This window comes from Juglans microcarpa x Juglans regia, chromosome 4D (genome assembly GCF_004785595.1).
Source record: "Juglans microcarpa x Juglans regia isolate MS1-56 chromosome 4D, Jm3101_v1.0, whole genome shotgun sequence".
NCBI lineage: Eukaryota > Viridiplantae > Streptophyta > Magnoliopsida > Fagales > Juglandaceae > Juglans > Juglans microcarpa x Juglans regia.
In genome coordinates, this window is record NC_054600.1 from 10,265,925 (window position 1) to 10,326,872 (window position 60,948).

At 37.6% G+C, this 60,948-nt stretch overlaps 2 protein-coding genes across 2 annotated transcripts; both read right to left on the reverse strand.

The window, feature by feature from the left end:
- Window positions 1-26,241: 26,241 nt before the first annotated feature.
- On the reverse strand, window positions 26,242-29,465 carry LOC121259055 (putative calcium-transporting ATPase 13, plasma membrane-type). The gene has a single exon (XM_041160536.1). The coding sequence runs from the start codon at window positions 29,398-29,400 to the stop codon at window positions 26,371-26,373; it is 3,030 nt and encodes a 1,009-aa protein (XP_041016470.1). The 5' UTR covers window positions 29,401-29,465; the 3' UTR covers window positions 26,242-26,370.
- Window positions 29,466-42,303: 12,838 nt separating this feature from the next.
- On the reverse strand, window positions 42,304-42,678 carry LOC121260122. Its single transcript, XM_041161972.1, has one exon. It carries the CDS (start codon window positions 42,676-42,678, stop codon window positions 42,304-42,306), a length of 375 nt encoding a protein of 124 aa, XP_041017906.1.
- Window positions 42,679-60,948: the final 18,270 nt, after the last annotated feature.

The window sequence follows — 60,948 nt, forward strand, 5'->3', positions numbered from 1 at the left end:
AAGTTTTAAGTTTTCTAAGGCACTTCGGAGTCAAATTTTTATAAACGATTTGCAGCTTGAGGTTATGATTATTATTTATAATTTTACAGTGCAAAGTTTATTTTTCACTTTTTTGGACTGAATAGTAGCCTTGGTGTTCGCACCTAGACCAGTGTTTTCAAAATCGTAGTGTGGAATGTCCAAATTAGGTTCAAGAAATTTTATTTGAACACTTGGTGAAAAGTATTGGATATTTGACACCAAGAGGAACCATGAGATGGAAATGCGAAGGAAATCAAGTTTTATGATCATGCCTCCCAAGTAAAACCCTATTCCATCCAACCATCCATTTTGTGCCAAACCAAGGAGGGTTTCAACCCTTGAGAAACTCTAAATACTTGGAATCCAATTGAAACCCTAAAAGCTTGGTGAACACCAAAACCCCAAACACGAAAGTGTGCCTCCAAAACCTAATTGAACCTGGTTTTAGCTTAGTGTTTAGTCACTTGATTAAATCACTTCCACATGTTGTTCACCACTAAAATTTATATTATTACATCCTTATTAATTCTTTTAAACTTGAATAATTTTATTCAACCAAGAAAGATTAGATTTGGGCTTGATAGCAACCTAAATCTTAACCAAACCCCATTAAAATATTAAAAGGAAGCCCACTTGGTTAACTCTCATTAAGTGCCACGAAATTGAGCTAACAAGTCAAGACTTGTGGAGGAAGTTCCCCCCCCCCCCCCCCACCATGGTAGTCCTATCAATTCCCAAAGCAGCCCCAAACAGTGCTTGATGGGAAGGCCAAAAACCACCTCACCCCTCCCTCTCACACGACAACTACTGGCAGAAAAACATAGGCTGGTTTTGCCCCTTGTATTGCTAACAACTCATCACTCAAAGTGTCATTGACACCCCTCATATCATCCCTTCAAATTTTTAAGAGGTGTCTATGTCTATTCTTCTTGCATTTGGTCACTTTTCAATCCTTTTCTTGGAGAGAAAACCGAATAGGCAGTTGGACAGATTTTCTGGCTTGCATGGCTTGACTTGTTTGAAGTTCTTCTAAGTATTTTTTTCACAAAGTACCCTTCTGTAATGTTGTTTCTCTTTGCGTCTAGTTCCTATTGGTATATTTTGTGTTGATTTTCAAGGTCATGTTTTGGAGAAAAGTTGGTTTAAGCATAAAGAGGTCATGTATGGACAGTGTGTGATATTTTGAGGATTTTGACCAAGTTATTGGCAAGATCTTAATCTAATTTTTTTATGAAGTACAATTAACATGCTAATATATAATTTTGATTAAGATTTGTTGCATGTTATAAGTCTTTTATGAGTGTTTTACTTGATCTAAAAAGTTGAAAACAAATTATGTTTTGACCAAACATGAATCTTTTGTTGTGAACGCTTGCTCCAATGACTTTAATATTTACATTTGATATTTCTAGGACTTTTATTTACATTTTAGAATGTTAGTTTGATTTTTTATGGTGTTGATTTTAAAGCTATGAATTTTTATGCATGAAGGAGTTCAAATAGGTCACATATTACATGTTTTTTGATAGATCTATGTTTTGATTCAAATTTTGCAATGTGATCTTAAGTTTAATGCATATATCTATTATAGGACTTGGTTTTTAATCATATTATGATATTGATTTATGATATACTTCATGAAAGATTTCAGATCAAAGGGTTTGATAAAAAACCAAACCACATAGATTCGATTTTCATGAAAGTGTAAAGGCAAAATGCTTTCAGTTAGGATTTTGTGGTTTTTGGCTTGATGATTCAAAGAATGATAGTTGTTAGTAGTGTGTTATGAATGTATTAGAAGTATGTTATTGAACTTTTAGAGTTCTTGGAGTTGTTTGAAATGAGATGAAAACCTTGAAAAGAACCAAGTGTCGTGCTTAAGGTTAAAAACTTGAAGTTTTGTGCCTGAAGTAATTTGTGGTTTTTATGATATGAGTTTTGTTGGTTGTTTTAGTATGTTATTTGATTATAGGATATGATTTTATATGTTTCCATATTTTGGTTTAAGCATGAGGAATGAGACTTGATAGAATTGCAACAAAATTCAAGAGATTTAGCCTATGCATGTTTCGGGCTAGGCATGTTTGACATAGTTGTGATGTATTTTATATTTTTTAAACTAATATTTGGATTTAGAAAAAAATTTACATGAGGAATATAAATTTTGGTGAGTTTTGGAGTTAGAATGTGAAATACTTAGATTAGGGATAAAATTGTCATTTTTTCACATGTAGAGCATTAAAATGGTAATTTTTATGTTTCTAAACTGTTAATGAGGAGTTTATGAAATTTAAAAATCTCTCCTTACAGTTTTTCATATTCGCGCTTTTAATTCGTCATGCAACGATTGTGTATGATCGTTATAAACGTGACCCATGTTTATTCTGCTTATTATAAATGTCATATTATGCCATGCTATGATTTATTTCAAGTACATATTTATATATGAGAAAGTTAGCTTCTAACTTACTACCAAATTATTGTGTATGTGTGTTGCTAAGAAAACACATTATGCCATGCTATGATTATCTATTACACATTATCTTCTATAATGAAATGTTTATCTGTTACACATTATGCCCTGTCACAAAATGTTTATCTGGTACATACTATGTTTTGTCACAAAATGTTTACCTGTTAGACATTATGTTCTGTCATGACATTTTTATCTGTTATATATTATATCATGTCAAGAAATTTTTATTCATCACATAATTTATTTTGTCGCAAAATGTTTGTCTGTGACACATTATGTCATGTTACAAAATATTTGTCTGTTTCATGATTATGTCATATCATTCATTTCACGTACATGTCATGTTATGTTATATCAAGTCATCTGTCCTTTTGATTCATGTTATGTCATCTCTCTTTTATAGAGTGTCTTGAAAATAGTTTTCTCACATCAACTTAACTATGTTTATGTTTATCACGACGCTAAGTGTTAGGATGAGGTAATATCCTAGTAGAACTCATTTCTTCATACTGGACTGACTCAACTAGTGTGAAATCCCCTGAGTTGACAAGGTAAAGATCAACAGGTTTCGAATGGGGCCTAATTAAGTGTTCACCGGAGCAAAGTTAGGCACTAACGCCCATGGTGCCTCCCCACACATTCAATTTCATGTTATACGTAATCATGCTGGTGCAGATATGCATCACAGGATACGTACATTAAGTTTTTCATAACAGGTGCGAAATACTTGTTAACTAGTACGTTTGTTAAAGCACTCATAGCTGGTGCAGATACCTGTGTTGTGGTGTGGTATCGACAGTGACACACGACTTAAGGGGAACCATGTAGCACCCATACAATCACTTTTGTTAATCATGCTTAATTATTGAACAAAATTTCAAGTTTATGTATTCCATATTCATGTTCATGTTATTTGATGTTCAGTTTCATTCTCAAGTTAAGTTCAGTTCAGTTTCAAGTTCAATCCATGTTCAAGTTCATGTCAGGTTAAGTTCAAGCCATGTCAATACATGTCATGTTATTTGTTAAGTCACATCAAGTTTGAATTATGCTCATGTTATGCATTCCTGCTTTTACTATCATGCATACATATTTAAACTGTTAGTTAAGTTCTTTGTTAACTTGTTGATATTTCTAATCAAATTTCACCGTAATAGTCGTAACTACCATTCCTCACGAAATGGTAGACAATGTGTTAGGACCAAGAGATGCAATGGACACTGGCCGACAAGCGAAGGTCGATTAGGTAGCAAGGCACGACTTTGAGCTCATAGCCTCCATAATTCGATTCATAGATAGTATTATGGCATCCCTAATTGAGTTGCACGAGCTACTAGACATATTAGCCTAGTAGATGCTTTAGTTAGGCTTGTACATAAGGAGCTCTGGCTCCCTTACGTTTTTTAGTACAATCCATTTGGACTTATGCAGTAATGTTGAGCGTCTCTCACTTTTATGTTTATATATTATGTTTCAAGGGTTTTGGGATATATCTCATTTAGTGCATAGAATTTCTCAAGAAACAAATTATCCACTACGAATATTGCATATTGCTAAATGCATGCTAGGTGCATTACATCTTTAATTGTCATGAAAGAAGGCAGGTAACCTTGTGTTGCATGTCCCGATGCTTCAGAGTCCATCCAATCCCAAGCAGAATCATGGGACGTCACATAGGGGTTGGGTTTAACAGGTCTTTGGCCTAGGTTGGGGTGGGCTTCACAACCTCCCCCTTTATAACAAATTCATTTGTCGGCATTTTTTCGGTGTAACTATACTAATCCAAAATGACTTATGGAGTTAATAATCTCTACATCTACTTTTATGACCGTTTGTTCCCTAGGTTCTTCTTTTATGACCATAAACCCCTCAAATAGTATATCAGGTTTAAAGTCCTAACGTAGCCCACGCATCCTAAAATTTCCAATTTCGCAAGGACATATCCTACAACACTCATGCATCTTAATGATTATTGTCTCATAAACCATTACACTGCCAACTGTTAACGCCTAAATTTCAACTTCCAAGGCTTTATTGTACTCACTTTGGTCAGCTGTCACTCTCTTCTAATGTTAACTATTTATAATCATAAATTTACACTACAACATGATCAACCTACTATGAATTTCATAATCGTAAATTTTAATTCCTATGTGATCTCAAATCACCATTAATTCCTCATGACCCTCTCAAGATTTACTCATAAACCATCACATTACTGACTAACACACTTCTAATGTACACTGATAATTTCACTGAAGTGCCTAAAACTAAGACCTCTCAAATATATCATCATCGAGTCTAATCTAGCTCAACACCTGCAAGGAAAACTCTTACCCCACTTTGATAGAAAATTATAGTCGTCTCCAAGACCATGAACTCTAACATATATTCCTAGATTGTCTCTTTTATCCTTAGTCAAAATAAATACTCTTCGAATATACATATGTGATTAATGACAACATGCTACAACCAATCAACCTAAGCACAACAAACTGCATAAAACAAATATCGATAGATCAATGGGTAAAGCTTGACACTAAAAAGGTTATAAAAAAGGGTGTACCCATGACATTGTTTTCATCGTTTCCCTTTGGAGTGATCTAAAGAAATCAATAACCCATGCACTAAGTTGAGCCCATGTGATGGATGTGACGCCCCCAAATTCCGCGTGAGATCGGATGGACATCTGAAGTGTCAGTACATGTAATACAAAGTTACTTGCCACCGTTCATGAAAATTAAAGATGCAATGTGCCTATCATGCATATAACAGTATGCAATATTCACAACAAATAATTGTTTCTTTGAGCAAACTATGCACCAACTAAAGATATCCCAAATACGTAAAACATAATCCATATATATTCAAATGCTAAACATCCACGATACAGTATGATTCTAAAAGGATTGTAATCTCAAAAGTATGGGAGTCAGACTTCAATCATTACATCACCAAAACATAATCACTAGACTAGTTCGTCGAGCAACTCAACTAAGGATGCCATAATACTGTCTATAAATCTAACTATGGAGGCCACAAGTTTCATGTCTCGTCGGTGTAGCCTAATCATCTTCCTCCAGTTTGCCAGGTCCCATTCCCTCTCCTGGTCCTAACATATTGCCTACCATTTAGGGGAATGGTAGTTGGGCCTACCATAGTGAGATTTGAGTACAAATCTCAACAAGTTAATAGAGAACTTCAACACAGGTTAATGATGCATGCATGGCAGTAAATGCATGAATGTATAATCAAAGTCATAACTAGGCATAAAATAACTTGACATGTAACATGGCATAATCTGACATGATTTAAACTGAAACGTGAATTGAACTTGAAACTTGACTGGACGTGAACTTGAACCATGATTGAACGTGAACTTCAAACATGACTGAACGTGAACTTAAAACATGACTGAACTTGAACTATATGAACTTGAACATAGCATGACCATGAACTTGATAATACATGAATTTGGAATCTTGTTCAATAAGCATGATAAATAAATGTGAACATATGGATGCGACATGGTTTCCTCTTCGTGTGTCCTTATCGATTACTACATCACAATACAAGTATCTACACCAGTTGTGAGTGCGTTAACATAGGTGCCAGTTCACAAGTATCTACACTTGCTGTGGACACACGTAAGGTACGTATCCAATGTTAAGTATTTGTACCAGCACAAGTACGTATAACATGAAATTAAAATATGGATGGTACCATTGGTGTTAGAGCCAAATTTTTCTTCGGTGACTAGCTGATTAGGCACCATTCGAAGCCAGTTGATCTTTACCTTGTCAACCCATGAGATTTCACACTAGATTAGACACTCCAGCATGAACAAAAGAGTTCCACTAGGATATTACTCTATCATAACACTTAGGGTCGTGATAAACACTAACAGACTTGACTTGACTTGAAAGGTTGTTCTCACAGTACACAAACTGTACTCGAGACAAAACTTGACCTGAGACGAAAGGATAGAAGCCCTAATGTAATATGACATGACATAAACGTGAGACAAAAGACATGACGTAATATGAGACAGACAACATTTCCTAGCAAAACATAACATGTAACAGATAACATTTTATAACATGGCATAAAATGTAATAGACAACATTTTGTAATATGGCATAACACTTAACAGATAACATTTTATGACATAACATACGTGTAACATATAGCATTACGTGACATGACATATTTGTAACAGATAGCATTACATGATAGAATAAATTGTGTAAGAGATGAGTATTTTGTGACAGAATGTAATATGTAATAGACAAGCATGAGGTAACATGGCATATATAATAACATAAATACATAAACAGTAGTTCCCTTACTCATCACACATACACAATAATCAAATAGTAAGTTAAGAGCTAACTTACAATGATTGTTGCGTTTTACGAGAAACAATATGAAACATGAGAAACTATAGTTAGGGGTTCTAAATGTTAAAAACTTTATCACTAAAAGCTTAAGAGTAAAATGACTATTTTACTCTCAATATGTGGAAAAATGACTATTTTACTCGTAACTTAAGGATTTCACGTCCTAACTCCAAAAATCACCAAATTTATATTCCACAGGTAAATTTTGTCCTAAACGCAAATGTTAACTTAGAAAAACTTATAACTCTTCACACCATAAAAATCATACCAAGGCCGAAACACCCTTTGGCCATTTCTCTTTTATTTTTGTTGCAATTTTATCCAACTTCAACGCTCATACTTAAACCAAAATATTGCAACATAGATCATCTCGTCCTATACTTAGAAGCATGCTTAAAACAACCAACAAAAATCCACCTCACATAAACACAAAATGTTTTAGTAAAAGATAAAAAATTTTGAACTTACAAACTCTTAAATCTCAAGGTTTTGACTCTTTTTAAAAATATCCCTAAGAACTCCAAAAATTCAAAACTTTCTTCTAACATGTCCATAACACACTCTTAAGAATTATCATGTTTTGAATCATCAAAAATAAAAATCATAAAAAATCATAAAAATCCAATTAGAACACTCAGCTTCAACACATCATCAAAACAAGATTTTCACAACTTTGGTTTTGATTAAACTTCTTGATCCGAGACATATCATAATAAAAACCACAAACTAAAAGCATCATATAGTTTAAAAATATGTCGTAAAGTAGATCCAAGAATTAAACTTAAAATCACACAGCTAAAAATAAACTAAAACATGTATCTAGCCAGAATCATCAAACTTTTGACTCAACCGAGTATTCTTTTCCATAAAAAATCATATCTTTACAAATCAACGCCTAAATCTTCAAACCAACATCCTAAATTGTATATCAAAGGCTTAGAATCATCAAATAAAAATATCAATGTCAATGGAGTAACACTCCATAAAAATTTCAGACCAAGATTTGTTCATTAGCTTGGTTAAAACCTCAAAAATATAACACACTATCCAATTTATTGCCAGACAAGTCTTTCAATGGTAAAACAACTTTTGACCGATTAAAAGACCATTAAATCAAATAAAAAAAGCCACCAATAGAAACTAGACTCAATGAGGAACAACTTTCATGAAAGAATCTTCATGAGACAATACTTACAAAGGCTTTAAATATTAGAAGCACGAAATCTGATAAAACTACCCGAGATAAAACTCCAATAACGTGAGTGAAAGGGATGAAATGAGGAAAGGAATGATATGCACGTTTCTTACGTAAAATTAAGGGTGAAGTGAGGTCTTGAGTGATGGATGTCTTCGTCGAAACAAGGGGTGAACTGCCCATGGTATGGGCTGCCTTGAGGTGTCGTGTAGGTGGTGGTGGTAAGGTGGCCTTTGCCTTCCCATTAAGGACTATTTGAGGGTTGTCATGTGCAGTGGGTGGTCAGCCTTGGGTGAGTGGAAATGTCCTCAAGAACATTTGCCAAAGTCACCAAAAGAATCATCATAAACTAGACTTGAATGCTCATCACCCCAAATCTAACTAGCATTCAAACTAGTGGTAACCAAAACCACTATCGATGACCACTAACACCCGTCAAGATCCTAACAAATGTTGGCTTTAACACCAAATAATCTACCCAAACATACTCTCAACTCAGCTTGATCACATCCTACACCATCAAATAAAGATATCCTTTGCAATAGTTTATTGTACCTATATCCTTAGATCTGAAAGAAAATCATTTCCTAAAGTTTGCACAATCTATAACCTTAAATCTGATAAGAATCATTTGCTAATGATTTGTCGAACCTATAATCTCAAATCCGATAATAATCATTTTCTAAACTATGCACAATCTATATCTTTATATTTGGTACATCATTTTCGAAAGTTTGTAGAATCGACACCTTTAAACCTCAAAACAAATTCGTTTCCAAACGTTTCCAAATTTATAAGTTAGATTTGATCAAAACCCATGTCCTAATAGTTGCGGACTCAATAACATGATATTTGATCAAACTTATATACTAAAGTCTGTAGAACCTAAAATCTCAAATCTTATTAGAAATTATTCCTTAAAGTCTGCAGCTCCAAAACTTAAATAAGATAAGCATAATTTTCTCAACCCATAGTCATTTTCCTTAAAGATGGTATGCAATTAAAATTCGCAACAAAAATAAATGGAGAGTCATTAATTCTAAATAGCAATACCATAATATATTTAAATTTAATCACTACAAATTATCCATAAGTCATGCGTCTCAACCCATAAGCCACAAAAAATTACATTCATCCATACTAATTTCAAAGAGTAAAAAACAAAACATAATTACTATATGGGACTAAGATCAACACTAAAAAAATACATGCTAGTGGAAACGAAAATTATGCAACAATTTATACAAGGTAAAATCATAATTTGGCATTTCAGATTTAACCAAAATTTAAACATAACCAAATAGCAGTCAATTTCACCCAAAAGGTTACCGCATAACAATTTAAAGAATTCAACCAAAATATTTTCCACCCAAATTGATATATAGCAAATTATTTTCAAAATATTCATTTTATTAATGCACATACCATGGTCTCCCCTATATGGATCATCCACACACTCTGCCTCTCTTCGCCACACCATGGGTAACAATTGTGTGTGTGACTCCAAAGCAAACGATGCCAAGTTCTGCTCTTGGAGCGTTCGTGACCAACCATCTTGCAGCCTCCACCAATTGAGTGGCAACAACGTTGACCCTAAGAGCATTACTATCTTGCCCATGCCTGTTGTCATCTAGCGAGAACACAAGGGATATCACTCAGTATTAAGCACTCTCGAGTGACCATTGGAGCTCCACTGAGAAAAATGCCTCATCTCAGCTTAGGATTGTGGTACTTACACACCCCACATAAAATCCATTTAATCCAAAAATGCATAGTCCAGTAGTAAGAATTCTAGCAAATAGTTATAAAACATAAAACAGGACAATAATAAATATTGAGAAAATAATTAAATGATGGAAAGCAATGCAACAACAAATACATGCTGACAAATAGTATAAGTGGAGAATTTTCCAGCCAACATTCACAGGCTAAAATTTAACGCAAGGGAGGGAATTTCTAGCTTATATTCACAAGCTGATGCATAAGTGGAGAAATTTCCAACACCCCCTTGTTATTGAAAGACAAGGTGAACAAGGATAAAATCCCCATGTCACAATGTAATATTAGGAGTACTTGAAACAAGGGTTATACAACACCATTTACGCAACAAAAATAAACAATTGGAAAATGAGTAAAGGTTCTACTAGAAAATCAAATATCACAAGTTCACTAGATTCTCAACCACAACACAGAACTCCAAAAATAATCCCAGCAATCCACAAGGCTCTTGGGTCTCAGCCACATCACAACTACACAAATCATCCCATCACTTCACATGGCACTCGGCCACATCACATAACAACACAATCATGCAAACACTTCACACGACACTCAACCATATAACAATAATATACAATTTATAGTTCACAATTTTCACCAAAAATTATATTCAATCTTAGTTCGGGAGTCACTTACAACACAGAGGAGAAAAGTTATGAATGATCATAGGCATCCCAATCTCTGTTGCTTCCTGTGGCTGTCAAAATGCACCAAAGAGAGATGAGTATGTAATGGGTTGGCCATGATTGACATAATTAATTCAGTGGCTATTATTTATTAATGATATAGCTGAATATTGATGAGCAAATCATATATTTTTTGTTAGTTAAATATAGTTAGCTTAGCTATTGATCAGTTTAGTTAATCTAGTAAAAATGTAAAATCCAATTCAAGTCCTATACATATTGAGTCGATGGAGATATATAGGTACATGTCCAAGAACTAGGGAGAAAGTCGACTTTAAAAGACACAGAAATTTTACCAAGTGTTGGACCATTGAGAACTTGCATGAAAAGTTTTAATAAGCTTGGAGCAAGACAATATGACTTTTTAATAACTCCATTTTTTTAATAAGACCATTCCCTCTCAATTTTCAGATTATCCAAAAGTATTAGGACAGGTCAATTGTAAGAAAGATGGAGAAGACAGTTGTAAGAAAGACATTTTATTAAAAAGAATGAAAAAGATAGTTGATAGTATTCTCAGTCTCCCCAAGGACTAGGTAGTCTTTTCTAAGGTGAGGCATAATTTATTTTTCTAGCTGTTTGAGCTTGTTATTTCACCCGTGAAATTGTGAATTTTTGTCTCCATCATGATTGGTTTCTAGTTCAAACTTTACTTTACTCTTTCAGAGCAAACACTATAATTCTGTACATTTCCTTTATCCTTTGCACCACTCAAATTTTTGTACATCCTCTAAGTTGAATGGCTTTTTGGTGCAGTTTTTGACAAAACTTCTTTTACAGGACATCTACATTTATGGAATGTAAAAAAAAATGTGAGAGGTCTCTGGAGGTGGACATCGGGCCTTTACTAAAACCAAAAACACTACAAATTAAAGATTATTATGACTAAATATATACGTATATGTGTGATTGTGGGGGACTTCAAGTCAAAGATCCAACACTAAAATGTGAAAAAAGTAATAAGCCAGGGACCCACTTTGGAGAGTGGGGAGCAAAGCATGAGGGTGGGTGGAGAAAACAATTGAAAAGGTTCAGGAAGTGGGTTCAAGTTTCTTGGATACCAGAAAGTAGATGTTTGACGTTGTTGGATATATTTGACTCCCAACTTTGGAAGCTCATAATAATGTTAGCACATTTAACTTTTATGTTGTATCTAGCATTTTCTTTCTCTTATATAGCTTGAAATAGTGTTGAATTTTTTTCCCATATATTTTAGATTGATTATCTATTTCAAATGTAATTGAGATAATCTTTTTCTTAAGAGACACGACAGTAGACATTTCACACATTTAGTAAATATTTCACCTTCTATTTGGAATTGTGAAGATGGAGAAAGAGAAAGAAGATGCATCCCCCATAACACCTCCTCTCACTAATTCGTCAAACCAGGTATTGTACACAATATCGGAATTGTGAAGATGAAGAAAGAGAAAGAAGATGCATCCCCCATAACACCTCCTCTCACTAATTCATCAACCCAGTTAATGTACACAACACACAATTGGCGTGTATTTATTATATATGTCGTCACTGCCCATCTGGGTTGATTAACATTATGGTCCTATATGTTAGGACAGGTCAAGACCACTTTATCTAGACTTTTCAAACTACATGCCAAGTTACTACAGTCCAATGCCTCCTACATGGTTACCACCTTTTGTGCCTCCTCCAAGTGCTGACCCACATTCATGGAACTCTACTTCTGCTGCTATGTCAAGTACTGCTGCCTTGAGTAGTTTTGCTACCTTGTATAGTTCCGCTATACCAATGATGCAACCTCCTCCAATTGCATACCCATATCCATGGAGCAACCAAGTAATCGTTGGATGGTAAAGTAGTTCATGTGCTTTAATTTAATGAACTTGAATATTTGGTCTAATTATTTATTTTTAATTTTTTTTGAAAACTGCTGCAACACCTTGGAACTCTACTTTCGTTGCTATGTCAAGCACTACTGTCTTTAGTAGTTCTGCTACCTTGTATAGTTTCACCATACCAATGATGGGACCTCCTCTAACTGCATACCCATATCTATGGGGCAACCAGGTGATCATTGGATGGTAAAGTAGTTCATGTATTTTAATTTTATCAACTTGAATATTTGGTCTAATTATTTATTTTAAAATTTTTGTTTTTGAAAAACTGTAGTAACACCCATACTCTACTTTTGCTGCAATGGATACTTCTGCTGCCATGTCTACTTCCGCTCCCATGTGTAATTCCTCTAATGTAGCTGTCAGTTCTAGTGTAGCTGCCAGTTCTAGTTTAGCTGCCAGTTCTAGTGTAGCAGTTGTTCCTCTGACAAATGCCAAACCAAATCCTTATGTTGGCAAGGTGATGTGATGGTGGTTTCACATGCTTTGTCTTTTAAATTATCAGAAGATATATTGTCATACAATAATTTTTTCTTCCAATTAGCAAGAAAATAAAGTGCAGCAAAATAACTCTGTTGAAGAAATGAGTGAGACCACACTAGACTCGATAGAAGTTGAAGCGCAATGTGCTGCCTCTTTGGGTAATATTGTTGATACCAAAGAAGCTGGCACCTTCGGATCACTTCATGTGGATCCTACTAATGGGGGTGATATCACTAAGGAGCCAACGGTATGAATGTGCTTTGAATCGGAGAATGAGTTGATAACTTACTATAAAACTATAAAAAAATGATGTGGTTTTGGAGTAATGACACAAAGGAGTACAAAGGAGAATGATGAGATTATCAAATATGTCACTTTGGGATGTGCTCATGGTGGTAAGCCATGGAATAGGATGCCAAACATCTCCAAGTCTCGACCCACAAGCAAGACAAATTGCAAGGCAAGGATGAATGTGTAGTTGAAGGATGGGAAGCTATGTGTCACATCAGTCTTTAACACAACCATGTGCTCAGTCCAAATAAATCTAGGTTTTTCATATGTAATCGAGAAGTTAATGAGTGTTTGGAGGGTGCTGAATACAATGATCAAGCTGGCATATCGTTGAATAAGAGTTTCTATGCCCTTGTGATTGAGGCAAGTGGGTTTGAGAACCTACTGTTTAGAGAAAAAGATTGTCGTAACTATATTGATAAGGCATGTCACCTACGCCTTGGTAAAGGTGGTGCTCAAGCACTATTTGAGTATTTTGGAAGGATGCAATTGAAGAATGATGGTCTTTTCAACCTCATGGATTTAGATGATTATGATAGGATGAGGAATATATTTTGGGCGGACGCCTGTAGTAGAGGGGCATACATTTACTTTGGAGATGTTGTAACATTCGATACCACATACTTGACAATTAGGTATGGAATGCCATTTACACCTTTCGTAGGTGTAAATCACCATGGATAGTTAATCCTTTTGGGTGTAGGCCTTATTTCAAGTGAGGATACAAAATCATTTATATGGTTATTTAAAACTTGGCTTGATTGCATGGGTGGAAAAGTGCTGAATACTATTATTACAAATCAAGATCTCGCAATGAAAAATGCGATCATCATTGTCTTTCCCAACACTCGACATAGATATTGCTTGTTGCACATATTGCTAAAGGTCTCTGAAAAGCTTGGTTTCCATCCTCAATACCAATATGGCCTGAAAAGTAAGTTGCTATCTTGTGTCTGTGACGCCCTTACTATCGATGAGTTTGAGAATTCTTCAAATGTCGTGAAGGATATGTTCAACTTGCATGAAAATGTATGGTTGCAAAGCTTATATGCATGTTTGAAAAGGATACATTCAATTTTGGGTGCCGGTATATTTAAAAAACTCATTTTGGGCTGGAATGAGTACAATTCAGCGCAGTGAGAGCATGAATCCTTTCCTTGACGGCTATGTGCATGCCAAGAAAAACTTTAAAGAGTTTGTTAATCAGTTCAACAAGCAGATTTTCATTCATTTAACTTCACCATTCATTGCATATAACACTTGGCTCTTGAGAAGAAGTTTCAAGAAGTGTATACAAATGCAAAATTTAGGGAGGTTCAACAAAGATAATGGAAATGATATATTATCATTGTTATTTCCAAAAAATGGATGGAGTAATCGCAACTTACTTGGTCGATGATGAAGTTAAGGCTGAAGATTTCATCAAGGAGGTTACTTATATTGTTTACTTTAATGACGCTAAGTGTGATGCGAAGTGTGTTTACGGCTTGTTTGAGATGCGAGGGATAATATGTAGACATATTCTTGCCATATTTTCAACTAGGAAAGTCTGTGGGTTGCCGGAAAAGTATATATTGGACCAGTGGAGAAATGTCAAAAAACGCAAGTATACTATTATTCCGAGCAATTATGACATTGTTGATAGAGGCCTGAAACTGAAAGGTATAAACATCGTTTGAAAATTTGTTATGAGGTAGAAACAAATGCAGTGTCATGCGATAGGCATACTAAGGATATGGTATCGAAATTGTATGTGATGAATGAGGTATACCGCACCTTAAAGCCCCACCACATGGATTCCAATGTTGGAGTTAGTTATGTAAATGCAGCCACAGAAGAAAGCTCTAAAAAAATGTTAAGTCTCCATGTCGTTAGAGGCAAGGGAAGACCCCCGTGTAAGAGGAGAATGTCGATGATGGAGGAACACGTGAAGAAAATGAAAACTAAGGTTGCTAAAAAGAAAGAAGATACGGGAAAAAGTAGACTAGTGAGTGCTTGTTAATTTTTAAGCTATTGTCATTGTTACTGATGTTTTTCTTTGAGTATTTGATAATAACATAACTTCTTGCCCATAAAAAAGGAATTTGATAATAACGTACCATTAGCTCAAGAAAGTATTTAAAAATTATAATTACTTTTTATGTTGTCAGAGGCGTGGATTGGACACTAAACTATTGGCTCAAGAAAGTGTATAACAACAAGTGATGGGGACACAAAAAAGTGTACAATTATCACATTGAAGAGTTCATTGTATTTGTATGTGGGTCTTACTTTATTTGTTATTACATTTATAGATGCAACTAGAAACAGATGGAACACAACTAGAGATGGCAGATGGAATGCATCCAAATATATTCTCTTAGCAAGAATTTCTGGTGCATTATTGGAGTATGGTATGTGTTGATTGTGGTTTGTTGGAGTATGTTGTGTGTTGGCTATTTGTTGGAGTAAACAATCATGTGTTGTTAGTGGTTTGTTGGAGTATGTTATGTGTTGGTGGTTTGTTAGAGTATACCTGTGTTGTTGTTGGTTAGATGAAATTTGTGTGTCGGGGAGTGGTTTTTCTTATTTTCTATAATTTAGTCATTAATTAATATGTCCAAACTGTTATGCAAACATCTAGCTCTAGTTTTATTTATTGTATTAGGTACAACAAAAGAATATTGTTTTGGGGGTCACGCTGGCATTTCATTAGAGCACAAGAAGATTCCCTTGTGCATACAGATATAAAAATTAAGGCACGAAGAAGTGTGCGTGCATGCCGTATGTCGGCTTCTTAACTACAATGTTGGGCTTGATCATTGGGAATGCCAACTCCCTCTTCTCAATCTCTTCTTCTCTCTTTTGAAGTTTTTCCTCCTTCCTTAATGACATTGTCAATCTGGGAATGAAGCCATGACAAACTACCTTAAGAATGTGCGATTTTATTAAAAGCTAAGAAGGAATGAAGAAAACATGTGTTGAGTATTATAATCATGCATGTGCTAAGTATACAAAGAATGTGTGATTATCTAAAAAAGAATTTAGCTTTTTTGAGCAGTGACAAAAAACAATTGTTACAGCACCCTACATTCTTGTAACATAAACTGAAATAGTTGCTCCTCAAATTTGGTTTTAAGAAAGACTTGTATATTCGGGAGAAAGACTTGAAATTATATTTTAACATCCAACATTCTTGTATATCATTTACAGCACCCTACATTCTTGTAATATCCCTTTTCTAAAATCATTTACAACACCCTATCTTAATTATAATTGGTTCACAAATATAATATTTTGTTATTTTAGGGAAACACCAACTTGAACACATAATAATTGTACCTCAGAGATTTTTTTCTCTTCAGCAAAAGCAATTGAAACCTCTGCATGGTGTATAACAAATTCTACAGAACCAGCACCTAACCAGCAAACTAGAACAGATCAAACAGTAATAAACATTACATTTCATGAGATGCTTAAGATTTAAGGTTTAAGGTCAATGCATATAAATGGTTGAATTTTGGAAAGAAAGTTGAACGTCTTATATCCAATTTGGCTAATATATACAAAGCTAAATAAATTGAACTACTAAACTCTTTGCTTCAAATTGGATAATGCACAAAGAAACTAATGCTCCATTTGTAGCAGAAATGCATGTAAAATAGAATGCATAAAATTTACTAGTTTGGGAAGCTGTTCAATTTTTGGCAAGGGGCTGTAGGTGGAGAGTGGGTAATAGAAAATCAATAAGAGTCTTTAAAGATCCATGGGTTCCCAATTTTAATTTGTTGGAAGTTCATCAAGTTGATAATGAGATGGATGACAGCTTAAGAGTTCAAACTCTAATAGATGAAAACACAGGTTGGTGAAAGGTTTAAGAACTAAGAGCTCTATTCAATCCAAATGTGGTGCAACAGATCCTGAAAATGAATGTTTCAATAAGTTTAGATGATGCTTTGTTTTGGGTTCATGAGAAGAATGGTGTTTATTCTGTTAGGAGTGCTTATAGAGTGCTACAGCAGGGTCAAGATCAAGAGGGGGGCCCGCATTCTAGAGAAAGTAGTCAAACAGGGTTTTGGAAGTGTTTGTGGAGTGTGTAGTTACCGAAAAAAAAAATGAAGATATTTGCATGGAAGGCATGTCAAGAATTTCTACCCACTTATCAGAACTTGAAGAGGAGACATGTGTTGGAGGATGACCAGTGTGGGGTTTGTGCTTGAGTAAGTGAAGATGTTGCTCATGCACTGTTTTACTATTCATATGTGAGGAAGGTATGGGTGGATTATTGTCCTCTTCTGGGCAATGTGGATTCTGAACTTTCTTTCTGGGAATTGAAAAACTTGGCTCGAGAAAGAGGTGCAGAGGAGTTGTTGTCTAGGTTTATCGCAATTGCTTGGGGGATTTAGTATAGACGAAATATCTTTATTTATGCGCATGTCTCTTTGCATTTTAATGTAGTAGTGAATAATGTTCTTTCTATACAGCATGAGTTCAAGCAGTTGCAAGTATTTGATGTCTCTAATAAAAAGATAAATAGTGTTGTATCTTGGAATCCTCCTCCTATTGGTTTTTTGAAATTGAATGTTGATGGGGCTATTTTTTGTGATAGAAATTATGCTGGGGTTGGGGTAATTCTGAGAGACCATAACAGGGATGTCATAGTGGCTTGTAGTAAGTCTGAAAGAGAAGTTTCATCTACAAAATTTATTGAGGCTACAACTTTGTTAACGGGATTACAATTATGTGCTCAACGAGGAGTTCCAAAGGTGATGCTAGAAATAGATTGTTTGATACTTGTTCATGCTTTGAATGATATATCTGAGTTTCTAACAGATTTTGATTTTATTTTACAAGATATTCAAAAACTCATGATGGGTTTCCAAGAAGCAAAAGTGATGCATGTTAACCGTTTGGGTAATATGGCAGCTCATCAGTTGGCAAGACATGCATGGGAAGTTGATGATGTTGTGATGTGGTGGGATTATTGTCCTTCATTTGTAAGTCAAGCTATTTGGCTTGATAAGAATTCTATTTGTAAGAATTCTATTTGATTTCAATGAATATTTCCTGTTTATCAAAAAAAAAATCATTTCACTTATATGATGTAAACTATTTTTATTTCAACTTATTTTGATCAATTGGAAACCAAAACCAAATCAAACAAAATACATAATAGGTAATTGTCTGTTTATATTTCTTTACTTTCACAAAAACCAACAACAGAACTAAATAACCAACACATAGTATTAAGTGGTAATACTGATCCTAAAACATGAGAACTTGATCTGTGTAATTAAGATAAGATAACAAACCTTGAAATGGATTCCTCCTTTTTCTTGATTCTGGCACCTCATCTATCTTGATGAAAAAGGTCATGATTTCCCGTCACAAATTAGAACACTTCCCTCTTCAAACCCTATATTCCAAGTTCCATATGAAATTAATTCTGTAAAATAAAATAAAATAACAATAATGTTTTATTCAATTTCTCGAAAAATTGTATTATTCAAAACGAACGCAAAAAACCAAATTCAGAAGATTATAGATTCTAGTCAAACCCCTGCATAATGCCCTATTTTCCAACACAAAACGAAGAAAATTGCCAACAGAAAGAAAGAACAACAAAAAGCATTATTCTAACAGTAGGAAACAAAACTTTCATAATCTTATTATTTGTTAATTACATCTATAGACATCTGAAGTATAAAATTAACTCCGCCTAATGTAACTATACTATTGATTCACATGGCCTATCGCGAGTTCATTCAGCTCCTCACATTTAATGAAAAGAAAAAACACCTAAAATCCCATGCCTTGCAGAAGATCTAGCATTTAAAATAAATAAATAAATAAATAAATAAAAGCCGAGGACACATGTCCAATAGTGACCTCTTCCCACTTTTATTAGAAAAATCCTCACTTTTGGTAGAGGAATACCAATAAACAAAGACCTTGAAATCTTAAAATCTCGAGAAAAAAAAAAACCCAACAAACCCAACAACCAATCCCTCAAAATCAAAATCAACATCTAAGAAAAGGAATGCCAAGTTTATCCATACGAATAATACCCCGAATAGGCCCATGCATGAAAGTATCATCACCAAAATCTAAATTGACCCTTCGTGTCTCCTGCTTAGCCAGAAAGTCTGCTACCATGTTTACTTCTCTAAACGTGTGACGAAATCAAACATTAAGCTCCCCAACAATAGTTGCAATTTCCTCCCAAAAATCCTAAAGAAACCAATACTTACATACTCCCGAAGCCAACCACCCAACTATGACCATTGAATCTGACCCTACCAAAACATCTCTCAACCCCAATTACCTACACACCGAAGTCCATCAAGGAGAGCTCTACACTCTGCAATGATATTAGTAGCATGACCATAAGAAGGAGCAAAACCCGCCACTAATCCACCTTGAAAATTCTGAATAATACTTCTCCCACTTGAAATGCCCAGATTGCTGCACGAGCCTCCATCAACATTCAACTTCACCCGTCCTCTCTCCGGTGGTCGCCAAACAATTAATTTAATTTTCCTTTTAACAATAGGAATAATTGGGCAACCTAACTCCTCCAGACTCACCCACTCAAGGGAGCCTTGGCACCTAAATGTTTTTATCTTGCTTGACATTTCAATAATTACAATTTTAATAGATCGAATAATAGCATCCAAAGTAAAATTTCTACCTTCCATTCTAGCCGCACATCTAGCTTTTCATAAAGCCCATGAGATAACAGTAGAGAGAGCCCACTAAAGCCAGCCAACTTGTGTAGACATGGAAGCTCGCTGCCACTAGAAACTCATCATCCCCTCCCAGATTCGAATCTGTGGTACTCTCATTTGACATGTAGTTGCAAAAAATTGCCAAATTTTTTGAGCTCCTCTTCCCCCACATAAAATGTGATTCCGAGTCTCCATTTGTGATTGTTCACAGCACTCGCACTTAGATACAATTGGTATGCCTAAACGCTGAATAAGGCCATCCACTAGTATAGCCTTTCTCTTAGCTCGCCAAACAAAGAAAGACATCTTCTTTGGAATCCAATTTTTCTACAGCCATTTTTTCCATTGGCATATATCACCATGTTGTTGAACCAGATGCCAAGCGGACTTGGTGCTAAATTCACCATTAACTATGGGCTACCCTACACCTTTATCAATTCCCGGTCTTAACTTGATATCCGCATCACAGATTTTAACAAAAATCTCTTCCAGAACGAGCTCCCACAACACATGCATAATCGGTCTTATTTCCGTAATTACGTCCACCACCTGCAAGTCCAAACGCCCAACAACAGGTAAATGAGCAATTAAACGTCCCTCTCCTAGCCAGTTGTCCTCCTAGAAATTGACTTGGCTTGCCCGAATAATCCATCGAGAATTATATAAAACCTGAGGCATGAGCTCCAAAATTCCTTTCCAAAACCGAGACCCTGTCCGACATTGTCTCACAAAAAAATATGACAGTTGTCAATATATTTGGAAATAAAAAAATTCGACCACATCGACTTAACATTAATAATCTTCCACACAAATTTCATAAGTAAAGATGCTTGCACCTCATGCAAATCCCAAATACCCAGCACACCCTCTTCCACCGGCATACAAATTTTGCTCCAAGATATCTATTTCCTTTTTTTGTTCTCCAACGACGATCCCCATAAAAAATTTGAAAAAACTATCTTTATCTCCGATACCACTCCTTTTGGTAAATTCAAGACAGAGAGCATATGTATAGGCATATTATTCAAAACATGCTTGATTAGAACAATTTTACCTCCAAATGAAAGAAACTTGCTCTTCTACCCCGCCAACGTTTTTTGTATTTTCATCAAGAGTGAGCGAAACACCCAGATAGTCATGTGACGCACAATCAAAGGTATGACCAAATACCTGCAAGGCAAACTACCTTCCGCAAAACCCGAAATCACATTCAAATCATTTTTACAACTAGCCAATTTAGAGGAAGAGAAAAACATTGAAGACTTACTCAGATTAATCAATTGACCAAACATCAATACATACCTGTGCAATCCTTCCATATGAGTCCGAATAGACGACTTTCCCCCATTAGCAAAAATCAGTATATCATCCGCATAAAAAAAAATGGGAAATCAAGGTACCTCCACCAGGGTGGAACGACTTGATCCAACCCAGACCAAACTCTTTATGAAGCATTAGAGAGAGGATCTCCTCTAATAAAATAAATAGATAAGGAGAAAGAGGGTCACCTTGGTGAAGCCCACGCGACGGTTTGAAAAAACCTTTGGCACACCAATTCAATAAAACCGAGTAAAAAGGGGAGGAAACTGCATTAAAAATAATAGATCGCCACTTCTCTAAAAAACCCAACCTACGTATGATCTCTAGAAGGAAATTCCAGTTGACTCGATCATAAGTTTTGGCCATATCAATTTTCATTAAAACATTTCCCCCTCTCACCTTCCTATTGATGCCTTGAACCAGTTCCTAATCCAACGAAATATTCTAAAAAATGCTTTGTCCTGGAATAAATGCAGCCTGCTTAGGAGAAATAATTTTATCCAAGATTGGCACCAAACAAAAAAACCATAATATTTGACATAATTTTATAGACAACTAAACAAAGGCTAATCGGTCAAAACTAACCAAAATCCAAAGACTCATCAACCTTCGGAATCAAAACCAAATTTGTAGCCCCAAAAAACCTTGAAATCGGTTTACCTTCAAAAAACTCTTTAGCCATTTCCTACAAATTGTCTTTCACAATATCCCAAGCAAGCATGAAAAAGCTAGCTGAAAAACCATCTAGACCCAGGCTACTATCTGCTGAGATAGACCAAAAAGCTTTCTAAGTTCATGTAAATTCATATCAGCACACAAGGCCTCGTTATCCTCCCTAGACACCATTGGCTGTATCAGCTCCAGATCATCCATGTGCCTCTCAATCGGCATCACTGTGAGCAAGTTCTGGAAGAACACAATAGCACCCTCATGGACCTCTTCCCCCCAAAGCCAACGTACTGCCATCTTCCATTTGCATCTTCTCTACTTTTTTGCTCTTGTTTTTGAGCCACAAGGTAGCATGGAAGAAACTTGAGTTCTCATCCCCTTTAGCAAGCCATTTAACTCTTGACTTTTGACAAGCCAAAACCTAATATATGTGGACCTCTTGTAGGTGCTCTTGTTTACAACTTGACAATTTATTTTCAGTTTGAGCTGAGTAAGACCGTGACAGATTGACTTACAACCCAATGATGCAATCTTCCAACTTTTTAAGCTCAGTCTCCACTCGGCCAAATACCTTTCGGTTCCACATTCGTAACACACCTTCAACTTCTTTAACTTTTTACTAATTCTCACCATGGCACAGCCTACAACTTGCTCATTCCAAACCTCCTAGACTAAAGGAATAAATCCCTAATGCGATCCCCACATATGGAGGAACTTGAACGGACGAATAGTAGTAACTTTGTCTCTACTTAGCTGAACCAACATCGGCGCATGATCCGAAGACGTCCTCGGCAGATACGAAACCGTAACCTCTCCAAAGAATTCCATAAAATGCACATTCACAAGAATACGGTCTAACCAAGCCCAAATTATTCTACCCCCTAGCCTTCCATTACACCACGACAAACTATTACCTTCACAAGGAAGTTCCACCAGCGCATACGCATGAATACAGTCATTAAAATCCCTCTTCTTCAGAGAAGCCTGCAACAGCCCCACCCACCTTTTCACTATTGTCTCGAATTATATTAAAATCCCCTCGAATAAACCATGGAAGTCCACAAGCTTTTTGAGCCTTTAAACACTCTCATAATTCCACTCTTTTATTCCGAAAGTAGCTCACATAAACGAAGGTTGCAAACACTTGACAATTACCATGAACAAACCATCCACTAATAACTTGATCCAACATTGAAACCAAATCAAACTCAACATCAGTATCCCAGAAGAGCCAAAATTTTCCACCTACCTCCACATTATTAAAATAGAACAACATCTTCATCCAATGTGCCCATCTATTGAACTTATTAGAATTTAAAAATGGTTGTAAAATGGCCACCATAGAAGGTGACTTTTATGCAGAACGTGCCGAATATTCCAAGTAAGAATATACATAAAAAAAAATATTAGAGAAGTTTTTTGAAACGAGTGCGACACTCCAACACCACAATCGGTTTTTCTTTTCTTACCCCTTTTACTTTTTTCAGAGGGACATGCATATCTGGATTCAAATCAAAAGGTTTTACCGCTAACTCATTCAACTCCTCTTCAAACTTGTCGTCGGACCCCACCTTGGACATAAAATACATATGATGCAAATCGTCCACATCAAATGGATCACTATCCCCCAACTCACCTAACTCAAATTCTAAAGCTTCATCCACTAGCCTCGAAGTACTTCTTGGTTTAGAATTTTCCAGAATTTCTTGGTCATCATCCACATCCTCTGGCCCTGTAATTTCGAACCAATTGTCACATTGCTTAGACGGTGTCCCCGTTGGCGGGTCAGATACTATCACTCCTCTTCAACCCGAGGAACATTATCCAGACACACAGCCTCAGCAGGCAAGACCTCTAAAACTTCAACGCATGCCTCATCCATACATTTATCAAACACTTCACCCTCCGGCGAAATAAGCCAGACGCCATTGACTACCCAAGTGCTCTCTGCCCTTTTCATTCAGATGGCCTCTAAAATGACCTCTCTTCTCGATTTTGATGACTCCCCCTCCACCTTCTCCGTAACAAGCAAGGCTTTCTCACCAGCACAGTTGCCTACCACTTTCCACTGAGTTTTTAAGGCCTTTTTTTACCTTCGGTCTACAACAAACTCTGTTTATTTTTATTTTCAGCCACTGGATGTTCCCGCTTGGAGCATCTCGCCTCAAGGTGCCCATGTTTTTTGCATAAAACACAAAATGAAGGCATCGATTCATATACAACCTCCTGGAAGTGACTCGATGCAAGGCCCGGGGGACCCAACCAAAATGACTTACGCAAAGGCTGGGAGACATCAACTTCAACACAAATATGCGCGACCTTCGGATGAGTCACACACGCTGTCGCATTAACCCTCTTTAGGTAATGGCGAAAACCATTCCCCATACTTCTTAACATTGATTCCTGAAAATAATTAAGTGGTAATCCCTACAACGTAATCCATATCGGCACCCACGGTGAATCCTCATCTTCCACAAAATCCCAGTGAAAAACCCAAAAAGGAACTCCATGAATTTCAAAATTACCTCGCGCCATCACACTAATAAAATCCTCCTCGGTCGCCATTCTAACCAACACATTCCATGGACTATGTAATTGCACAACCACTGGAATCAATCGTAATCCCCAATGATTTGTTTTTTTTATAAAAGCATGAATATGATCAAGGGAAGGATCTTGATGAAGGAATTTCAAAACCACCAAGAACCGGAATGGCTCTGTCAACTGTTGAATCTCCGCCTTCGAAAACAAGAAGAACATGTTACCATCCTGGAACCTAGGATCCCTTGGAGGAAGAACCAACTCTGGTAAAATCTGTGGCTTCGCAGCCACCGCATCTGCAAACCCCCTTGCCCCAACATCAAATGCACGGCCAGTGCGCGACAACATCCCCATTGGCCTCCCTTGATTCGTAACCACCCACCCTCCTGCCCTGCAGTCAGAGGCAGTGAGCTGGCAACTAGAGCCATGCAAATGCCCTAGTCGGTGCCCAAAATGTAGAGAAAAAAACCCCTAGCCACATCAGCCGTAGTATTCAAGGTTTACATGACTTATATTGTAAGCATAAGATCTAGCATGCTTCTAAATGGTGAGTTTCGTATTGCAGACAATACTTTGTTAGGAATGGGTTTCGTATTGCAAACCAAGAGAAGGAGGAGTAGAAGGGGGAGAAGAGGAAAAAGAAATTCAAGTAGAAGGGGGAGAAGAGAAATCGCGCATCTGGCAAAGGAAAAAGAAGTTCAAAATGCACTGTTTTATTTCTTCTAAATGGTGCGTTTTAAATCCACATATGAAGTAGTGCATGGGAGCTGCGGACAACGCCTGCATCCAGAATTTTTCTCCAATAAATGGGATTGCAAAAATTAGATATGGGATGGTGATCTTCTGATCAAATTGATGAATGATATATTATTTGTAACCTTTTTATCTATATTTGACTGATCACCTTATTGTAATGTATTATCTGGGTTAGATTCCCAATTTAATATATGGCCAGTTTTATGCGTAGCCACTAGCCTGGCTATGAGTTGTACTCTTTTGCCATTCTATTACCAAGTTTGGATAAATCGCTTTCGCGTATTGATCTTAAATATTTGAGAAGATTACAAATGATAAGAAAATAATGTATTGAACGAAAACACATGGTCAATCATATCGCCCATACCAATTAATCATCATGCTATCCAAGCATTTGAAGATGCGGTACTATACTCATTTGTCATATATATATATATATATATGTTAAATGAAATAATTTTTATGTTCACTACACGAAGAAAAACAATTATTTGTGATGAGATATAATTTTCGATAAAAATAACTATTTGTAACGAGAATGAAGATGAATGATACAAATTGCAACTTTGCAAGGTATTGGTTATGATAGTTTGGGATGCTACAAATTAAGTTTACCTATCAAGAGTTTTAGGCCCCGTTTGCATTCAGGGTTGATTTCAACTTATTTCATCTCATCTAATTATTACAAATTTTAAAAATTTTCACACAAAATACAATAAACAATTTAATTTTTTCAAATCTCAAAATAATAATAATATTAAAAAAATAATATTCTAACAATATTTTATTCAGCTTTCATTTCATCTCAACTCACTGTTTAAACCACACCTTAGTAGGTCCCATTGATATAGAAATTCCTGAATCCTAGAGTTAAGACTAGTTAAGACTATCAGATAGGTTTGGCAAGTGGGATGAAACACAAAATTCTCATCGATTTTATCTTATCTCATCATTATAATTTTTTTCAAATTTTCATACAAAATATAATAAACAATTCGACTTTTTCAAATTCTAAAAGAATAATAATATTAAAAACTAATTCTTCGTTACATACAACAGTACAACTACTTGATTGCACTAATTAAACAGATTATATATATATTTGTTGAGAAACGAAGTACAATATCATATGGATACAATTACCAAGAGTAAAGCTAAACTGGATTTCATCATCAATCCTTGAAAGAAACCGGAATGGACTTGACAAGCCAACCTATTGGCCATGACAAAGCTGCAAGTCCAATGCAAGCACCCCATTGCCCCCAATCCAATCTCCTAGTGTTGGCAAACCGTTTCAGGGACTCCACCATAATCACTTGAATAACTATGGTAATTCCAATTATTGCTAAAAACATCTTGTTAGTTAGTAAACCCGTGAATATATTCTTCTTCTCCAGTTTCCTTGCATTAAATTCGTTGAAGACTTGGAAGAGGACAAAAGAATTGAAAATGAGGGTGCTATTTACCTTCTTGTCTACACCAAATATGGATACTCCTTTGAAGTGTAAAACCAGTACAATGGTAACTTGATACAGAGCTTGGGCAATGAGATTTCTCCACATGATTACGGTTATAAGTGGCTCAGATCGACCAACCGGTGGCTTTTCCATGAGATCATTAGTGGGTTTCTCAGTGGCCAAAGCCAAAGCTCCCAAGGTGTCCATTATCAGGTTCACCCACAGTAGCTGCACTGCAGTAAGTGGAACCTTACCGGAAGCAATGGCCCCAACAAGGTTGATAATAAGGGCAGCCGTATTTACTGTCAATTGAAACTGAATGAATTTTTGAATATTGCAGTATACACATCTTCCCCACCTCAAAGCTGTCTCTACAGAGGTAAAATTATCGTCTAGAATTACTATATCCGAGCTTTCTTTTGCCACTTCAGTTCCTTGGATTCCCATGGAGAGCCCAATATCTGCTTCCTTTAGAGCGGGCGCATCGTTAGTTCCATCGCCTGTGACTGCAACTACATGGCCTTTCTGCTTCAAGCACTGTACCATCAGAAGCTTGTCAAAGGGGGTCGACCTGGCCATTACAAGGATTTTATTGATCTTTTCCATTCTCTCTTCAGGTGAGTAATGTCTGAAGTGCACCCCTTCTACTACAGATTCATGGTCCAGATTCTCATCAACATTAAGAATCCCGCATTCAATAGCTATAGCCCTTGCTGTATGCACATTGTCACCGGTGATCATTTTGATGTTAACACCAGCGGCTCTGCAAGATTCTACTGCTGTTTTGACTTCTAAACGACATGGGTCTTTCAAGCCAACTAACCCTAGAAAGGTGAGTCCATTTTCTTCAAGCTTCTCAAGAATCTGTCCATCTTCTTCTGCCATTTCTTTGTGGGCAAAGGCAATGCATCGGAGGCTTTTTGCTGCCATGTTCTTAATAATAGTCCCCAGCTGTAGTCTTTCTTCCTCGCCAATGGTTTTCCGCATCCCAGCTCTATCGTAATAAGTTGAACAAGAGGCTAGTATCATCTCAGCAGCTCCCTTCCAATGGGTATGAATAGTCTTCTCACCGTTCTCCTTCACCAAAACTCCGCTTTTCTTTTTCAGTGAATTGAAGGCCTCTACATGGATTGTCTCATAATTTTGCTTAACTTCTTCGATATCCATTGCCAAACTAAACACAGCCCAAGAAAGTATTGCTTTTTCGGTTGGGCTACCCGAAATCTCTGGAATTGATGCAGAATGTGGTTTATAAATCATACCACCCGTGTTCAAACCAACCGCTTGATGCAATAACTTGAGAACATTGCTTGCCATATCAAAAGAAGTATAATCCCTGAGTGCTTCCTTTCCAAGCCAAAATTCTGTGACTTCCATTTCGTTTAATGTAAGTGTTCCTGTTTTGTCTGTGCAGATCGTTGTGGCTGAGCCCATTGTCTCACAAGCAGATAGTTTTCGGACCAAGGCATGATCAGCCATCATCCGCTTCATAGAATAAGCCAGAGTTAGAGTAAGAGCCAAAGGCAAGCCTTCGGGAATAGCCACAACGATAATAATCACAGCAGCAGCAATCATGCCCACCACTGCATTCATAACGTCATCAAACATTGTCTTGGTGCCAATGAATTCCCTATTTCCCCTGTCATCTTTGGTATTTCCTGTGAAGTATCGAATCAGGAGAACTGCAAGAACAAGTGCAGCCACCACGAACCCAACCTTCCCAATACATGAAGATAGCTTGCTGAGGCGTGCTTGCAATGGCGTCTCCTCTTTCAAGTCGCGGTTTGTCGAACTCATCATCCGACCCCATGCAGTGTTCATGCCAACAGAAGTGACAAGCATGTAACCGAAGCCATCCGTCACCTTTGCGCCCGATAGCATAAAGGGACTCCTTTCATAGATCTCAATAAGGTCAATTTCTCCGGTCATGCTTGACTCGTCCACCTCCAAGGAATGCCCTTCCAAGAACAACCCATCTGCGGGAATCCGATCACCAATCTTCAAGTACACAATATCACCCACAACAACTTCAAAGATCGATATTGGCCGCCGCCTCCCATTTCTCACAACTTCCACTCTTATATCACTACTCTTTTCTGAAAGCTTGTCGAATTGTCTTGATTGCCGAAAGTTGCTCACTGCTGACACAGAGACAACCATAATGACAGCAAGAATGATACTTCCGCCTTCGTACCACCCATCCCTCCAGCCATGTTGTTTGATCCCGAAAGTAAGAGAGAGTACAGCACATACCAAAAGTATAATAATAGTTGTATCTTTAAAAGCTGCAGACAAGAAACTAAGGAAGCCTTTTGCAGGTGGATTTCGGTATGTATTTTCACCAAAAACAATCTTTCGTTGGATAAGATCTGTTTCACCACCATTAATACCATCTCTTACATCAGTTCGAAGAATTGAAGCAATATCTTTAACCCCTCCTATCTGACTCAAAGACTCAAAGTTTTTGTCTCTTACCATGTCACAAAATATTTTTGGATCAACGTTAAAATATGAAGCCGGTTTCTCACGCGAAGAATTCTCCTTAAGGCGGTGCACATCTATGGTAACGTAGGATAGGGTGCGCAAGAGAGGACCAGTCTTTTTAAGAATTTTCTTGGACAAAGAAGTAAGAACCCTGGTGAAGTATATGGCTGTGATAGCCAACCGCCACCTCCGTTTGTGCATCTTAGAGACCGGCCGGTCTTCTTGAACACGGGTGGCTATTTGGTCAGTTGTTCGAACCATCGTAGCAGATCACTTGAAAACGAAGAAAAATGTGTGTGACAGTATGTGAGAGAGTATAGTGTCTTAGGATACTTTAGAAATTAGTAATTCAGAGTAATCCTAGAAGCTAGCAGAGATAATACGACTATTTCTTTGTATTTTAGAAATTATGAAGCATGTGAAACTTATGATCAGAACTTTCCTCGTAGTTTCTCACTAGACTGCTTCCACTGAAGTTGTACGTTATAGTACCCATGACAGTTCTTTAGGGATATTGTAAAACTTAATTAGTTAATGGAGTATTAAATTAGAGACCTGTAGGTTCATGCTCGGTAATTGATGTAACATGCACGCACTGCTTTTGTCATAAACATAGCTAGACGTGATGATCATGCATGTGCTAGTAATTAATTCGTTCTATTTCTGTGGATTCTATCAAAGCCAGCTTTCGAATAACTCTTTAAATTCTATGTACCTTTGGCTGGTGGCACCTATCTTTGGAGTCTCTTTAAATTCTTGGTCCCAACCAAACAAATTACCTGAATTTCCAGGCCTTTTTCGTAGAACTTTCTCTTCTCCTCATTACCAGTCCCATTCTTGATCTCATGTGAAATTTCTAAGAGAAAAACAAATACAAATTAAGTATCTAACGGTTTTACAATATTTTTCATAATTTAGAAATCATGACTATTCAAAAATCTAAGTAATTTTAGTCCTCAAATATTGACGATTTTGAAATATATTACCAAAAACAGATGTATTCCAAGATTTCAAGGCCAATATTAGTCACTTGAGTCTAATAGAGAGACGAACTAAACCCCAACAAAAACAATCTGAACCCCAGGAAGCATTTATACATGACTGGAGATTAGAGTACTGAAGTGTCAACAATCTCTTAAATTTGAAAGAAGAGAATAACCAGCTTTGGTTTTAGAACGATTTTCCATTCCGAGAGGTGGATGATCAGAAAAAACTCTGTTTAATTAGATGAGAAACTCTACTGTTAGACAGAGATAGCAGGCACCAAACTCTGGTAAAATTGAAAAATATATATATCCTAATTAAGTTGAAGATACAATAGATGATATCAATTAATGTGGGTATAGGTTCTTGATTGAATGGGGATGGTTGAAGAGATTGAATCAATTTTCCAAATTTAATTAATAATGGTCGATTTTGGTGAATTAGTAACTTTCAAAACCATGTGAATAACAACTCTTATTAAATTCTAAGATGGAGGATCAATGAATTTGGATGCTCTAGAGTTTTTGCCCGAAAATTTCAAATGGAAGATAAATAAATTTATAAAACGAGTATTACAATATTTATTTGTTATTTGTGTGAGTTTCCGGATAGAATTGTCAATAAATATTATGAGCTTTACATTATATCTGAGTTAATGCCAAAAATTGCACAACATGCCAAAACAGGAGAAAGGGTCGCTCCCAGTCTACTGAGGTAGTCCATGTAACACCCAAGTTCAGCAACAAGCAGTTTTCTAAAATTTTTATTTTTGGATTTATAGGTATGAAAAAATTAGTTAATTTTCAAGTATTAGTTTTTATATACTAGTTGCAAGTCCAAATTGTATTTTGGAAGATATTGATTTTTTTTTTAAATGGACTTGCTATTTTAATAATTTTTTTAAATACTTTTGAATATATGTGGAAAATCTTTTTAGGGGCCAATGAATTCTATGGACCAGGTATATTTTTTAAAAATAATAAACTATAAAACTCATAGAGAAGCCCATTTATTTATAGTTTATTATTTTTTTCACTAAAAAACATAGGCAAAATATTTGAAATCACCCAATATTTTCATCAAGCTCAAGCCTGTGAGAACCGAGAATAGACCCCACATCATGCACGACTCCATGCCAATTGCCATGCATGTCTCCTCTAGGATTTTCCCACCACAACACTCAGCATGCACGTCCCCACGTGTCCAATAAACAAACACAGCAGCAGACTTGCCACCACCTAGATGTTTCGGTGAAAACAACTCCTTCACGCCTCCTTCCTCATTCTATTTCTTCCCCACAACCCAACGACTAGCAAGACCACTACAGAAGTGTTCGCTCAGCCACAACAAGGCCATCATCATCGCTTCCTTTCTCTTGCCTTCAAGGTATTGTAGCTGCGGCCGCTACAACACAGCCACCATAAATGACCCTCACCAATGCCCAAAGCCCCAACGCACAGCAGCCTCTCCACACCTCCATCACAACTACACCGTCCTTCGCCCCACACTGTGCACCTCTGCAATGCACCACCCACGTGAAACGGTAGCTTCCCCTTACTCAGCCACTACATCTCCACCCCATCCCACGAAGAACCACAAAGCCGCAAAGCTTCGGTGCAGCACCTTTTCCATAAACCGCAACGATCCACCGCACAGAATCACTCAAACCAGTAAGCCAACCACAGGAGCACCAAGGAACAATAGCAGCAGCAATCAGTTGCCATCGGGAACATCCTTCCCGCATGAAGCCCAGCAGCGCACCACCCCCAGCTCGGCCACGGGCCACCTAGTCGCAGCTCACCCAGCTACTGCGAAACCAACCTCCACAAGACACGACCCACACCGTCTCAGCTCCACCGCAGCCTGGTCCTCACCAACTAGGAAACACCTCCCCAACCTCAAGAAAAGACCCTATTTTCCGCTCCAAAAACAAAGCACCTACTCTCCACCATGAACAACTGCAAACCACCATCTTTTGCGCCGAAAACCACCATAAAAGCAACAGAAACCACCTCCATGACACCCCCGTCACCCCATGCCGATCGGTGAAGCCACTAATTCTCCTCCATATTTGTTCCCTCACGGTTCCTCTCTCACTCTCTGTTCTCTCCTCTCGCTCATCACTCTCTCTCTTTTTCTTCGTGTTCAGTATTCGGGATAGCCATCATCCACAGCAACCCATCTTCACCGCAACCTCCTTCCCTCATGGTGAGCCTTTGTCGCACAAGGATCTCTTTTAGTTGCTGCTCTTCATTTTTGTTTTGTTTTCTTGTTTCTCCGGAAACAACGAGTTTATACATTTGACTCTGGTCAAGATTTCCTTGGTAATTATGGAGGTGCCATCAAGCCTTTGGTTATTCTTTATACTTAAAGCAACTTCATACCTTTTTAAGTGTTTTAACATATTTTCCCTTCCAGTTATAAAACTACTTTATGAATACTTTAGTAGTTTTGATTTTACTATCGATGGGCTTAGGTCTCATTGTAGAAACTCTATTATTTTTAAGTGTATTTCGTTTCATTTTTAAATTAATCTAAAAAGTGGTTTAATAGAAACTAATTACGGTTTATAATTATATTATTTAGTATTAACTTTTATAGTTAGATTCCGGTAATAAATAAGTTAGAGCTCAATTTTTCAAAATTTTTTAAGTGAATATCGAGGTATTTGAGAATTTATGAAATTTTAGGATTTTGAGAAATTTAGATTTTTTTTAGGAAAATAGGTTTAAGTATTGAAAAAGGGGTTGATTTCAGATATTTATGGAAATTTCGTGGCAACGTTATAGGTGACGATTGATTTTCATTCAGCACTATTGTGGGAAAATTTTGAAAGGCTAAAAAGTCCAGTTAAGCAGGATTCCCATGATAGACTTTGCATAAAAATAAAATGAACCTAGGTTGATTTTGAAAAATATGCATGTTTTGTTATGAAAAGAAATTTTGAAACGAACTCAGTTATTTTTTCTGCATTACTCATGAAATAATGTATAAGAAAAAAGTATTTTCTGGCATGATTGGTGAAGACAAGCTATTTTGACATTTTGTTTCTAAATTGTACAAAAGAGAGCGAATATGAAATTTTGTTCATAAATTATGCTTTTGTGATTTGATTCTGTTCGATTTTTAAAATGTTTTGTACTCTGATATGATATGATGTGATATCTGAAATCTTTGGCATGACATTCTGTTTCTGTTCTGCTGTGACCTTACCACGGGTGTAAAACTGTGGCCTCTGTTTGGGTTGGTACCAATTTTCTATATCTGGTCCACCCATTTTGAAAACAAAGTAGTTTTCTGCGTGGTCTTTCCTATGTGCACAATTGGGGCTCCGAGAATAATAAGGGGAAGAGTCACATTTTGTTTCTGCTCGATTGGCCGTCGGGGTTTGCACAACCCTATTACGGGGGTTAAACATGGAATTATGTTCTAATATGATGTTTCAGTTATGCCGTGCCAAAGAAATTTTGAATAAGAATATTTTTGAACTTTCGCTCTGATATTTTTGATAACATGTTCTAATTCTGCATTCTAGAAATAAAAATATTTTGTTGTGGATTGTAAACTCTGTAAATGCTTATGCTTGTATACTAATATATGTTCTCTGCTTACTAATCAGTGGTTGATAACCCACCCCTTATCTCCACAATATTTTTCAAATGAGTTGAATATTTCAACTAAGGATCAAGATTATGGAGCATGGGTGAGATGAGTTAAGCATATTGGATTAAGCATAGAAGCTTTATATGAGTATTGAGAAATTTTATTCAATAAATTTGTTGTGCTTTGAGGATGTGATATGTTGGGGGATTGATGTATATATATTACAACTTTTTTCTGTCTTAGATTAATTATATTGGAGTAATGGAGGTGAATTAATGAGTATTTTGTGTGATAGAGAAATTTGGAGTATGTACTATGTGGTTGAAATATGATTTTTAAGTGATAAGAGGTAACTCTCCGACCCTTGTAGGATCGGAGCCTCATAGTCCAAGACTAGATGAGGTGGTTCAAATCCCATGATGGGTTTGGAGTGGAGTTAAGGTGTTTGTGCATACATCCATAGTAGTGAATATAAAATAAATACAAGAAATATAAATAGAGATGGAGACATACAAATTTAAATGATTCGGCATAGAGCCTACATCCACAGGTCGTTTGGAGAAAAATCTACTATAATATAATTATTTTATAGTCTCTAATGATCTCTTATTTTTCTATATACAACGGAGATCAGAGACCTCTTTTCTGGATAAAATAATATCCTGAAGCTTTTGTTATAAGGTTGAAGATGACCTTTGTGTTTTCATCCCCCTCACTAAGTCGCTGGGAAGTCCCTTTTATTTTGGCCCCTGTCAATGGTAGATGAGGAAGTCATCTTTTTCCCACTCCTCCCTTGTGTGTCTGAGTTGCTTTCTCCCCTTTCTCATTTTTCTCTCTTTTCCTCTCTCTCCTCTTCCCATCTGACATTTGCTTTTCCTTGTCCCTTCCTTGTCTCTTCCTACTTGCCTTATGATGGTGGCCCTTTGATGGGCTGGGCTTGGTTTATGATCTGGGCCAACTATTTTTATCCCGTTTAGTTGCCCACGATTCTTAAGGTCGATTTTCTCAACAATAAGGCCTTGATAATCTTCAATTCAACTGCGACAAAAAGGGTTTGTAGAAAAATGTAGAAAAGCAAATTCTAGGAGCAAGTCCCCGATTTTCTATTTGTGTGTGTTAAGCGATGAAGATTTCCAAGTGTGGAGGTTCGGCTTGGAGAGTCAAGCTGGAGTTGCGCGAGTGCGGAGCTAGGTTTGGGTGGGATATGTAGTCGACTGCCATATGTGCAAGCGCGGAGCTCGATTTTAGATGTACTTGACCATACTAGGTGTAAGCGCAAGGCTCAGTTTGGAGAGGTAGGTGGGAGATACTGTACCCAACTGCATTAGTTGCGAGGGTTGAGCTCGGCTTGGCGGGAGATGTACTCAATCACATTGGGTATGAGAGCGGAGCTCAACTTGGGCGGGAGATCTACTCAATCGCACTGGGTGTGAGTGCGGAGCTCTGCTTGGACAATAGATGTACTCGACCGCACTACGTGCAAGCACTGAGCTCGGCTTTGAGTTTGTTTGTATGGATGCTTGCCTGGTAGGTTGTATGAGACTATTTATTGCTAGCGAGGAGTGTATATTCATTCGACCATTTTTGTTTTTTATGTCGTTAGCGAATTTTTGTCCCTTGATGTAAATTTTCTTTGGCATTTTCTTTTAAATGTTGACGTTAGAGTTTGTTTACAATAACCCACGCTAAGTGGTTAGAAAGCCCATCGACCCCCTGGGTCTATCTCAGGCAGTTGTCAAGTCTGTCGATTCATTCCCAAAGGTAACCCTCACGAGGCAGTTGTGGAGCTTAGAAGCTCGTTTCCTAAGATAATCCGCTGGCAGCAGTTGTGGTACGAGCATCAACACTTGGTATTTGCTGGAGATGACGATAGTTGGGAGATAGACTTGGCTTTCTACGCAAGGATCGGGCAATCAAGGAACTTGCACCACCCATGTTCGCACTTAGTCTAGGGACCCGACTTGTACAAGTGGCTTGGGTAGTCAAGGAACTTGTCCCGCCTATGTTCGCGGCGAGTCTAGGAACCCGTCTTGTACATAAGGGCAGGGCAGTCAAGTGACTTGTGTCACCCATGTTCACGGTGAGTCTAGGGACTCGGCCTAGACTCGGCTTGTACACAAGGGTTGGGCATCCTTGGGACTTATGCCACCCATTTTATCGGTGAGTCATGGGACCCAACTTTGTGCACGAGGGTCAAAGCAGTCAAGGGGCTATCATTGTGTGCAAGGATATGCAGCACTTTAGCTTCGTCATGGTGCAGGACTTGGAATGTTGCATGAGACATGTAACATGTGGTCGAGAAGCACGGTTGGTTGAGCCCTTTTTTGTATGCGGCTAGAGGATCCCTGTTGGTCGATCAAGCTATGGGGGGTCGTTCTTTGTTGGTCTAGCAACTCTTAGTTGTGTCAAGCTACATTGTGCACCATGTTGCCTCTTAGTGGCCAAGGAAATGTGGTGGTCGAGTAGGTGGCAACCTATGGCCGAGGAGTTGAGGTCGAGAAACCAATGGTCTGAGCAAGGGGTTGCCAGTCGTGTACGTTGCGTGATGGTTGCCTGCGTGAATGGCTGGGGAAGAGGTGGCCTAAGTAACTCAGTGGTCGGGAAACTCACTACGATCAGTAAACTCATTGTGGCCGAGGAACTTGTGGTCATGCAACTTGGGCGAGGAGCTGATGGTGGCTGTGGAGGAAGGTGAACCAATTGTTCATCGCGATCGAGGAGGAAAGTTAGGTGGCTAGTGGGAAAGGTTCCACCGTCCTTCTCAGTTGCCAACGACCACTACGCCTGCTTGTCCAGTCATGGCTGCTAGTGGCCATAGCAGCCCGTTGGCAGCTAGTGGGTAGTAACTTGCTAGCTTCTAAGTGCTTGATGGCGGGGAACCAATGGGAGACTGTTGCTCGTGACTCCGTCTGTGCGTCGAGACTGTGTTGTGCACCAAGGAGGTGGTGGGCTTTACATGCCTGCCACTGTGAACATCTCGATCGGGTGGGTCTATTGTGTTCCTCGATTGGAGGTGTTTCAGCCGCCATGCTAGTTTGGGAAAGAGGACTACTGCACTAAAAATATAAATCGCTGATGACTCTTGTGGTGGCCGCTGGTTGCTTCACCATCTCCCAAGTGGCCGGCGGGATGGATCCCATTGGCCTGTGGACCTTCCATGCTATGAACCAGGCAGACCAATCTCCGCCAATTCTATTCAGTCATCCACTAGAGCACTCACTGGTAGGCAGAGCCATTCATGAGGGGTGGCGAGCAACCACACCTTACCACGAGCCACTAGGTGCATGGTTACGTGCACCTATCTATCAGGAGCCCATGTGTTGTGGCCCACGATCAAGCCACCAGCCATGTCGAGACAAGGTTAGACAGCCCCATAGCAGGCCCATGGGCATGCCATGGGCCCTGCCATGAGACTCCCAGGATGCCCAATGAGGCTGGTGACCAGAACAGCGCTCGTAGCACACCCAGCCTGCCCAGCGCTCGCACGCCCAGCCTGCCCAGCGCTCGCACGCCCCTTGCGCACAACCCAGCAGCGCCCAACCCAGTGCTTGACACAGGCCATGCCAGCTTGCCCATGCAGCAGCCCCAGTATGCAGCCTCATTGCCCAGGCCCCTGCCTAGGCCATGCCAGCCAGGCCATCACCCAGGCCATGCCTGGGCCATGTCAACCACATGCCAGCAATCTTGCCAGCAATGTCAGCCATGGGCGAGCCTAGCCCATCCATGGGCTCATGTATGCCATGGGCCAACTTGGCCCATGCCAACTATGTTATTGCTTATTATTTATTTTAATTAATTTATTTATTTTCCAAGGGACCTATTGGGGGTTTCTAACTTGTAATCATTATAAATAGGATCTTTAGTCTTTGCATTTACATCTTTTGAACCTTTGGCAAATTTCCTAAGTGGGTAAACTTATTCTTGAGATCAACTTTCAGCACTTAGCACTTGGGCTACTTGGGTGCAATTCGTGAATCCCTAGTAGAGAATCATCACCTTGCAATTCGTGAATAGATGTGATTCAATCTATCTATCTTGTTCTTTTTATCTTTAGGGTGCAATTCGTGAATCCCTAAGGATCAATCAATCTTATGAGTATTTTCTATTCCATCTCTTGTCTTACATTTTTTATCCTTTGATCTTGTTATTTTATGTGCATTGTTCTTGAGAATTCATAGTGTTCATCCATTGTTCATTGCCATCATCCACGCATTGTCTCATTTGATCCACCCAAACACCAAATTTCGACCACTATAGTGTTTGCCCTAGCCCACCTTCCATAAATTACCTTGCCGCCCTCTCCATAAAACCCTAGCCATATTGCCAACATACACCACTCAACCAACCCTAGTTTTACCCTACTTCCTATAATATCTCACTTCCCATAATTGCCCTTCATCCCTCAAATACATTGCCCTATCCCTGAGTCATACTTACCATACTTGGCTTGCCCATAAATTTTCCCATCTCCATAAAACCCTAGGCGCCAACCTCAAGCCTCTAAAAGGTAATTACTTCCTTTTATGAGTCTTGCCTTCATCCATCAAAACCATTGACCTAGCCGAAACCCTAATTGCCTCCCAACTTTCCATACATACAGTTACCATATTCGGCCACGCTATAAGTCTTTCCTTCAGCAAACCCTAGCCATCCCCTCAAGTTCCTATACGGTAATCATTTCATTTTTGGAGTCTTGACTTCCTTCCATTTCAAATCCCTTAATTTAAGGAATTGTTAATCCCCTTCAATTCCTTAAATGACTCTTCCTAAAATCTCTCAAGTCAATCATTAACTTGCCATCCTAGTCAAAACCAAATCCCCACTTATCGTAAGAGATTCCTTCCATCTTAGAATCTTTCCATATCTGTTCTCAAATCATCCAACTCTAGTGAACTCCCTCCAACTCGCCAACCCTATTTCCACCATTCCCATTTCGGCAACCCTAGTGCATTGCACCCCAAAACCCTAATCCATTCTCATAGCCCACGGCAACCCTAGTGCCTCTTACATCCTAAACCCTAATCCCTTATCCTAGCTAATCCCTCCATCTCGCCAACTATAATCCCAGCCTTCCATTTTGGCAACCCTAGTTGCCTTGCATCCGAAACTCTAATTCCTTATCCTAGCCACGCCAACCCTAGCCACCCATGACCCAAAACCCTAACGTCACCTCACTCATCCAACCTAGCCCATCATCTAGGCGTCATACTCAGAGAAAAGTCTAGCCGCCCACATTGATTTGCCTCCACTAAACACTTAGCCTACCCAATTCCATCATCATTCCCATTATCCCATTATTCCATCACTCCAGCATCAACCCTTTGTTGAAGGCCAAACAAGTTGGCAAGGTCACTCAGTCATCATCCTCACCAAGGCAAACTCGTGGTCCTTAGTATTAGGGATAAGATCCATGGGTGAGGAAAGGTTTACTCACCCAATTTTTGTAACAGTGTTGTTAATAAAAACAAGAGTCGAAAGGTCGAGAATACTTATCTGGGGAAAAATTTAACTTTTCATTCAGAGATTATTTCGTAAGCCAGAAAATCATCATTCTCCCACTTCCAGTGTAGAAAATAAATTGATCCCACAGACGACGCCAAATGTTAATGTCAAAAAACACATGACAGGTTGAAATGGATGTTACGGTGCCAATATATACATCCATAGTAGTAAATAGAAAAAAAATACGTGAAATATAAATAGAGATGGAAACACAATGATTAATGTGGTTCAGCACGACGCCTACATCCATGGATCATTAGGAAGGAGAATCTACTATAATATGTGTATTTTATAGTCTCTCATGGACCCTCATTTCTTCTTGCACAATATAGGTTAGAAACATCTTTTCTGGAAAAGATAATATGTAACGCCCTGTACCCGGAAGGGTCGGAGGGTTACTACCTGTCACTTACAAACCTGTCTCTCCAAGTATCTAAAACTCCAAGGACATCATAAATAGTACACAATCTCATATTTTCCAAATAACCATAAAACAAATTCCATAAGTCATCATTACAAAATAACATAAACCAAGGAGGGGTCCACAATTTTCCAATAATCTCAATGAAATAAAACGATACATCTTTACATCTCAATAGGTCCAAACAACACAAAGTACTTGAAATACTCAAGTTAAATCCTTATCCAGCCAAACTCCAATTTCTAATCCTGACCCCCAGCTGGGAAATCAATGTCATCTAAAAAATAATAAAGATACGAGGTGAGTAATCCACAACTCAGTAAGCAGAGAATATATACCAGTATGTAAACATGAGCTCTTTTTAGAAAATTTAGTATGCAGGAGCAAAACATTTCATTTTCATGTACACATCTCAAAATGTATTATCAGAAAGAAATCCGAGTGACTTTTCAATATTTTCATATTCATAAACCATTTTCATATTCAAATACTATTTTCATATTCAAAATCGCTTTGGCGTAACATAACTACACGTCTTCATCTTATTATAATATATCATATACAATGTTTAACCCCTGTAATAGGGTTGTGCTATCTCCGGTGGCCAACCCAGGCAGTATCATATTATAAAACTTCCTCTTTTTTAATCTTAGAGCCCCGAGTGTGTACACCTTAAAGAACACATAAAAGACCATTTTGTTTACAAAATAGGTGCACTCATATCATATCATATTATGTTGGTGCCAATCATATCACGTGAACTAGTATCATCATATCAACACCATATTCAGAATCAGAATCGAATCAGATAAGTATGCCAAAGGTTTTTCCTATCTATATCATATCAAACCACGTGCTGAACATATTCATATCATTTCCATTTGATCAAAAACAGATCGAAATCATTTTCATATCACATGTAGAAAAATTCACAGATATCATATTCGCTCTTTTACACATTTTAGAAACATGTTAAATATTGCCCATGTCTACACAATTCATGTCAAAAACATTTCTTTTCTCTCTCATACATATCTCATGAGTGAATGTAAAACATATACTAAGGTTGTTTTTTACCTTTTCTTTTTAAAACAAAATGCACATTTTTTTTTTTTTTACAAACCAATCTCAGTTCATTTCTTTTTATGCAAAACTAGTATATGAACTCCACTTACCTGGACTTCGTAGCCTTTCAAAAATTTCCTCAAAAATGTCGAATAAATATTAATCTTCACCTATAACATTATCACAAAAAGTTTTCATTTATAAATTTCCAATCGAACACGTATTCCAATATTTAAGTCTAAGATGCTAAAATAACTTAATTTAAATTCCTCAGAAACCTAAATTCACGAAATCCTAAAATGTTAATACCTCCCAAAATTCCAACTAAAATTCTGACTAAAGTATTAAACCCTAACTTCTTTACTATTGAAAATCAAACTATCATATTTAATACTCTGTAACATAATTATACCAAAAATTCTTTTTAAATTATACATAAAGACTATTTAACAAACTAGGTCATGATAAAATTACAACGTTATCACTTACTTTTAAAAAGAGCTTCACTTAAAAATAAATTTAACTTACCAAAATCATTTCTGTAAACATGGAAAATATAGAGTTTACAAATACGTATTAAAGGTTTAAAACACAATAATTGAACTTGTAACTCATAGGTAATAATGTAATTTCATTTATTTATTGGACAGACTATGCAATGGCTTTTGAAATTTTTTCTGATCACTTGAAAATGTGATCAAATGGCATATCAGTAATCATTCCTATTCTATTGGGTTACAGACGTACCTATATATATCAACAAATATATATATATATATAACTATTTAAATCCACAACATGGAAAAAACAGAGAAAAGGAGTGCAGCGGCGAGAGCTTATGACCAAACCGAGAGTATGTGTGGAGGGGCAAGGCACGACGAGCTGGCTAGAGGAGCTACGGTGCCACAACTGTAGTGCAACAGAGGCATACGGCAGCAAGGCTACCTACGCTGGGCAGTGAGAGCTAGAGAGAGACGCACGGTGAGAGAATGAGGGAGAAATCGAGAGGGAAGAACGACCAACTAGAAATGGTGTGAGCTTACCGGGGACCTTGAGGCAGTGTGTGGTGGATTTGTGTGATGGAAAGTCCTCGCCGACAGTTTCTGTGGGGTCACAGCGCGGTGGAGCTCACGATGGAGGGAGATTGCAATGGCTTGAGCGTTGCTCTGTTTTGGACAGCTACGACAAGGGATTTTCGAAGGCTTGCAATAAAGTCTATGCGGCGTTGGGCAGCAGCTTTGTGTGGATGAGCACGGTCGTGAGGTCTGGCCAAAGATTCACAATGGAGAGTGGATGACAGACCAGCTTGGGTGGCCGAGGCAAGAAGAGAAAAATAGAGGCAATAAATCTAGGGTTGAGAAAAGCTTAACATATATATGAGCTATAAATGGAAAACTAATAAAACCTAAAGAAGAGAAAGGAATGGACGTGCATGAAAGAGGAAAGATGGCGTGAACCCATGCGATGTGAATTCTGGAAGCGTTTTCCACGGGCCTAGGACTGGTAGCAGGCTAGGTCTCACATCCTCCCTTTTACAAAAATTCCATCCTCATAATTTGTTATAAAATGTCAACACTCCCATCGAAAAGTCATGGGTACTTATCTGGTATTTGTTCCTCCAACTCCCAAGACGCTTCATTAGTAGCATGATTATTCCACAAAACTTTAACCAATGGGATAGTTTGAGTCCGTAACACTTGTTCTTTCTTTTCCAAAGTCCGAACTGGTTCTTCCGCATAAGTCATATCCTCCTGAATTTGAAGTGGTTCATAGTCAAAAATGTGCGTCGAGTTGGGAATATATTTCCTCAACATGGAAATATGAAATATATTATGCACTCCCACAAGTGCTGGTGGAAGTGCTACTCTATAAGCCACTGGTTCAATCCGGTGAAGAATCTCAAAAGGCCCAATATATCTTGGGCTTAACTTGCTCTTCTTTCCAAATCTCATAACTCGTTTCATCGGTGTTATTCTCAAAAATACTTTATCTCCAACCTCATACTCTAATTGGCAGCGACGTTTATCTACATAACTCTTTTGTCGGCTTTGAGTTGCTTTCATTCTAGCCCAAATGATATCTATATTCTTTGTGGTTTGCTAAATAATCTCTGGTCTCAAAAGTTTCCTTTCACATACTTCATCCCAATACAATAGAGATCTACACCTTCTGCCATACAAAACCTCGTACGGTGCCATTCCAATGCTAGCCTGGAAACTATTATTATAAGCGAACTCGACCAATGGTAAATGTCGCATCCAAGTTCCCTTAAAATCCATCACACATGCCCTCAACATGTCTTCCAAGATTTGAATAGTTCTTTCTGACTGTCCATCTATCTGAGGGTGAAATGCAATACGGAAACTTAATTTAGTATCCATTGCTTCCTGTAAGCTTCGCCAAAACTTGGAAGTGAAACGAGGGTCTCTATCCGACACATTGGATACCGGTACCACATACAACCTCACTATCTCCCGCACATACAACTCAGCTAGTTTGTCTAGTTTATAAGAAACTTTAATGGGCACAAAACAAGTGGTTTTCGTCAAGCAATCCACGATCACCCATATAGCATCTTGTCCACTCAATGTCCTTGGTAGGCCTGTCACAAAGTTCAGAGATATGCTCCCACTTCCACTCTAGAATCTGGAGTGGTTGTAATAATCCTGCAGGTCTCTGATGTCTTCCCCTATTGGCAAGTTAGGCATTGTTCCACAAATTTAGCAATTTCTCCTTTCATACCCACCCACCAAAAAGACTCTCCCAAGACTTAATACATTTTGGTACTTCCCGGGTGAACTGTGTATAAGGAACGGTGTGCTTCTTCAAGAATTATCATTTTCAGTTCTTCATTACCTGGCACACACAATCTACCTCTAAACCTTAAAACTCCATCCTTGAAAACGCTAAAGTCAGATTTGCCTCTGTTCCCGACTTCTTCCACTAGCTTTACCAACTCTAAATCCACTTTCTGAGCAGCTTTGATTCTATCTATTAAGGTTGGTTGAACTATTAAACTGGCCAAGAAGTACTTGTATCACTCGTGATAACCTCAATACCGGTTCTTTCTAGGTCCATTAACAGCATATGTTGAGTGGTAAGGCCTGCAACTACTAGTCCCATTGATATCCTACTTAAGGCATCGGCTACAACATTAGCTTTTCCTGGGTGATAATTGATGGTGCAATCATAATCCTTGATTAACTCCAGCTATCTCCTCTGCCTCATATTTAATTCCTTTTGGGTGAAGAAATATTTCAAACTCTTGTGATCTGTATAAATTTCGTACTTTTTCTCATACAGATAGTGTCTCCAAATCTTAAGTGCAAAAGTGATTACCACAAGTTCCAGATCATGTGTGGGATAATTCTGTGTATGCTTTCAGTTGGCATGAGGCGTATGCTATAACCTTCCCATGTTGCATCAGTACGCACCCCAATCCAAGCCTTGATGCATCGCTATAAACTACAAATCCACCTCTAGCAGTGGGAGCTGTTAACACTGGAGCCATCACTAATCTCCGTTTCAACTCTTGGAAGCTTTCTTCACACTTTGTTATCCATTCAAATTTATTATTTTTCCTAGTGAGTGCTGTGAGAGGAACTGCTATCCTGGAGAAACCATCAACAAATCGATGCAAATAACCTGCCAATCCCAAGAAACTTCTAACCTCATGAATATTCTTCGATGTCAGCCAATTAACCACTACATCCACTTTTCCCAGGTCCACTGAAATACCATCTTTCGAAACTACATGCCCCAGAAATGTGATTGAATCAAGCCAAAATTCACACTTCTTCAATTTAGCAAACAACATTTTATCTCTGAGTGTTCCAAGTACCAGCTTCAAATGTTCCTCATGCTCACTCTTGCTTTTGGAGTATACCAATATATCATCAATAAAAACAACTACAAACTTATCCAAAAAGTCATGGAACACCTTGTTCATCAAATCCATGAATATTGTTGGGGCATTAGTCATACCAAAAGGTATGACCAAAAACTCATAATGGCCATAACGGGTCCTAAAAGCTATCTTAGCTATGTCTTTTGCCCTGATCTTCAATTGATGGTAACCCGATCGAAGATCAATCTTTGAAAATACCTGAGCACCCTGGAGCTAATCAAACAAATCCTCTATACGAGGTAGCGGGTACTTATTGTTTACGGTCACCCGATTAAGTTCCCAGTAGTCAATACACATTCTCATCGATCCATCCTTCTTCTTCACAAAGAGGACTGGAGCTCCCTAAGCTGATACACTGGGCCTGATAAAATCCTTATCCAACAGGTCTTGCAACTGCTCCTTGAGTTCCACTAATTTAGACGGTGCCATCTGGTAAGGTGCTTTTGAAAGGGGCGTTGTGCTTGGGACTAGTTCAATAGTAAATTGTACCTCCCGTTCTAGTGGGAGTCCAGTAAATCTTCTGGGAAAACCTCTGGATATTCCCTAACCACAGGTATCTGCTCTAACTTCAACTCCTCTTTTGGTACTTCTACCGCACAGGTTAAGAATCCTTGACAACCATCACATAAAAATTTCCCAACTTGAATGCCAAATATGATGGGTGGATGCAACCTCACTTTCGAAACTGTGAACCGAAATCACTTTCTTTTGGGGGCCTAAATATCACTTCCTTTTTAAAACAATCTATACCGGCGTGGTAGCAAGCTAGCTAATCCATACCCAAAATCACATCAAACCCGATCATGTTAAACACTATCAAATCTGCTGGCATTAATCTTCCCTCAATTGATAAAGGACACCCTGGTAGAATCTCGTCACAGACTACCAAATTCCCTGTTAGGGTCGCGACCACTAACTTGGACTTTAACTTTTCGGTTTCTAAGGTGCAAAATCGAGTATATGTCATGGAAACAAACGAATGTGTCGCTCCCAAATCAAATAACACAGTGGCATTATTAGAAAACAGAGAAAGAGTACTTGTGGTCACAATCAACATCATTCATGAACTAAAATTTCCAAGTCTTAATCTCAGCCCACAAACTAAAATCTTAAAACATAACAAAGAAGTCATACCCGTGATCACGTCATTCCTATCTTCAGCCTCTCCAGGTGTCAGAGCAAAAACCCACGCAGGCGCCGTTGTACGCTGGATGTTGCCTCACGCTATCCCTATGCCTTAGGTGGTGGTGGCTGGTTGCTATCCAATTGCAAAGGGTAGTCCCTGAGATAGTGATCTGACTTGCCAAAACGGTAGCATAGTCCCGCTTCCTTCCTGCATACTCCGGCATGTACTCGGTTGCAAGTTCTACACTCATATGCTTGTTGGGTGCCCTGAACCAGCCTATTACCTGAGCTCCTACCTTCATTCCTCTTTTTCTATGCCAGAATGATGCCCCAATGAAATAGTCCTCTTCCTCTGATCGTGTAATGTAGCACTCCTTTGAAGGCTTCATTCAAAAACTGTGCCCTTATCTACCAACTCTAAGAAGTTCTGAATCTGGAAGCCACTACTCGTTCATAAAGTTTTTCATTCAGCACTTGTTCAAATTTACGCACCTTCTTTTCTTTATCAAGAATTAGATACGCAGCAAAACGGGATAATTCAATGAATCTAGTTGCATACTGGTGCACCGTCATGGTTCCCCGCACCAAAGTGGCAAATTCCATTGACTTATCCTCTCGGGCCGAGCTTGGGAAAAAGCACTCAAGAAAAATCTGCTTAAAATGCAGCCAACTGCCTATTTCTGTCCCCCTGCTTCTCAGATAGTTCTTTCTGAGATCCACCATCTTTTTGCCTGACTGGTCAGTTTGAATGTAGCATATGCCACCTTTTGTTCATCTGTACAGGTTAGCGCCCATAATATCTCCTCAATATCTTGAATCCAATCTTCTGGTTGGGTTGGTTTGCCTTTCCCATCAAATGAATGGGGTGCATCCGATTAAACTGTTCTATGGTATAGCCTCCTTCATTAAAGTTGCGTTGGTGACCCAAGGGGTTCTGCGCGAGATCATCTATTAATTGATGAGCTGCTACTCGCAGTACTTCGGAAGCACTCGTGTTTGCTTCCCTTTCGTTCTCGTTTGCGTTCAAGTCTGACATCCTTCGTTCTCGTCGACAAGGTTGCATCCTGACAAAATAACTTGGATTTTTATTATTCGTTTCCAAATTTATAGCGTTCATATAAACATAAATAATTAGTTATAACCATAAAAACAAAACATATATATATTACCTCAAAGTTATAAAGGTACCTACAATAAACAGGAAAGAAGTACGCGTAACAATAGAAATGATTAATCTCCAAAGTCAAAAAAACTAAACAACATCAAATCTATTTAAAAGTCTCTGGAAGTAGACCAAACCACAAACAACATGAATTCAGCTCATAGACCCGTAAAATCCAACACATCAAAATCATTCCTAAGGTCTGCAAATTTTAAGCCCTCGAATACACATAATATTCTACCTTATAGTCCGCTCCACTATCACATCAAATCTGAAAACGATTTCATAAAGCCTCTATGTACTCAAAATCACACACACTATAGTCTGCAGAATCTCAAACCTAGCTCTGATACTAACTGTAACGCCCTGTACCCAGAAGGGTCGGAGGGTTACTACCTGTCACTTACAAACCTGTCTCTCCAAGCGTCTAAAACTCCAAGGACATCAGAAATAGTACACAATCTCATATTTTCCAAATAACCATAATGTAAAATCCATAGGTCATCATTACAAAATGATATAAACCAAGGAGGGGTCCACAATTTTTCAATATTCTCAACGAAATAAAACGATACATCTTTAGATCTCAATAGGTCCAAACAACACAAAGTACTTCAAATACTCAAGTTAAATCCTTCTACTAACAATGGTACTCTTAGGTACTCGACCTTCTATCCTTATCTAGCCAAACTCCAATTTCTAATCCAGACCTCCAGCTGGGAAATCAATGTTATCTGAAAAATAATAAAGATAAGGGGTGAGTTATCCACAACTCAGTAAGCAGAGAACATATACCAGTATGTAAACATGAGCCCCTTTTAGAAAATTTAGTATACAGGAGCAAAACATTTCATTTTCATGTACACATCTCAAAACGTATTATCATAAAGAAATCCGAGTGACTTTTCAATATTTTCATATTCATAAACCATTTTCATATTCAAATACTATTTTCATATTCAAAATCGCTTTGACGTAACATAACTACACGACTTCATCTTATTATAATATATCATATACCATGTTTAACTCCTGTGGTAGGGTTGTGCTATCCCTGGTGGCCAAACCAGACAGTATCATATTGTGAAACTTCCAATTTTTCAATCTCGGTGTCCCGAGTGTGCACACAGGAAAGAACAGATAAAAGACCATTTTGTTTCCAAAATGGGTGCACTCATATCATATCATATTACATTGGTACCAACCATGTCACGTGAACCAGTATCATCATATCAGAACCATATTCATAATCAGAATCGAAACAGATAAGTATGCCAAATGTTTTTCATATCCTTATCATATCAAACCACGTGCTGAGCATATCCATATCATTTCCATTTGATAAAAAACATATCCAAATCATTTTCATATCACATGCAGAAAAATTCACAGATATGATATTCACTCTTTTCACATCTCAGAAACATGTCAAATATTGTTCATGTCTACACTATTCATGTCAAAAGCATTTCTTTTCTCTTTTATACATATCTCATGAGTGAATGCAAAACATATACTGAGATTGTTTTTCACCTTTTCTTTTTAAAAGAAAATGCACATTTTTTTTTTTAACAAACCAACCTCAGTTCATTTCTTTCTATGCAAATCTAGCATAGGAACCCCGCTTATCTGGACTTTGTAGCCTTTCAAAAATTTCCTAAAAAATGCCAAACAAATATTAATCTTCACCTATAACACAATCACAATTTTTTTTTTTTATAAATTTTCAATCAAACACGTATTCCAATATTTAAGTCTAAGATGCTAAAATAACTTAATTTAAATTCCTCATAAACCTAAATTCACGAAATCCTAAAATGTTAATACCTCCCAAAATTCCAACTAAAACTCTGACTAAAGTATTAAACCCTAACTTATTTACTATTGAAAATCAAACTATGAGATTTAATACTGCGTAACATAATTATACCAAAACTTCTTTTTAAGTTATGCATAAAGACTATTTAACAAACTAGGTCATGATAAAATTACAATGTTATCACTAACTTTTAAATGAAGCTTTACTTAAAAATAAATTTAACTTTCCAAAATCATTTCTGCACACATGGAAAACTTACAGTTTACAAATACATATTAAAGGTTTAAAACACAATAATGAAACTTGTAACTCATAGGTAATAATGTAATTTTATTTATTTATTAGACTGACTATGCAATGGCTTTTGGAATTTTTTTTCATCAATTGAAAACATGATCAAAGGGCATAACAATAATAATTCATTTTCTATTAGGTTACAGACTTACCTATATATATAAACATATATATATATATACAACTATTTAAATCAACAACATGAAAAAAAAATAGAGAAAATGAGTGCAGCGGCGAGAGCTTACGACCAAATCGAGAGTATGCGTGGAGGGGCAAGGCACGACGGGCTGGCTGGAGGAGCTACGGTGGCCCGACTGGAGTGCAACGGAGGCATACGGCAATGGGGCTACCTATGCTAGGCGGCGAGAGCGAGAGAGAGACGCACAGTGAGAGAATGAGGAGGAGACCGAGAGGGAAGAACCACCGACCAGAAATGGCGTGAGCTTACCGGGGGACTTAAGGCTGCGTGCGGCGGACTGGGGTGACGGGAAGTCCTCGCAGGCAGTTTCGGTGGGGTCACAACACGGTGGAGGGAGATTGCAGCGGCTTGAGCGTTGCTCTGTTTTGGATAGCTAAAATAGGGGATTTTCGAAGGCTTGCAACAGAGGCTATGGGGCGTTGGGCAGCAACTTCGTGTGGCTGAGCACTGTGGTGAGGTCTGGCCAAAGATTCACAGTGGAGAGTGGATGACAGAACAACTTGGGTGGCTGACGTGTGAAGAGAAAAACATAGGCAATAAATCTAGGGTTGAGAAAAGCTTAACATATATATGAGCTATAAATGGAAAATAGATAAAAGCTAAAGAAGAGGAAGGGATGGACGTGCATGAAAGAGAAAAGATGGCGTGAACCCGTGCGACGTGAATTCTAGAAGCGTTTTCCACAGGCCTGGGCCTGGTAGCGGGCTGGGTCTCATATAATATCCTGGAGCTCTTATTCTTAGGTTGAAGATGACATTTGTTTTCTCATCCCCTCGCCTAGCCTTCTGGAAGTCCCTTTTATTCTAGACTCTATTAGTGGTAGGTAAGAAAGTTAGCTTTATGCCACTCCTACCTTGCATGTCTTACCTGCTTTCCTCCCTTGATCATTTTACTCTCTTTTCTCTCTCTCTCCTCTTTCTATTTGGCATTTGTTTTTCCTTGTCCCTTTGTTATCTCTTTCCACTTGCCTCTTGATCTTGGCCCTTTGATGAGTTGGACTTTATTTTTTTTGGGCCTACTATTTTTGCCCCCTTCAATATGTATTTCCCGACCTTATAATTTAGAAGAGATCTTGGTCAAAGTGAATCCAAGTCATCCATTTCAGTTACACTTGAAATTCCCAACTCAACAAGAATGTTTAGGCCCTTTATTAGGTTACAAACTGCTCTGTTTGTATACAAAATTCATTTCAACTAATCTCATCTAATCATTACATTTATTTAAAAATTTTATACAAAATATAATAAACAATTCAAGTTTTTTAAATTCCAAAACAATATTAATATTAAAAAATAATATTCTAATAATATTTTATTCAAATTTTAATTTTCATCTCAACTCATCTTGTCTCATGAACTCACTATCAAAACCTCTCATTTTACCATATAAAACAATTCCTTAAAGAGATCAGCATGAATGATAAAATCTCATTTAAAAGTTTCCAGACAAGAAATTATAGGACTCTATAACGTTTTTAATTGGGACGTTAAGCCATATTGTCTTGTACATATATAAAATCATTATTATTAGGTTAAACAGTTATATAGGATTCTTAATTTGTTTGTTTCTCTTAATTGGTGCATTACAATATACTTAAGTGAAATCATTGTCTTTTCGAAATCCTTCCGTTGAGAATTAAGAGGAAAGCAAAAGAAATGAAAGTACGTACAGAATTTTTGTGCAAAACGGATTTGCGCCTATGAGAACTGATGAGCTTGTAATAAATAGAAGTAGCCATATTCAAATTAGGATCATTACTTTTAGCAGAAGTGAGAAGAATAATGTCGACAAATTGCTTGCAATTGGTAACTAAGTTCTCCATTCCATAAGACTTACGTTATGTTTGAGCACTCTTAATTATCTGATTTCAAAATTTTTAATAATTTTCTTTACAAATATCCCTCAAACACAAGATAATTTTTAACTTTTTCATTTAATAATTATCTACTCATTACAAAATTTTCAAACTTTCAAATAAAACGTAAAAACAATATTTTTCCAAACTTCAAAATGAAAATAATATTAAAAAGATTATATTCAAATAATATTTTAACTTTATAATATTTTTATTCAACTTTTTTATTCCACATGCAAAGCCATTATATATATATATAGAGAGAGAAAGAGAGAGAGAGAGAAAGTTATTCTATTCTCATATTGGTGTGTAGAACAAATCATCCACATCACTAAAATAGTAGAATTTTATTTATAAAACTCAAATTTTAAAATTTATATTTCAAATCAAATTATATCATGTATCTGATATGTTGTACACACAAGCTTGAGAGAATAAGATTTTTAAGAATATATATATAGGCATACGGGGAACCACCCTTTGTCCCATTATTCTAACCAAATCTCAAAATCCTTTTGTAAAGGATGTTTTTGAAGATAAAAATAAATATTCGCTTGGCACGATATGCCTATTTTATAGTCAAAATTAATATTCATTTGGCACTATTGTGAGAAAAATCATAGATGTTAAAACATTCAAGTATGCGGTGCTCTTATGCTAAACTTTGCCAAAAACTGGTTGAAGTTAGTTTTGTGAAAAATTTGCATTTTTTGTTATGTAAACTAAGTCATTTTCTACACTATTCGTTGTAAATAATATTTAAAATAGCAAAAATAGCATTTTTGGTACTCTATTCTCAACTATATTAAAATAGAAAGTATGAAATATGAAATTTATATATAATTGATTATATGATATTTATATGCTCAGTACTTTATTTTGATATGATATTGCATCTTATAACCCTTTACCATGAGATTCTGTTTCAAATTATTTTTTAACCTACCACAAGTGTAAAATTGTGGTCTCTATTATTATGTTGGTACCAATATTTCTGTTTATAAGTGCACCCACTTTGTTTTCTGTGATATTTCTTTTGTGCACACTCACCGTGCCAAATTTAAAAGGGGAGGATTTCACTTATATTTCTGCTCGGATTGGCCGCCAAAGATAGTACAACCCTTCCATGAGGGTTAAATATAGTCTTTGTTAAGTTATTATGTTGTTTCAATTATGCTTATGCCAAAAGTCTTTTGCCTATATTATTATTGTAAATAAGTGTGACGCCCCCAACCTACACTTGGGATGTAACGGAGACTTGGAGCTGCAGGTCATGCAACACATGGTTATATACCCCTGTTCATGACAGTTACTATACAATGTATCCTAGTATACAACTACCAGTATGCAATAATCGCAGCAGAAAAAAGGGTAACTTATAAAAATTTCATGCCAAAATGAACTAAACATCCTAATAGATCAAATTAACCATAGATAGATATTGCTTACTTAAAGAGGTCCAAATAGTAAGACATAAGTTCAAACATAAAGTGGGAGATAGAATCTCATTATTATAGACACTGCATCAAGGTTTCATAAACCAAGCAAGTCAAATCATTTCTCTCATCCGCTCTATCATGTACAGAGCCATCGCTATAAACATCGATATGAAATCTAGCTTCCGGTCCAGGTTGGGCTCATTCTCAAGCATTTGAAGCCAATGGTTGGAGTTCATTACCCTCTTGTCATCGTAGGTCGGTCCCATACTAGATGAAGAATCCTCTGTAACATCCTAATCCTTTGACACCTCATCTTGGGTGCGATAGAAAAGGGTATCTTCCTCTGAGTCATACTACATGTTTACTTGTTTTGCTTACTCCTTCAAGTGTTTTGTCGCTGCATCCTAGGTATGATAGAAAAGGGTATCCTCCTCCAGTCCGTCATGTAGGATACAGTTGGTTGGGTTACGTCTCTCCTCTTAGTATGTAAGCCAGCGGGTTCGGGTTTCACCAGTCCAATTGGTAGGGTCTAGAGGTGGTCGGCATTCCTCATGTGGCAATGCTCTTCTAGTTCTAATATTTCCCTGCCTATCGTGACCCAATATGTGCATCCTATAATGCTCCAATTTTTCTCATTGGGTCCAATAAGAGTCAACCATATTATTCAACCTTCTGCACTCTTCTCTCTGTCTCCATAGCTACCTAGAAGATAAAACAAGTCGTTGCACTACTCTTTTACTTCAAGCCATATCAAGCTAAAAATAACTGATGAGGGGATAGGATTACACGTATGAGAAAAATGGATGCCATGAGTACATGTATGGATGCGGATGCTATGAGGAGTGATGTGATGTCAAACAGGTTACATCGCAAACAAGTAAGGGTACTTGGTTTTCATTTCATCTTATTTCTCCCAAGTAGCATCTTCAATGTCATGATTTCACCAAAGCACCTTCAATATAGGAATTTTTCGATTCCTAAATTCCTTTTCTTTCCAATCCTTGATTTGGAGAGGAACTTCTTCGTATGTCAAGTTGGGTTGTAACGAAATGTTGTACTTATGATTGTTGGTGACTGTTCCCCAAAGTTTTTCTTGAGGGAAGATATGTGAAATACATCGTGAATCCCTTGGAATTCAGCTGGAAGGTCCAACCTTTACGCAATTGAACCCACTCTTTCTAATATTTCATAAGGTCCCGCGTATCTTGGACTTAGTTTGCCCTTCTTTCCAAAACGGATCACCCATTTCATAGGTGATACTTTGATATAGATCCAGTCACCAACTTCAAACTCGATGCTTCTTCTTTTATGTTTGGCATAGCTCTTCTGTCTGTCCTGAGTTGCTTTCATGCTTTCCTTTTTCATCAGAATTTGTTCTCTCATTTCTTGCAGAATCTCAACACCATATACCTTTCTTTCTCCTACCTCATCCTAGTATAAGGTAAACCTGCATTTCCTTCCATACAAAGCTTCATATGGCGCCACTTGGATGGTGGCTTGGAAGCTATTATTGCAAGAAAATTCTATTAGGGGTAATTGTTTCTCCTAATCGCCTTTCCCTTTCAGAACACAAGCTCTTAGCATGTCCTCCAAAGTCTGTATTGTCCGCTCAACTTGTCCATCAGGTTGGAGATGATAAGCACTACTGAACTTCAACTTTGTGTTTATCGCGTCTTGAAGACCTTGCCAAAATTGGGAGGTAAAATGCTCATCCCTGTCTAACACGATCCTCTTAAGGATTCCATGTAAGCGAACTATTTTTGCTATGAACAATCGGGTTAACTTCTCCATAGGGTCGATATTTTTAATTGGAAAAAAATGAGCATTTTTTGTTAAGTGATCGACAATGACCCATATAGAGTTATTTCCTACTTTGGTTCTTGGCAGTCCGATTACAAGGTCTATAGAAATATCCTCTTATTTCCATTCTGGGATTGGTAATGGCTGTAATTCTCCAGTAGGTTTCTGATGCTACTACTCTACATATAGAACATTTGTTTACATAATTTGCCACATCCCTTTCCATGCCTTTCCACCAAAAATGTTGTTTCAGGTCCTTCCACATCTTCGTACTTCCCGGATGAGCAGTGTACTAAGTTTGATGTGTTTCCCTCAATATCATGTCTTTAATCATCAGTCACGATCACCTACTGATCCTGGTAGTACAATAAACCATCTTTCCCAATCGTGAATCCTTCTAGTCCTTTCCTTTCTTTCTACCTTCCACTTGATCTCTAACTATTTCCATCTACTGCATCTTTATTTCTTCTGATTCTACTGGTACAATCTCCTATATAGCATCAAAGGTTGCATCTTCATATAGACTCCCAATTAGCAAACTCCTCATGCTATGTAAAAAAGACTCATTTTCTGAGGTAGATCCAGAAGAACCTTCCATTTGTGATTTATGGCTTAGTGCATCGGCCATAACATTAGCTTTCCCATGTCAAGGCAGCTATGTCACTTAGTTCCCTTGTTAGTAACTACCTTTTGGTATCCCACTGGATACAAGCTTCTCCTTGTATTTGGCTCTCTGCAGAGTATTTGGCTCTCTGCAGGTATTGGAACCTTCAATGTCCCTTTCTCATCTATCACGTGCCATCTTGCTTCAATCTTCCGACTCACAAGATGCACACCTATTCAATCTTCCGACTCACAAGATCAACCTCCAACTTTAAGATTCAAGCCTATTCAAACTAAATATTCAAACCTACATTGTGGCAAATCATTCCCAAGGGCATGTGGTTTTACCTAGAGAGTAATTGTTCTGATACCACCCAGTGATTCCCTCAACCTATGCTTAGGATGTAATAGAGACTTAGAGCATCGGGACATGTGACACATGGTTACATACTCTCGTTCATGATAGTTAATATGTAATGCATCCTAATATGCAACTAGCAGTAAACAATAACCATAGCAGAAAAAGGCTAACTTATAAAAAAATTTATGCCAAAATGAAATAAACGTTCCAATAGATCAAATTAACCATAAATAGATACCACCTTACCTAACGATGTCCAAATAGTAAGGCATAAGTTCAGATATAAAGTGGGAGATAAAATCTCTTTATCACAGGCACTACATCAAGGTTTCGTAAATAAAGCAAATCAAATTATTTCTCTCATCCACTCTATGGTGTACAGAGCCATCACTATAAACATCAATATCAAATCCAGCTTCCGGTAGGGTTCTGGCTCATTTTCAACCATTTGACGCCAAGGGTTGGAGTTTATTACCATCTTCTTCTTCATAGGTCAGTCCTTACACAACTTCTACCATTCCAAGGGGAATGATAGTGAAATTATCATAGTGAGATTTCTTGAAATCTCAGTATGTTAAACAACCAACTTGCACAGAGATAAGATATGCATGATTAATGATAAACATGAGATGCATGCCAGATATGCCAAAAATCCGTATTTGTCTCCTATTGAGATTCCTCAACATCTTTAAGAAAAAAATTGATGCACATTTTCTTACAGATAACATTTTGTACTTTATCTTTTAAAAAAAATGTCTCATTCCTTATTCATTAGAGCCATCATTAACAGAACATAACATATGGTATTATCACGTCTCCCAATTTTACACTGTGAGTACTTGCCATAACCGTAGTACAACTCATGTTGAAACTACGTTGTCTGTAGACTCATACCTTAATGCATTGATAACATAACATTTTATCATCATAACATATGCACGAACCAGCCTTAGGTGCCATATATGACTTTGCTCTGGTATTTTTTTAAAATAATCTATTTGAATATTGTTGATAGTTTTTGTCAGTCCAAGGGTTACCACTCAATTTTTACTCACTCTAAAGTAAACAAATGAGTTCCACTAAGATAATTCTCCATCCTAACATTTGGGGTCGTGACCAAAATTTATTTTTATGCTATGCTGAAAATGCATTTCATGACATGTGCTTATGTAATATGTTTCATGTAAAAATGGCATTTTCATGTAACATGATAAAATGGTGAAAACTTCACATGTAATGTAAGCAAGTAATTAGATGCTCAATAATATATCATATGATATTTCATGCTCAAAATAACAATTATAATATGAATGCGGTATTTATACAAGAATCATAAATAATTTATCTGAGTAAGTTATAAGCTAACTTACTAAGTTTTTGGGTATTTAGGAATTTGGTATGACTATAATAGAGGTATTCTAAGTTAGGAATCATAAAGCTAAAGAATATGTTCACAATAAAATATTTTTAAAATAATATTTACAAACTGCCCCTATGTTTCCTGAAATTGCCACTTAGGCCCTAAACTTTCACTATTTATATTTTGGTCCCAAATTTCACAAATCTCATATTTTTCATGTTCTAGATCTATATATGACCTTAGAATTGCAAGACTCAACTCTTAACATGATGATAATAGGTTTTAAAGGTTTAAAACACAAACTTTAAGAAAATTAATCATGATATCACAAGATCACCTTCATACAAGTGGAAACCGAATGTGTTTAAATGATCAAGACAATATATGGACTTATAAGCCTATCATGACATATTGCTTTCCACAAATTTAAATCTTCAATCAATTATTCAAGATGTTAGCTAAGCTTAGGATAACATATCAAGACATGTCATGGCTAAAATTTTTTACCAAAACAAATTACACATGCAAGGCTCCAAATTTAACCCATATGTCCATTCCCAAGTCCAACATCATATAACTCATTCAAATCCTCTTTCTCATAGCATAATTTAAAGCCTAACATGCAAATAAATCACCTAAAAAAATATAGGGCAGTGATACTCACCAAATCATAGCTTATGGTGCTCCAAAAACAACTCACTCCATGGACTTACTCTCACACCACTCTATTCTCACTCTATTCTCACTCTAAGAGTATTTTACTCTAAAAAACACCATGGAAAAGCTTGAGGAAGATGTGTGAGGAAGTGAGAGGTGAAGTGAGGAATTTATAGGACTCAATGGAGGGGTGAGGGGTGAGGGAGTGCACGGCTTGGCTGAAGGGTGTGGAATGTGAGTGGTGAGTGTGGTCGGTGGAAGGTTTGATTGCAGATTTCAGATGTGTCATCTCTTTGCTCAGTTGAATAGTTGTCTAAATCACTTGATTACCTCATGAACAAGAGCTAGATGAAGGCTATAGGTTCAAGGGCTGAAAGACTTCAAAAGTTAGAAACAAAAATCTATGGGAAATCAAATTGATGGCCGATGGTTTTGGCTTCAAAGTTGTCCAGGTTTTTAGCATCTTTTGTCCCATCCTTGTGATTTGTTTTACTAGCATAGTAACCACTATTCAGTGGCTTTCCCAGGTGGGTAATGAGGTGTGAATGGTTTCCATATGATTTGGTTTGAACAGAAAATGAAGGAAGGTTTTGCTTGAGCAAAGGTTTCAATCGAGTGGTCTAAGTTCACCATCCTTTTGCCAATCAGTTTGTTGCTCATGGGAGGTGATTGGCCAAGCATGTAATTGAGTAATTTGAAACACTTTTTTAGGGTTAAATTGCAGAGGTGGTACCGTGTGGGGGGTGGCTCATGGGTATTCGGCTCGGTCAATTTCTCAATTCCTAAGTGGAATAGTTGAGCTTTTGCCCTAACTCTTGAAACTATTATTGGCCTTATTTTAGGTCTGAATTTAGGTGAGGTGATGAGGGTTGAATGATGTAGAAAACCCATTTGAAAACTTGTTGAAGAGCCATGGTTTCAACGGCTTGTTTTGGGTCCTACAGTTTTCACTTGTGTGTGAAATTGGCAAAGAGTGAGTCACTATTCATGAGTCACAAAGAGTGATCTAATGCAAGTGAAATTTTTTGAAATATGATAGGGTTTTTGAAGCTTGATGAAATTGGCAATCAAGGTTGTCAACAAGAATATTATTGGCTTGATGAAGGATTTTTGGGGGCATGTGGGATGGGCTTTGGAAGAAAGGAAACCCATGTTATGATGTATGTGGAGTCCAATTAGAATAGTGATAGGAATACTAAGATTGGGCTCCAAGTGTTGAATTCTCATTAGGCAAACTATTAAATCCTTTTTATGTGGGCTTAGAAGTGGACCTTTCCTTAAACCCCATGTCCAGATTTTTATTGGACCTTTCCTTGTCCTCAATAGTTCACTAGGTAGGATCTTAGTCTTGGATTTTACTAAATTGGGCATATAGCCTTAGATCTTATTAAGTTGGGCCCAATAATCTTATGTCCACTAAGTTGGACCTAATATCTTGTGTCCATCAAGTTGGGCATATAGTCTTATGTCTATTCTTAGCCCTCTTATCTTAGTAAGTTATGGCCCCTATTAAATCAGGATTAAGGCTATGGAGGAATGGTCACTGCCTAGGTCCTTAAAGGCACTCAGAGGATTCTTAGGCCTCACTGGGTATTACAAGAAGTTCATTAAAGGATATGGGAGTATTGTTGGGCCACTAACACTGTTACTAAAAAAAAATCAGTTTGAATGGACTTCTGAAGCAAGAGAGGCATTTCAAAAATTAAAGGAGGCAGTTTCTAAACCCCCTGTATTAGTTCTACCAGATTTCACTCAACCCTTTGTGATTGAGTGTGATGCCTCAAGAGTGGCAGTGGGGGCAATGCTAATGCAAAAAAAAATGGACCTATTGCTTATTTCAGTTAAGTCTTGAAAGGGAGAATTTTATCTTTGTCCACTTATGAGAAAGAATTATATGCCTTAGTAGCAGCAATTCAGAAGTGGAGGCCCTATCTATTGGGGCAGGTCTTCACTGTTAGAACAGACCACCAAAGTCTAAACTTTCTGCTTGAACAGAAGATAGGTACTCCCTTACAGCATAAATGGTGTCTAAGTTGCTTGGTTAAGATATAAGAGTGGAATATAAGAAGGGGGTGGAGAAACGTGTGGCGGATGCCCTTTCCAGAAGGGAGGAAGATATGAAGACAGATGTAGGGTTGACAATGGCAGCATTATCTGTTCCTACTGTTGAATGGTGGAAAGAAATTAAAAATGGGTACAAACAGGATCTGTATGCATCTAAGCTACTGGAACAATCCTTTCAAGGCCTGTTACCCCAGAACTTTATTGAGAAATGAGGGTTGCTGTTTTACAAGGGCGGATTATTAATTACTGGACATGGTGATTCAAAATTGAAGGTTTTACAAACCTTACACAGTGGACTCTTGGGAGGGCACTCAGGCTGCAACAAAACCTTTCACAGGGTAAAAAAAGAATTCTATTGGCCAGGAATGAGGAATGAAGTGAGAGAGTTCATAAAAAATTGTGAGGTTTGTCAAAGGATGAAAACAGAACAGGCTAAGCCAGGGGGGCTCTTACAACCTCTCCTATTCCCACTCAACCATGGCTGCACATCACCATGGATTTTGTGGAATGGTTATCTAAGTCTCAAGGATTTGATAGCATATGGGCGGTGGTGGATTGCCTAACTAAGTATGCCCATTTTACCCCCCTCACTCATCCCTTTTCAGCTAAAACTGTGGCCCAGTTGTTTGTGACACAGATTTTAAGGCTTCATGGAATGCCTCAATCAATTATCTCTGACAGAGGCAGTGTGTTTACTAGCCTATTTTGGCAAGAAATCTTCAGGATGCAAGGGATCCAGTTAGAACTCAGCACATCTTATCACCCCCAAACAGATGGCCAGAGTGAAGTGGTTAATAAATGTCTTATGAACTACCTAAGGTGCTTTGTGGGAGAAAAGCCTAAGGCTTGGGCTTACTGGATTCCTCTAGCAGAGTGGTGGTATAATACCACATACCACTCTTCTACACGAATGACACCATTTGAGGCTCTTTACTGCTATGCCCCACCAAGGTTGTTACCTTACACTCCTGGCACTACTAGAGTTGCAGCAGTTGAAGAGGAACTCAGATCAAGGGATCAAATATTACAACTACTAAAACACAACCTACAGATGGCCTAAGACAGGATGAAGAAATATGCAGACCTTAAGAGGAGGGACCATTAGTTCGAGGTAGGAGAATGGGTTTTCTTGAGACTACAACCCTACAGGCAACACTTAATGGCTAATCAATACAATCTCAAGCTATCTCCTAGGTTTTATGGGCCATATCAGATACTGAATAGGATTGGGGAGGTTGCTTACAAGTTAGAATTGCCACCTAACTCCTCTATACATCCTGTATTTCATGTTTCCCAACTAAAAAAAAAAATTAGGGCAAAACATCGATTCTCAACCTAATCTACCACCAACAGATCAAGAGGGAGCAATTAGACCAGAACCAGCACAGATTATCGAAAGGCGTTTGAGGAAGGTGAAGAACTTACCGGTGGTCAAGTTGTTGGTGCGATGGCAAGGGCAAGCCGTCGAGGACGCAACCTGGGAGCCCTACGTCGAGTTGAAGGAAACCTTCCCACACCTTGTGGGCAAGGTGTTCTAAACTGGAGGGCTTTGTCACATGCAGTGGGCTGCTCATGGGCTAGGGACGTGA

Bases quoted from the DNA above. Each gene is read 5' to 3' on its own strand.
- LOC121260122 (XM_041161972.1), bottom strand. From the start codon at position 42,678: ATGAAACGAGTTATGAGATTTGGAAAGAAGAGCAAGTTAAGCCCAAGA.
- LOC121259055 (XM_041160536.1), bottom strand. From the start codon at position 29,400: ATGGTTCGAACAACTGACCAAATAGCCACCCGTGTTCAAGAAGACCGG.